Below are 61,763 nucleotides of genomic sequence, written 5' to 3'. Positions count from 1 at the left end.
AAAAATAAACCATAAATTTAACCTTCCGGTTTTTCTCTTGCTTGACTAAATCCCTCTTTCTATTAGCAATGATACCTAATGAAGAGTAAGTGGAGCTATGAGCACTACGTCTGGCTTTATTGAAAGCCACAAAGAGGGGACAGCTCCACAGCAAGAATCTGTAAATTCCCCAGTTCAACCCACGAATGCAAATGCTTCTAATTTAAGAGCAGCTACATGGAAAATACAGAATTAGTGAAAACTCGCATGACGTTTGCCACTGCCATCTCCCGCAGTAGCACCCATCCAACCACAGAGCAAACGTGATGCTTCCCCCCTTTGTACCCGACTCTGTTCCTACAGAAACCTTTACACAAAGGATTTATAAACGTAAAGACCAAAGTGACATTTCCAAGTGATGACGAGAGCGGTTTCTAACTTACGGAACCAGTAAGAAATTCCTGCTAAGGAGCATGGATATCTTTACACTGGGTAGAAATACGGAGTAGTGTGGAGAGAGATTCCAAAGAAAGTTCATCTGTTTCTTAAAGCGATCAGACCCTAACCAAGCACCCAAAGCCACGAAGGCTCCGACCCGTCGCAGTCAGAAGAAAGAAGAGAGAGACCAAAGGGGCAGCCGTCGCCCGAGCTGTCCGGACGGGGGCGAGGAGCCGGGAGGCAGCGGAGCCCCGCGGGGCTGCCGAGGAGGAGCTGAGGACGGCGGCTCTCCCTCCCGACCCCGCTGCCCGGACAGCTCCGCCGGGGACGCGGACCTTCGGGGCCGCCCGCCCGCCCACTACCGTCTGAGAGCCGCTTCACCCCCTTTGCCCCCTTCTTACCGCCAAGGAGAGCAGCCCGACGGCAGCTGCCCGCTTCGCCCCGCGCTGAACGCTCTCTGCCGCCGGCACCACGGCCGCCCCGGCCCTCCCTCGCCTGCCGGCCCGCCCCCGTATCCCCTCCACCTCAACTCCTCTCACCTCTCCGCGCTCACGGGCTCCGCTCAGCCCTCACTCCAGCAGCCGGCTGCGGCCGCGTCCCCGCGGAGCCCGCATCCCACTCCAGGGCCGCCCCCCCCCCACCTCACACCCCACCCCGCGCACCGCCCCGGCGCGGCCGCGTCCCCCTCCCCGACACCACCGCCGCTCCCCGCCCAAAGCGACCTCCCCTTCTCCCGAGCCCCGCCGCTTCCCCCGCGGAACCCCCCCGGGTAGCAGCAAGGCCGCGAGCAGGAGGTGGGAGGGGTTCCCCGGTGTAACAGTTCGCTGGGAAGAGGACTTTCTTTTAAAGTTGGGGGAAAAAAGGGGCAAAGCCTTTGGATGCGTTCCCGGTGCTCCTTTGCAGCGCCCGACACGGCTGCTGATTGCGGTGCCGTTTGGGGCACCGCGCGTATCGATGCGAACCGTTTAAACGCGAAAATTGGTGCTTCACGGAGAGCACCGGCTGGATGCAAAATGCGGGAATGTAAAATGAGGAATCTGAGGTTTGAAGTGTCTGATGGCACAGCTGGTATGGCAAATACAGCCATCACACGTCTTGTCAGAAGCAAATATTCCCCAAATCCGGACGGCAACATTGCTTTTGAAAGATGTCGTTCCATATAAATGCCTTTAACGCCTGGCAGAAAATCCTTATGAACATGTTGACAAAGGCAATAACCCAGCTTATTTGATTAGTGTCCGCGTAATCTGAATACTGGCCTGTACAGGGAAAAGAAACGTCAGCTCCGTAATGCTTTTGAAAGAACGGATTTGCGCTACAATTAACGAGTAATCTCACACCGATCCTGAGTCACGCTCCACGCGCAGCGCGGGGACTGGAGCCGGAGCTGCGCTCCTCGGGCTGGTCCCAGAGAGGCGGGAGCGGCTCCACCGACCTCAAAAGAGCACCTTCTGGCTGTGGTCAGGGAACCGAGCTGAGCCATTCCAATTGCGGCCCCTGTCTCTGGCGCTCCTACTTTTGCAGCTTTTATTGAACCAACAGCTATGTGGGACTCAGGAAAGGGGCTGAGTGGATCTCTGTACCCTGCAGAGCGATGCTCTGCGGGTGCAGATCCTCCAAGGGGAGCATCGGGAGGGTGCTGGGAAAATGGTTCTTCACCAGAAGGCGGTGGGCATGGAACATGCTGTGTAGTGGTCACGGTGCCAAGTGCCGGAGTTCAGGGAGCGACTGGACAACACTCTCAGTCTCAGCTCTGAATTTTGTGCAATTGGGTGTGGAGCCGGGAGTTGAACTCGATGATCCTCGTGGGTCCCTTTCCAACTCGAGATACTCTGTGATTCTATGATTCTACGATCTGGGGTCGGGCCTTGCAGCAGAGCGAGTCAGTGGCGGCCCTAGATGAGGGACAATGCGCATTATCGGAAAACAGCCAAGGTCATATTTTTCTTTGTAACTTGCTTGGAAGCCTGCTATGGTATTTTACGAAACAACCCGAATCTGAAATGGAATCTGGAAGCCCGATACTCTGTAAGGGGATGTGGGGAGCGCTGCACTGTCAGGAGGTGCCCCGGGACCGAACTGCGGCACAGCCGGAGCGTGATGGAGGTGGGGGGCGGGGGGAAAGAGGGGGAAAAGATTTCTGCTGCCCGGAGGCTGCTTGCTCATTTTTGGTGAATGTCACCAGAGAGGATGTGGGTTTCTTGTATTTCTCCGTGATCTAAGTAATCGCTGGAGCTGAGCTGGCCAGCGCACAAAAGTTTTAAAGCAGTAAGCTCGAGCCATGCGTCCAGCTGGCAGCTGTGCGTAATCCCAGCTGGACAAGCGGCTGAAACCTTGCGGACCCCTTCTCTCGTGAAGTTCCCCACCACTGCCGCGGTCGGATGTGCCTGCACAGCCCAGGAACGGGGAAGGGAAAGAGAGATGCTCAGTCTCTCTCCGCTGAGCAATCTTTATTTTGGACCCGTGGGAAACGGCCAACGGCGCACAAAGCACGCGGGTGCTGCGGGGGGAGCTGAGGCTGGGAGAGGGCTACGCGTCCACCCATGTACATGCGGGGAGGGGAGAGGGGGGCAAGGGTAAGGCCTGGGGTCGCTTTGTGCCATCCCAGAGCGCGCGTCCCCTCGGATGCCGACTGTTCGCGGGGAGGAGAGGGTACTTTTTGCTCCTAAAAACGGCTGTACAGTGCGAGGCGCGGCCGAAGCCCCCCTCCCCCCTCGGCCCCATCAAAGCGACGGGTGTTCTGGGGCAGGACCGGCGGGGCAGCGTGCCAGTACCCCACGGGGGGTCTGATTCCCTCGACCTTGAATCGTGTTCAAAGACATAGGGAGAAATGTCATGGTCCCGGGTCCATCATGCAAAGTGACTCTGCGCTCATCCCTCCCTGTGGCTCTTTCCATTAATTAGAGCTGCAGTGGCAGTGGGGGAGGGAAGAGCGGCTGGAAGGCAGCGGTTATGCAAAGTTTGGAGTCAGCATCCAAATGGGCCGGGGCGATTCTTGGGGGCAGAGCTTTGTAACCGGGCGGGTGGGGTTATGCCGCCGTAAGAAGCACTATTAAGAGATTTTCGTTTCATCACCCTCATTGCCTGCAGGGTATAGTTGCAACTAAGTCAAACTTTTCACCACAGAGACGAAGGAACGTGCTGTTACACGAGAGAGTCGTGAAAACCTGTCTACCTCTGCCCCCCAGCAATCACCACTACAATTGCACTCCGCAACTCAATTTTGCACGTGTGCCCTATCCGCGTCCTTCTCCTCCTCGGTTTCTCACAGCTTTTTGCAATGATGATGCTCATCACTCCCACTACCACTTATTCCACACCGCTCCACCTATGCAGCCCCTCTGCCGCTCGTCCCGGGGGCATGCTGGAAGTAGACCCCCACCTCGTGACCGCGGGGGGGGGGGGGGGAGGGGCGGCAGCGGCGGGGCCGGAGCGCAGCTCTCTCTCTTCCTCCCCTCGCTGCCCCGCTCGCCGCAGCCTTTCCACGCTCGGCATCCCGGAACAGGAAAGTCCCGGTTCAGCTTTCCCCCATAAGATCCTGTCTCCCCCCGCGGCTCCCCTCCCTCTGCCCCTTCCTGCCTCTGGCCTTGCGGAGGGAGCCGCTGCGCTCCGTGCGGAGCCGGAGCCGCAGCCGAGCTCGGGGCGGGTGGTGGGTCGCGGGTCGCTCGGACGGGGCTCCGGGGACCCTGCGGCCGGGCTCAGCCCCCAGCCAGCCACCGGCCTTGAGCCGCAGCCCGGTGCCCGCGGGCACTCTACAGCCTTGAGCCGAGATCCTGAAGTTAGCGGTTTGGTGGTGTGGGTGTTGTGTTGATTTGGTTGGTTTTTTTTTTTTCCTGTTTTGTTTTGTTTTTTTCTTCTTCTCTCTCCTCCCTCGGCTCTTCTCAAGAGACAGACAGGGAGGGGGGGAGGGGAGGAGAGGGGAGGGGGGAAGGAGGAAGAATTAAGGAAGGGAAAAAATGGCGAGTGGCAGGAGCAGCGTGGAGAGAGCGGCACTTCTGTGCTGCTTCTTGCTGGCGAGTGGGAGCCTGAGCTGCTGCGCCCGGCCCGAGGAGGAGGAAGAACACGAAGAGCAGCGCTCCTGTCACGGCGCCTTTGATCTCTACTTCATTCTGGATAAGTAAGTGACAGTCACGTTTAAAAATGGTTATTCACCCTCCGCTGCCTCCGTGTTGCTTCCTCCCCCTCTCTCAGTGCTTTCCTCGTCTCCCGCAGAGCCGAGCACCGCGTGCAGGGCAAGGGTCCTTGCTTTTGTTCCCCCAGACGCAAGCGTTTCCCAGCCGGAGCCTTTAGGGGAGATTCGCACTTCACCACGGGTTAGGCACGGGCAGACCTGGGGAATCGGGGCACCCTCCGGTTGCGGGGCGCGGGCTGTGAGAGCTGAGGCTGAGCGGGGGTGAGCGGTTCTTCCCGCATCCCCTGGTGCTGAGGCTGCAGAGAGGTGCGGGAATGGCACCTGCGGGAATCGGCCATAACAGGGCTGTCCGTGCAGGTCTGCCTACAGCTAAGTTGTGGGTGCAGGTATGCAGTGATTGCCTTTTTTACGTGATCACTGTAAGATTTCATAGATCTTGCTTCTGACCGACTTCTTTGGAGCTGTCTAAACCTGTGTTTGAGTTGTTATATATATTAAAATATGCTGGCAAACACTTTCCTGTAATACCATGTGGTTCTAATTTAGATATGGCCTGAGGGTCTGGGTAAGCTCACATCCATGGACACGTTGTGACAAGTAGGATGAAGCCTGCGTGTGTAGGTGCACCCACAGGTGGTTCTCAAATAGTGTGAACTCATTTGCTCAGTGCACTGCTTTGGCTGAACAGCCAGGAGTTAAAATACAGGAGGTAACTGTTGGACTTATGCACACTGTGCTACCCAGTGCCTCCTGGGTTATAGGTGGGATGTGGTGCTATGAAATCCTGAAGCCTCTTCTTTGTGGACTCTTGCCCATAAGCAAGGTTTGCACTGTGCCAGTTCCCAGGTGGGAGAACTGTTAGACCCATCAGGTCTCCTGCACTGCCTGCGTGGGGCAAATGCCACTGCCACTCAGGAGCCAGTATGTCCCTGTCTTCAAAAAGAAAAAGGTATAGTTAGTCAGGATTCAGTTTTCAGAGCTAAATGATGTCGAGACCAAAGGCATTTTGACTTTGTGGAAGATGCATTAGTACGTGTCTAGTGGTTTTGGTGTTTTGTTTGTTTGTTTTATGGGTTCTCTTGGTGGCATGGGATATGTTCTGCAGAGTGATTTCCTTGTCTAAACCATCCTTGTGTGCTCCCAATTATCAGCATGCTGCATTCCTGTTTCTCTTCAAAAGATCAGAGAGCACTTTACTGAGGTGGTTACTGTTATTGGTCATCTTCTATTCGGGGAAATCATGGCAAAGGACAAAAGGGTTTGCTTAGAGTTACTGACAAATCTAGCAGCAGAAAGCTGGTTGTGTAAGCAAGCTCCTCCTCCTTTGTGTTGTGGACAGAAAAGCGTATATTTTCTTTTAGCAGACTACAGGTCTTGCATGTTGGCTCAGGCACTGCATGTCCTGCTCCACTGCAGATTGGACCAAATAGAGCAAAAGTCATGCATTTATGTTCCAGTGGGAAGATTCTCTTTTACTTCAGTTGCAGATTGAGTCTTTATAGCCTTCAAGAGGTTGAAAGAGAAACCAATTGGCAAAAAGCTGCAGTAAAAGTTTTTTGGGCCCTTGGTTTTAGAAACCATCCTCACTCCTAGGAACTAGTGGCAAAGGCAACAGCAAAGCTGCTTTTAATGAGATTGCCTTACAGTCCATATGGGTAACATTGGCGTGCCAGATCTTTGGAGCTATAGGTCCTTTGTGGCTTTCGTGCTTTGACAGAATGCACGTGGTGCTGAGAGGGGGGTGTACATGCTGGCTGGGGGTGTGTTTAGATGCAGATGTGGCATATTGTGGCATATGGCTCAACATGAGGACTTGGGTTGGACTTGGTGACCCTTATGGGTCCCTTCCAACTTGGGATATTCTGTGAATCCATTAAGAACATTTCTGGAGTCAGGGAGGGTTGTCTGAGTGGGTGGATCTTGGACCTTGGGAAAGTTCTTTAGAAAGGAACTGGTTATTGATCTGTGCTGAGAAGAGCCGGGGTGTTCCTGGTAGGGAGGAGGCAGGACACCAGCTGTTAGCAGCTGGCCAAATCTGGAAATGCGGTGGACAGAAATTTTGACCCACACTGATACGCATCGGCAAAGAATCCTGGCTCCAATTTCTAATGGGAGAGTCCCCAGAAAAACCAATCCATGTCCACCAGCGGGTATCCTCACTTGTCCTGAGCATTGTATCCCTTCATTAGTACCTTGCCATTGTGGAACGAGGTGCATTCAGTTTTAATTAGCTGTCTAACAACGGGATTGAAGAATTGACTCTGAAGACTCCAGGATTTAATCCTGTGGAACACTCTTCAGCTGATTGACAAATTGTGTCTGTGAAGTCAGCCTGTGTGAACCAAAATGACTTTAAATCTGCTTTGCTTTGCTTTCTCATGGAAAGATGTAATCTCACATCTCTAGGACGTAAAATCCCTTCTCCTTGTGCATGTAAGCACTGCATTTTACTGCAATTACTTTATTGGGTCATGATTTTCTTTTCCATTCTGCCAGGCAGAGTCTGTGAGGACCTAGTCCTGCAGGCAATAACCTTCAGAAGAGAAAGATCATCTGCTAGTGAAGTTATTGGTATAATATACGTGGTGCCAATTAGAGAAGAGTAAAAACAACTGAGCTCTTACAGTTTTTTCATTCCAGAAGTTGATTGCAGGCTCTATGGGATAGGCAAGATCAGAGTGGATCTAAGTGGAACTAAGCCTTTGGTGTCTGAGAAACTGTCATGGTGAAAAGAAAATGCAGCATGTGTGGGAAGGAGACCTGCTACCATCCTCCTTAGGGTTGTCTGACTATGTCAGAGCCACATTAGATCACCTTTCTCTCTGCAAATGCTCTAACGAGCAAGTCTCTTGAAGCTGCAAGAACTGCACATTTGCTGGCTGCAGTCTTGTGCAGTCTGTATGCTGTACCCCTGAGTTAGGCAGGCCTGATCTTATTTGGAGGTGCTGTGGAAGACTTAGAAGTATTGAACAGAAGCAGCAGAAATTTTTCTGTTTGCAGCAAGTCGATCTCTCTGCATGAGGCACAGCAATGCATCGCGCCACTGGTGCGCTCACTTCTCCTATGGCAGTAGTAAGATCGAGTCATGTGGTATCATAGATCTCATGTTCATCTTTAAACAAGCACAGCTAATAAGTTAAAAGAAACAAATACATGGGTAGTGGAGTACTTCTCACTTGCTTTTGTTGCTCCAAATGCTTAAGCTGTCCAAGTGCACAAAGATCTTATTCTCATTCCAAACCCAAACTGCTGAGGATATGCTGCTTGACTGCTCTGGTCTTGTAGAGACATCCTCATGCTTGAGTATGTAAACATGCTTCCCTTTCATCCCTGCCTTGCTGGTAACATCCAGCTGTTGTTTGTAATCAGACTGAAACACACTTGCACCGCAAAAAGGATGACTGACCTCTAGTGTTTTCTGACTATAGCAGTGCCTAATGACATCACTATGCTTGTTAATTAGTGCAACAAATATAAGTTCTATATTAAAAGGGTTTCCAACTATCCTATATCTTCTCCTGGCGATGGCTGACATGACAGATCTGAGCAGCGGAGCTCTCTGTGCTCTATATTTATCAAATACGAATGAATATATTTGGTTAGTTTTTGACCATAGGCAGGATGGAAAATGGAGTGGGATGGGCAAGGGAGAATGTGAGATTCTCAAAAGCATTTTCTCATTCTTTTTTTTTTTTCCTGTTATGTTTGTAAAAGTATTGTTTGGATTTTGAGGAAGATTGAGCTGTGCTGCATTGAGAAAATATTTCTTCTCTTATTTTTTTGCCCTCTACAACATGGACCATGGCAATGCAAGCACCTTGGGGCCCTGGCTGCCTTTTTTTCAGAGCAGTGATTCTAACTTTTTTGGAAGCTGATCTAGCTATCCTTTTCCTCTTCCCCCTGAACTTATGGGTAGTTCCACTTCATGGCACTCCCATCTCTCAGGTCCACAACAATATTGCTTTTCACATCAGTTTTGCTGCTTCTCCTGTGCTTGGCAGCAGCTTTAGTGAAGGCATCAGTGCAGTGTGGCCACTTGAGCCTTCTTCTCCCTTGTAATCTGTTTTGCAGCTGCCTCCCTTTACCCTTGCTGAGCCACTCTTGAGAGGTGAGCCCCACTGGCAGGGAAATGGTGTTGAAAAGCACAACCTCTGCCAGTTAGATGGGAAACTAACTAACAGCAGCCCTATCTCATCCTATTCTATGTGATTTGTTTACTGATATATATATTTACATATATATATATATATTTATCATCTCAGCACTCCTGTTTTTTCATGAGGGCTGTCAGGAGGGAATGGAGTTGATGCCTCCTAAAATTTGAGGCAAGCCAGAAATACATGATCAGAAAAAAAGGCATTTCAGTAGCTGCTATTCTGGACCCATTTTTCAATTATTTTAAGGCAAACACGGTTTGCCTTAGCATTGATAATTTCCAGATAATCTTTTTATTTTTTCTTTCATTAAATATGCTTTAAATAAAGCAAGCAAGGAGAAGAGTTTGGTAAATACGTTTTGTTTCCCTCCTCCCATGCTCCCAAGAAAGCAGTTTCCTTGCCAAGTTTTTGAATGAATTTAGCACTCATGAAAGTAATGAATTATGAGTACTGGTGAGAGTGGATAGTTCTGGGCTCAGGCTCTCACAATCTGCTTTTGGTAAGCAAGGACATCTGCCTATTGCAACCAGAATTCAGTGTATTATGTGAACTGATGCAGGTAAATGAAGTTGAGAGCCCACACTGAATAAAAGTTTTAGCTTTGTTTCTTAGACTTTGTTCATTGCTATACACATGTATTTTAAAATGGCTGTGTCTAGGGTCTATCTCTTTTCCTTTTCTGTCTGACTCTTCCCCTTTGTAACATAACCTCATCATCTACATGGTACCTCTTGTGGGTTCCAATTGCCTACAAGCAATATTCTTTATAGTTTTTAAAACATAATCTGTTGGTATTTTGCGTTTGCATCTTCCTTTGTTGTGGTTATGTTGCAGGCAGTGCTGGGATTTCCTTACAACCAGGTGTAATTATGTGGAATATTCCAAAGGAAATTTTTATTCAGCTCCAGACATACCTATGTTATTGGAACCAGGTTTTATTTGTTTGCATTTTGTCTGATGTCATTTTGCCAGATTTGTCTTTTGGAAAGGAAGAAAAATTTAGGGAACCCAACTCCTCCCCCCTCCCCCACCCCAAGAAGAAAAAAAATCTTTATAAAACCCAAAACAAAGCTAATGGGTAATGGTTATTTGGGTTAAAACGTGTACGCTTAACAGGAAGAAGCCATGGCAGCTTGTCATTTGCAGTCTATTTATGCATGTAACTAAATCTGATTTATTTGGGGCTTGAGCTGAGGAAACAAACCGTAACATTCCCCCTGACCTGCGGTTTCAGTTTGTGTGTGGTCACTGATGGAGAATTTTATTACTTTTGTAATGAAGCTCGCAGGCCAAATGCTGGCATGCAATCTGTTCTGAGTTGTTACAATGTGTCGTAGCACCAAACCTCTTAATCTCAAATAGACAATGAGTGAGTTCTTGCAGCTCCAGAGATGTGCCTCCACACCCTCAGTTCTCTCTTGCGTCTTGCTATGAGTGCTGTGTCTTGATTGGGATTCAGGGCTCTACTACGCTTCCCAGGCTGTGTTAATAGGATTGGGACGTGAAGAGCAGTTCTTCCAGGCATGGGGCTGCTGAGAGCAGTGCTGGAGCTTTGCTGGGAGATCTGATGTGGTCAGATGCAACCTGGGCCTGGCCTGTGAGCTGCATTTTGGGACTTGCTCTTCTGGTGGCACGAGAGCTGTAACACTAGGGGGCAGAGCTCTTGGATCAGGTGGATTACTGTAGGAGCAATGGGATGGTTTACACAAGTCAGTAATGCTGCTGTAGATTCTGTCAGTAGTTTTATAGGAAAAAAAGCTATGTATAAAATTAATTGTTTTGGTCATAAAAACCTATTGGATTCAAATGCTTTGAGTCCTGTTCTTGGTGTACTGATTGAAAACTAAGAAATCTCTTTTCCCAGCCGCTTCACCTCTTTCCCTTCCCTGCTCTGGTGCTTGTCTTGTCCATTACTGCTGTAAGTACTTTGCAGTGAGTCTTGGAGTGGCTGTCTTTGCCAGTGTTCCTAATTACCTTTGGAGTGGATAATATAAACTAGACCTTCCTAGCATGGGTGAGTCACTCACTGAAGGTCCCTTCCACGCTTGCAAGAAGCATTGCTTGAGGGAGCAAGGTCCTTGCCACTCTGAATGCTTTGCTGGCTCTCAAGAAGGGAGCCAAGTGATGGATGAACATGTGTGTGCATGTCTGAAGCCACAATAAGCTAGGTGCCCCAGGGTTTGCTTTTATTGCAGAGCCATTATTAGCCATATGCAAGAATTCTCCTGCTGTCTGTGATGTGGTTGCAGCCACAAAGAGCTCTCTCCCAATAACAGCAAACTGCCTTGTTTCTGAGCAGTAGGCCATACACAGGTTCACTACTAGCTCAAGAGGATATTTAGGGACAAGCAGACTCGATTGCTACTGTGTTCCCTTGACACCGTGCTCAAACTGATCCCAGAGTCAGTAATAATGAGCTTGTTTGTTGCTCTAGGATCTCTGAAATAGCTGTCACCAGTTAATTGGGCCTCGGAGCCTGCTAGGGCAGAGGGCTGCAACTGCAGCCGGCTCACGCTATGCTGCCTCAACCAGCAGCAAGGGAAAGATCTGACTCTGACACACTCACTGTGTTCTTCAGACTGACATAGAGCTCTGCTAAACTGCAAAGAGTTGCTCCAAAACAAGCAGGAGTTGAATTGAGCACTGCAATCGCATCACTTCCTTCCACCCCCAGAAATACTTGCTGGCCTCCTTTTCCCCTCCCATCCAGCAGTAGCAATGTGAAATTTAGGAAAACGGCAGCAGGAGCAGCAGCTGCTCCTCAGGGCCGTGAGGCAGAGAGCGCATTCTTTCCTATGTTGTGGTTTGCTGACTCCTTTCTTTGTCTTGTGTGTAATGGGAACTGCGCTCAGGGAGTGCGCTCCCAGAAATGACTCCTGTGGATTTTCTGCTTTGTTTGGGCCAGTTCTGTAGGTATGAACCCTGGGGAATTCTGCTGTTTTGCTGGCCTCCAGTGAGCCACCAGCAGAGGCAGCCCCTGACACACATTATGCACAGCAGCTGTTTGTTGCTCTGTGTTTGCCTCTGCCACCAGAACTAGAGGCCTGAGGCTTGATCTTCCTTCCCGGTTCTGGATGACCCACAAGCCTCCTGTAAGCTGCAGGCCAGTGCCTATGGAAGTATCAGTGCTTTGCAGAGCAGTGTGCTGTGTGGGGCTCCTGGCTCCATCACTGCCCCATATCCTTTCTGTACAGTGCTGGTCCCTGCTTTGTTTATTCTCTCCTCGTTATTCAGAAGTCTTCATAGTTTCTCTGAAATCTTATACACAAATGTATCACTTGGTGACCAATCAAGCCACCCAATGAATCTATTCATGGTTTTTTGCTGATGGTATTTTGAGACGTGTCACTTTCTTCTCAGGATCTTAGTGGCATCTGTATGCTGATTAACAGGAGATTTTTCCTCAGTTATCATAGGATTCTAAGGGAATCAACAAAAACACTGAAACTACTGTAAAAAGGCTGTGAGGGTGTCCGGGAATAATTTGTGGTGTAGAACATCACTGGAAAACCTTATATTTTTCTCCAGGCTCAGGATCTTGGTGAGGTACTGGCACAGGCTGCCCATGGTGGTGGAGGAGTCACTGTCCCTGGAGGTGTTCAAGAAACATGGAGATGTGGCACTGAAGGATGTGGTTAGTTGAATTGGAAGATATTAGTGGTCTTTTCCAGCCTTCATGATTCTATGAACTGGGGAGCTGAAAATGAATGTGACTTTCAAGCATTGGATATGGTTTAAAAAAAAAAAAAAAAAAAAAAAAAAGAGAGAGAGAGATGAGTGTGCTTGAATTGTCTCACAAATTCTCACTTGCCATGGAGAACCATGGTAAAAACTTCCTAATGCCATCCAGTTATGCAGCACAGTACGTTAATTTATGCTGCCATTACAATTCTATTGTTTTAAAGCTAAAATCCAAAAAGCAGTGAAATGACTTTGTATTTTCAGTAGTGTTAGGTTGCTTCTGCTTCTGGCAGTGGTGGAGTACTATTTAATTGCTGTGATGAGCTCAGTACGTAGCTTAACAAACATAATGTTGTCATAACTCTATGATGGCATACTTCCAAGGAGGACTAGCCCATGACGGAGGCATCACTACATTTTCAGAGGTAGGCATTTGTAGAATCATTACAGCCACTTTTGGTTACTCTGTGTCCCTGGTTGTCCCCTTTCTAAGCACAGGCATTTCATTTGCATGCAAATGTATAATATTATGGTTATTTGAGCATTTGCATTTCAAGTCTTCACATTTTTCCACCATCATGACTTTATGACTTCCCTAAATATTCAGTATTTGACTTGCTGTTTTACTGAACTGTTCTTTGCCTAAGGATTAGGTATTTCTTAGAGGGGAAGAAATAAAAGCACCTAAATAAATAAAGACCCTTCAGTCCTAAGAAGGTACTGGAAGTGACTGTTTGTTGCCATTATGAAGAAAATACATTGGTACTTTGTTTTCCTGGATTGCATCATTGCTTTTGCAACCAGCAGCAGAAAGCTGATACCTCAAAACTGACTGTGTTTTATGAATAAGAGACTGGCTACTCTGTGTAAAAGAAGTAACCATGCTGGAATTTGCAGGAGTGAGGCTTAACTGGGAGGCCTGGCAAAGAATGAAACTGGAAAGGGTCAACTTGTGGTGTAAAGACAGAATTTAAAATAGTAATACAAACTGAGATCTATGAATGCATAGATCTTGCTGCTTTGAATCTTGCATAGATACAAGGAAAATCTGTTGAAATTCAACCAAATTAGTGATTTAGTCTGGGACTTGCAGAAGAACCCTGGGGGATTGTAGGTGCTAGACTGCCTTGGTTCCCTTCTGAAAAAGCAGTTGTTTAAGCACATGCCTTGCATAGACATGGATTATTTTTCTATTTTTAGGAGAAAAAAAAAGTCTCATTTGCTAGTGGTGTAATCTTTTTCTTGCACTTTCCACCAATACAGGGACATGGCTCATCTATCGTGCAGCACCTATAAATCACAGAATTGTAGGGCTCGGAAGGGACCTCCAAAGATAGAGTCCAATCCCCCTGCCAAAGCAGGTTCCCTACATCAGGTTACACAAGTGGGTGGAATGGAAGTATGCAGATCAGTCCTTGCCTTGAGCAGTCTTGGGGCATTGTTGACCCTTCCTCACTTGCAGGCAGCTTAATTTCTTCATTCTTTGTTGACAATGTTATTCTGTGAATGGCTTGCCATTCTTCAGTAGAGCAGTGTCAAGGCACACGTGCAGGCTTATTCCAGCGACAGCGACAGCACTTCAGTGGCCCTCGTCCCATTTTTTGCTCTCCTCCACCCTTCCAGCACTGCCACACATTGCACTGACTTCTCCACTGGTGAAAGGAGGTAGAAATGTCTGGCACAGGATTGCTTGGAAAGCCCATAGCACAACTACAGTTGTTTTCACTTTCATACATTTATACAGCAAAATGTCTAACGGCTGTTAGAGTATGTCTAAGGCTTTTTACTTCTTCAGTAGTTACATTTCAGAAGCATCTTAGTTCTTCTTTCTAAACTACTGTGATCCTTCTTGATATGCTGCTACTTTATTTCTCTGCCCCTCTCTACCTGTGCCCAAGATACCTTATACAGGCATTTGCCTGGCAATCAAGGTGAATTAGCTATTTGCTTGGTCCTATGAGAGCTTTTCAAATCACTGACTTCTCATGCTTTTTAGCCTTTTAAGTGGCTTGAAAGTGTATGACCTAGATTCACATGCAGCAAATCAGCTATCATTTACTGTAGATTTGCTGCATGCTGGGCTCTGTTTGAGGTCTGAGTTCCACAAGACCGTTGTGGTCCCCAAGAACCTAAGTCTAAACTGAGAAAAGCCAGGGATTGAATAATGAAGTTTTATTGATTGGGAATGAAAATACAAACATAATACAATAATTGCCCAACTTTTCATGGGAAGTCTGTAACAGAGCCAGGGATCGGATCACTAAAATACTCGTCCAGTGTGTTAGCTATTAGAGTTGCCTTTCCCCTCTGAATTACTTCAAATGTTTTCTCTTTTGAAACAAACTGTAATTCATGGAAACATTCTCTCACGTGTTCTGGGAGGGTGGATGATCAGTACAAACTTTCCTTGTGGCTGCAACAGCCCAGCTATGCTCTAAGAAAGTAAATAATCTATTAGCAGATGATTTAGCAACATCAATAAAATGAATTAAACTAAAAATATGTAATAAAAGAAACAGCAGCAGAGCAAAGAATACTTAGCGAGCTTGTCTTGAAATTGTATTTCTCCTTGTGTTTGGGTCTGTGAGCATTGTCATTACTGTTTATTTATAGCTTCCAGCACAGCTGCTGTAGAAGCCCCTCCAGCACTAGATGCCTCATCTCCATGCACCTCTGTCCAGGTTGTCCCTCACTACCCTGGAGTGTCCCACTCTTTATATTGATACAAGAAATATCACTGTGAGATGAATGTAATTGATTCTGGTTTGTGCACAGGTCAGGAAGTGTCAGAAATCATTGGACGGAGATTTACTCTTTTGTGGAAAGCCTGGCTGAGAAGTTCATAAGGTAATTTTTTTTAGACGGTATTCGAACTTTGTTGTATATATATATATATATATATGCATACACACATTTGTGTGTGTTATTTCCCATTCCCTGCTTAATCTGATGAAGCAATAGGTGTGAGATTTAAATCTGACTTGTTTTTCTGTTTCAGTCCAATGCTGCGCATGTCTTTCATCGTTTTTTCTTCACGAGGCACCACAATCATGAAATTAACAGAAAACAGGCAAGTACTTCCCATCCTTCAACCAAAAGCACCTTCTATCCCTCAAGCAGTGAGCGTTCCACAAAACCAGGATCCACAGCTCTGTCTCAGCCCTTGGTGTCGCATCCACTGAAATCCTTCCACTGCTTGAAGGTGCAGCAGATCTAGAAGGTCTTCTGCCCTTTTCGGTCTTATAAGAAAAATGCAGCATTGGGGTTCCTGTTCTTAAAACATTTCAGAAAGGAACTGTGCTTCCAGTCCGGAGTTTCTATACGTTGCCCTCAATGTCCCTAGCTACCCAAATAAGGCAGTTTTTATGTAAGAGCTCTCAGATCCTGAGCTGAGGGTCAGAAGAGTATGAGAAAGTCCCGTGGTCATTTCCAAAATAGTTCAAAACTCTGAGCTTGACATCAGCAGCAATGACACTGGGTGGTGCTGGAGCACTACCTGCCAGACTATTGCACCCCTGCCTTTGTGCAGCAGCTGTGCCACGAGTGCCTTACCACTGTACAGCTGGGTGGTAGGTTTTTAAAGGGAGTTTTTGCCAGAGCAAAATTCTTGTTGCTACCTTCACAACCACGTCCTCGGGCCTCTGTTTTTCATTGAGAAGTCAGAGCTCAAGGCTTTTTATCGTTCCCAGGGAAAATTGTGCTTTGCAAGTTGGGAGGTAAACAAGAGCCCAGTAGCAGAATGTTGAATGTGGTACAAAAATATTTTCTGTCCTCAACTGGATCTCCATCTGTACTTTCTCAGCTCATTTTATTCTTGAAAGGAGTATAATTGCTCTTTTTGCTCTAAGGATGTCCCTCATTCCAGCTCCTTACTTTACCTTCACATCTTCATCCTGTTTGTCCTATAATTGTGTCTGTGGATCTTTCAGAAATCAGGACAGTTAATACTAATTTCCCTGAGTGATGCTCTTGGCCTCCATGTGTTTCTTTGTGAAGCAATAAGCTGTGCATCAGGAATCGTGGTGTCCAAGTTGTACCTGGGAACAGTCTGTGCCTGAGAAAGGTTGATGGTCCACTGGTCTAGGACAGGAAATTCTCCTCGTTCCCATCCTGTTTTCGTATCTTCTGGACTCTATCTTTATAATGGAAAAGTCTTAATCACTGCTGTCCTGATGATTGATTGAATAATGAGCTTTTATCCATCCCATTTTCATGACAGGGTCATAAGTTTTGAATCCTCATTCCATCTGCAGTTTGTCAGCATTCAGTATTTGGCATTTACTTCTATCTTGCCCTGGCAGACAGTGTACCAGGGACAGGACTGCAGCCTTAAAAATGGTTTAAGACTAACATGGCGCTGTGTGCCTGGTTTTGTGCTCCCATGGGTGTTTGGCTGATGTCAAAACTGCTTTTGGAAAAAAAAAAAAAAAAAAAAAAAAAAAAAAAAAAAAAAAAAACTGTTTTTGCTAGTGTTAGCTGGTGTGTATGTACTTCGTGCAATGCATGGGCAGGATGTGTAATTTATCTGTGTTCTTTGATGAAACAACAACGAAAATACTTCTAATAAAATTCCTTTTTGTCTAAAGGGAAGCCATAAGAAGAGGGCTTGAAATTCTGCAGTATGAAGTGCCTGGAGGAGACACATTCATGCATGAAGGATTTAAAAGGGTACATACTCCAGCGACTCTTTTCTTTGATTTATACATTTAAACTTTGCTTTCCTTGCTTCTTCTGCACTTAGTTGCTAATTATGTTCTACACTTCCCTGCAGGCAAATGAGCAGATTTACCATGAAACCTATGGAGGTAGGTGATGTATATTCTTGTTATGGGTCTGCATGGAAGAGATAGGGATGATAGTTTTACGTGACCTGCAGTAAACTCGTTGGAAGATGTTTTGGAGAAGGGATTGGTGTTACACAATCATTGCATTCCATTTTGACTACAGCCCTACTTTCAGATGTGTGATTCATGGTTTATTAAGACCAGAAGAGACCAGTATGATCCCAGATCTGACCCAGGGCAGAATATAGACTGGAGCACTGCAGGCGGAATGGTCTGTACTGCATCCAGGGACAAGGACATGCACATATACCTTCCCTGTTCTGTTCTGGTGCACACAGCTCTGTCTGCCTCCTGCTCCCAACTTCTCTCTCTTGTTAGTGTAGGTACAAGTGTGATCAGCTAGAGATTTTACCACAACCATGAATAATTTCAGATCAGATACTCAGTCAACATACTGTGCATTTTTGCTAAATTTCAAGAGGGAAATATATTTGTACTTTCATCTGTGCCAAAGAGAAGGCCTAATTTGTTTAACTGAGCACATTCTGCCTGGTTTGTATGCTGGTGTTAAGTTGCTCTTGTTTATGAGCTGATGGTCTCTTTGGGAGACCCAGAAAAAGGGCCAGGTTTTAATAAAACAGAGTGCAGGTATGGAGTCTTCAGCAGTAATTCTGTTATGTGGCTCCTCAGGCACTCCTGCCTGATAAATATAGGGTTTTGATGAACCCAAGTGAAAATTATTTTACCTCTTCCTAAGAGATAGACTAGTTGATTACTTCTTAGCTAAGTTGATTAGTAAGGAAGAAGTAGATGAAGTCTAGATTTATAAAATAAAGTATTGGAAAAGAAACAAGAATTGAGAAGAAAATAAAGTTCAATTTATTTCTGTCCTTTTTCAAACATCCTCAGGAAAAAAAAAAAAAAGTAATACAGGAAATCATGCTTTTTTCCCCTGAGTTGCAGGTCATTTTTTTTAAAGGTTTGTATCCGTGTTGACATGACATGGGAAGGACTGCATGGCATAAGAAACCTGTCAGAAGTAATCAGACTTTAGTTTCAGACAGTCTAGGGAAAGACACTTGAAATTGTACCAGATTACTTTGAAAAAATAACAACCATTTTTCTGAAAGTAATGTGTGTGTACATTAGTATGTGTGATTACTGAGTCAGTATGGTTGGTTGAACCATCATTTGTTTATCAGTTGGGACTTTTTTTTTTTTAACATTTTGCATTTTTCTAGGTAGTATTGTACTCTATATCATGTTGCTCATGTTATTAGCCAAAACTCATGCAACCTTTTCACATAAGCTTATGGGGCATGAACTTGCTTATATTTCAAGACATAAATTTGCTCCAGTGGTCTTGCATTTTTTCAGGCTCAAAAATTCCTATGAACTGACAATTCTTGTTGCATGAAAAGTGTAGGATTGAAGCACTTGTGGAAGAACCTTTTCATTCTGTGTTCACTAGGGATTCTCCTTGAAAACCTGGTGGAGGTGAAGGTAGGGTGTCAGGAGAGCTTATCCTGAAAAGGTCTTGCACTGGCAATCTCAGGGCAATGTCCATGCAAATAGGTACTTGTCAAGAGCAGAGGAAAAACTGTCTGTCTGTCTCTAAGAATAAATTTTGCCATTTCTTCATATGAAGGGTGTAGATGTAACTTTGGCCAGATGCTATATGGGAGAGAGAAGTTTGTGCATGGGCCTTGCTGGAGCAGTACTGCTCCTTCAAGTGCTGCTTGTGTGTGTTGAAGGTGCACAAGTTTTCTCCTGCTGTATGCTGTCATACATCTGACTTTCAGCTGGGGTAGATGAGTGCACTTCCAACAAGTCCGCACAAATCAGGCTGAGATTCTGGCCTTGTGATTTTGAGTTTTTGTCAGCAAAAAGGCATGTGCCACTTCAAACTTATTTTCACTGTCAAATCTTGTGTCATCCATATGCAATCTGTTAACTATTGTCCATGTAGGAGTTCGGACTGCTAGTGTGATTATTGCTCTGACGGATGGAGAGTTGCAAGACGTTCAGTTCTACTATGCAGAACAAGAAGTAAGTCACCTTCACATTTACCCACATTAGCTCAAGTCAAACCTGTAGGTGTTTACTGTTGGCTCCATTTCTTATATGCTTTTGCACTTCATGGCAATTTTTTTGTTTAGGCCAACAGAGCCAGAAGCTTTGGAGCTATTGTTTATTGTGTTGGAGTGAAAGATTTCAATGAAACTCAGGTAACCCTGCTTGCTTTTATTTTGTTTTTCTTTTCTACTTGTAGAGAAGTAATAGCGTAATAGCGTTAGTTGAAGGCACTTATTTAATTACTTGAGGCATAAATCATTTCGTGTCAGTATGATGTCTTTCAGCAAGTATGAAGGGGCCCAGTTGTATTCACTGTAATTTTATTTTCCTCGTGATTTATGATTGTCTTTCTTTGCAGCTGTCAACAATAGCTGACAGCATCGATCATGTTTTTCCAGTTACGGGAGGCTTTTATGCCCTAAGAGGAACCATTGATTCAGTAAGCTGGCAATTCTGAAACCTAAAAATGGGACCCTTTCCTGTGTTATTAAAGCACAGATTAAAAATGATCACCAAAAATGCCTTTACCTTAAATCTTCCAGATTCTCAAGAAATCTTGCATTGAGATCCTAGCAGCTGAGCCATCCAGTGTTTGTGCAGGAGGTAAGTTTTACAAGATTGGGGGTGGTAAGGCAAGTAAATGACACTGATGAAATGTTGGTAACTACCTAATGTGGTGTCAGAGCTGAAGCCTGTGGATGAGTTGGAAAGCATCTGCCATGGCTGAGGCTGGAGCCACATGCGTCCCTTCTGAGCTTGGGAAGGAGCTGGTGTTGATACACTTATATTTTCTGTATGCAGGCTTGGAGAAATGGCTGAGAGAGCATGGGGGCAACTGAGAAGCTGCTCTTTAAAATACCTCATAGAAAGAGGGCATGTTGTGGTATAAAACTGGTACCTAGTGCAACATCTCACAAGCTTCTGGAAAGACTGCATTCTCTGGATTTGCTAGGACTTGTCAGCAGTTAAAACAAGACTGCAGAACATTCACACAAACTTCAGATTTATTGAACCAGATGTAATGAACTGCAAAGGCTGAGATACCTGACATGATTTCCAAAGCATTAGTGTTTTACTTAGTTGCAGTGAAAGAACTGCTAGGGTAGCAAATTAGAAGAATCACCAGAGGAGCTGCTGGTAACTTCATGCCTTTCCCGTTTAGGGTATTTAACTTGCAATTGCTCCTGTTTATGTTATCAATCTGCTGTATTTTTCCTGCTTAAGAGACTATTGCAGCAGACTGAGAATGACAGCATAAGCTTGCTGGAAGGTGTTGTTCATAATGTGGTTATTTAGATCTCTTACTGCCTTCTTCACCTCCTTATATGCTGAGGAAGTGAGTGTGCACAACTTCAGGATGCCTGAAAACTGACCTTGAAAACATGGATCGAAATGGGAGATTCAGGAAAAACCTATTAAATAGCACATAGAAGATAAATCGTTCATTCTTCATTTCCACATATTAATAATAGCATGGTCATGCCCTGAGTATTTAAGTTTCAAATGATATATCCTTGTATCTTTCCAACTATTTCTAAATAGGTGGTTGTGGGGCAGATGTTTGTCATAATATTATCTTTGGAAAATCACAAAAAGGGAATATTTTGCTTTTAAGAATTTCCTCTGCAGACTGCAGAATTTATAATTAAAAAAAAAAAAAACTTAAAATCTTTGACTTCAACATTTTTTATTTCATAGCAATTAATTGCTTTTCTTTCTTGTATTCCAGGCAATTTTGGATAATAAATTATTGCAACTTTTCTTGCTTATTAAAAGTTTCTTTTAGCTAAACAGAAGTGAGAGCTCCAGTAGGGATTTGGCACAATGTAAGAATATTGAAGGGTAGCATCTGAAAGATGTTTTCAAATTGAAAGTTTGAAAATATTTAAAAAAAAAAAAAAAAAATCAAAAATATATTTTCAGAAGATCTGACTTCTTGAAAGTGGATGTGTTTCTGCAAAACTGTTTTGAAAAAGCAGTCAGCTCAGTTTCCATGTATGCTGCTTACATGCATAAACTCAGGAGCTCGTTCTGACTCTGCTGACGGAGCCATCCAGCAAAGGTGGGCTCAGGGTGAAGTATGTTGCTGAATCACTAGGGCATAAAGATGAGGAACTTGCATGTGTGATGGTTTGCTGATAGCAGCAGGGAGTTTGAAAGTAGGAAGAAGCCACAAGCACATCTTGATGTGGTACAGGCTGTCAGCGTGGGTTAAGTTGTTTTTGACACCAAGAACTGAGCGCATAATAGGTTTTCCTATGAGCCAAGTTCTGCCATTCTTACCTGAAATGAACCTGAAAGAGTTTTAGAGCACAAGGCTACTCTCCAGCTTGGTTTTATCACCTTGAGTAATCCTATTTACTTCAACAGATCCAGAGGCTCCTCTTCATAGCTCTCTGTTTGCACCACTGTCTCCTGGAGGGGATCTCCTTGGATTGAAAACCTTTTTTTCACCATAGCGTGAATCCAGGTCTTGAACTCAGTTCACTGAACAGTCAGATATAGGTCTATGTGTAATGTGACTTTTAAAAATACTTATTCAGACATAAGCACAGGAAAGTCCTGGGGCATCTGAAGTCATATCAAAATCTTAATACACTTTAAATTTCTGTAATCACTTAGTAAAATTTACTGGTAATGTATATGTAAGAAGTAAGATCACATGGCTGTAAAATTCTATATGAAAATATATATCTTGTACCTTTAGAGCTGCCTGAAATTTAAAACATAGTATTTTCTAGAAATTTAAGGTTGGTCACCTTTTTTTTTTTTAATCAAGTTAGGAATTTTATTCTTTTCTTCTTTAAAAAAAAAAAAAAAAAAAAAAAGAAAAAATTTATATCTGTCTAAGTGTCATACATTGTGACGTACTCCAACAAGCAAGCTTACTTGTTTGTAGCCTCAAAATGTGGAGCTATGCATGCATTTTATACTCGCTTATCTAAGGAGGTGGAAACCAGTTGAGAATTTATTCAGTATTTTCCCTAATTTCTAGAATCTGACAGGAGGGCTTGGGGTTGGTCACTGGAAGCTGTTCTTGACCAGGGATTAGAACAGACTGACCCACTCCTTGCAGCTGTTATTACAAGTCATCATTACCACTGTGCTGGTGATTACTGAGGTTCTCAGCTTCATTATTTTGTGAGATTTAGTAAATTGCTAATGGAATGATTTCCATGTGGTTGCAGCTGAATTATGACAACTCCTATCGGGGCTCTGACTCTCCATGACAAAGCTATCCAGCAAGTCCATTTGCAAATTGATCTAGTCGTGTTATGACAGCTATCTGATGCTTAATGCTTTCTGACCCTGCAAATTCTCTGTCCCCGCTGTGGACAAATGTAGTTTGGTCCTTTCTGTTCCCTCTGATTTAAAGTGACCAAGACATGCAGCCTGTAAACAGGCTATCGGTGCAGCAGCAGAGGTGCCTCCTATTCTGTTTGACAGCATCATTGCTTTGATTATGCTTACGGTATGAGGATGTGATTGAAAGGTTTTGTTGGATGTGGCATCCTACTGGCCACATCAACTCCCAGGTGTGGATGCAAGCCGTCAGCTTCTCATCAGAGTCACAGAAGCGGAGCCGACAGCGCAGCCAGCGCACACCAGCTCCAACCTACCATCTCGCTGCCAGCACTGCCCAGTTATTTCAGTGCTGACCTTTTTCCCTTCGCTGTCTTGTCAAAAGCTGCAATCTGTGAGCTGACGGTAACTAAGGAAGAAAAGGACGCAGCCAGAGCCAGGGCGCAAAATTAAATGGAATTAGCCATTTCAACAGACTGTCACACAGAACATGCTAATGTTTGGGAGCGTTCGAAGGGGCAGACTTCTCAGTGGCAGCCAGCAAATCCTGTACCAGCTGTCCACATTTCCTCATGAGTCTGGGATTGAAACTCAATTGTCAGCTTGTGTTGGTGGGCAGGTTATTCCAAAGGCAGTTCTCACAAGTGACTGTGCAGAATGGCAGCGATGGGGAAAAGAAAGGTAGGAGGGGTAACAAGTCCTGACAACAGTAGACCTCTAGATGTAGATTTTTACCTTTTGATGTTTTGTGTTGAAAGATGCAGTTAAATCTTTATGGTTGCTGCCTTTCAGGATTGGGGAGGGAGGGGAACATCTAACTGCGACTTTATTTCAGCAAGTTGCTTTCCTGTAAAATTGAGAAACAAAAATAAAATTTATCTGGGCATTTAGATCCCTAGGTGGGTAGGCTGCAAGCTGCATCAGTGTGAAAGTTTGGATTCAGACATAGGGCAGAGGACAGCTGTCATCAAGTACTTCAAACCACTCTGGAAGGGAATGTTGTATTTGAGCCATTTTTCATAATGCCTCTGTACTTTTATTTACAGAACCCTTTCAAGTCGTGGTAAGAGGCAATGGTTTTTATCATGCAAGAAATATCGACCAGGTACTCTGCAGCTTCAAGCTCAATGACAGCCTTACTATCAGTAAGTCTGAAGGGAGGGGTTCCTTGTCTCTTGTGACTGTGTCACCCCATAGGATGCAGCCCCCCTCCCATTTGCATCAGGGAGCCATGCAGTGGCTGTGGGGGGAGGCGGGTGGGGATCTTTATCTTGTACGAGCTTGAAACTCATCCATGTTCAATCTTAAAATGTTCAGGCACTGTGTTGTGTGGGATTATGCAGGAGATACTATTGTACAGTGAATTTCAGCATTGCTCTAATGATTCACATGTGGAATGCATACAGCTGGTAAGGACTGGGCATCGACTTTTAACAGGGAGAAATAAAACATCTTCCTATTTTCTATTTCACCTTCAGTAAAAATAAATAATACTACCTTGATGCCCTGATGATGTGTTCAAGCTATTTATTCACTGATTCAGAAGATGCTTACTATAAAGTAGGGCCCTTCAGCCCTGCTTTGCTCCTCTCTGGCGCAAGCTGCTTGTGTCATGGCAGAGAATGTTGAAAGGTGGAAAATCCTTATAATTGCTGTGCTCAGTGGGGTTTTTGGTTAGCTGTCTAGGCAACCAGAGAAAGGCCTGAATAGCCAAAAAAGATCAAGGGTACAGTTTCTCAGCAATCCTGTCCTTTTCCCTGAGAAGCAGGGTGTCTGGTGAGGTAGAGCACGGCATGGAGAGAGGAACTTTGTTCCTTCTGTATGTGTTGCCCTTGTTGGCTGGACACAGTAGGGGCTTTCATTCTCTACCACAGCCAGGCTGGTGCCTTCCCTAGTAGTGAATTCACTTACAAGAGGGTGCTATGAATCGCTCCTTCATTTCCCATCCCAGTTGCCTCCGTAAAGGCTGTGTTAAATAAACTCTGGTGGTCTCATTCCCATCAGGCTTACAGATGCTCTTTGCTGGGGATTTGTTTCTTGTGGTTTGCCAGGTAGCCAGACTTCTGGCTTTTTCTGCCTTGCCCCTAATCCACTGGCACTTTGACTGAATTTTACACTGCAAGTGGTAGGGCTGACCTGGAAGTAGTGAGGAGGAAAATGGCCTTAATTCTAAATCTCCTCCATGGTGTGTTCTGCTTAGGTTAGCTGATATCACGAGATACTGATCTATGCTGTCCGTGGTCTCCCCACCCCCTAGCCTGGCCCTAGAACATACCACTGCAACTTCCTTTCTTCAGCAGTGATGAAGCCTCAGAAATGAGCTGTTTTCAGACGAGCTGGAGTGGGTGATGCAGGAAGGATTAATTCTCGTGTCTGTTGTTGCTGGAGTTATTTTTTTTCCTAGATACAAAGAACAATAAAGCCTCTAAAGTTAAAAATAAGCAGGTAGCTTTTACCAGCCCCAAGCTTACTTGGGGGTGTAGAGGTTGCCTGGGATGACTCCTGACTGTCTTTTTCTGGCTGGGCACCTCAGGGCTTTGTGGGGCCATTTGGAGTGAAGCTACAGTAGCAACTTGTCTGCTCTCATGCCTCAGTCATTCACTCTTAGAGGAATTCAGTTTTGTTTATACTTTTGGGTATACTTAGTTTATACTTTTTTGAATAATCAGAGGGATCACAGTATTTCGTATAAGTAGATTTTGCATGCAATTTTCAGGTAGCCAAGATGAGTATTGCTCAAAGGTAGCTTCAAAATGGCTGACCACTGCTGTCAGGAACAGAAATCCTCCATTTCCTCGTATGGTACCTCTAGCCTGATAATACCATATTAGCATCACCAAGAAAGGTCATCTCAATGCTTGGCTTTATGATCAGTACCTCTGGGGAGTATTGATTCTTGCCCTTACTATGGCTCCCATTAATTCAACAGTTCTCCAGGGAATGACCTCCATGGGACAATCTGTATTTTTAAATCTGACAGTACATTAATTTCTTTTCAGATGAGAAGCCAACTCTTGTTCATGATACTTATCTGCTCTGTCCTGCCCCGGTAATTGAAGATGCTGGACAGTAAGTATTGCATTTCCTGTATGTGAAGGGAGAGGAAGCTTCTGATGAGGATGTCATTACTGAGCCAGAGCCTCAGAATTTTGCCTGTAGTGTCAAGCTAAAAAGGCTTTGTAATGTGAATAGAGCCATCCCATATGTACAAAATCATCTCCTAGTATGAGCCAGCATAGCTTCATTGAACACTGGGTCTTTGGTGTCTTTGCTATAGCTTAACCAAACGCTTTGTTGGACTATGATCTCCTACAGAGGTCTTGCAGTGTTGGAGATGAAGCTGGCACGAATAGTAGTGTGATGTTTTATGTTTCTGAGTTCATTGGTGCTCTTTGCCAGTCTGGTACTGGTGGAGAGAGTCAGCAATTGTGTATGTGATCCTCTAGGTTTATGTATGGAGTACTGCAGCCATATGTACTGTTGGACCCAACAGGAGGTAAAAATAGGGCTGGTGATTAAAAACTCCCACATCAGCTGTGCTACTGACTTCTCACTTCATTGGACTAGCACCATGCATGCTGTCTCCAGAGGTGGCAATGTTTATGGTGACTCAGCGTGCCCATGTTAGGCCTCACTCTGCTTCAGTGGCTGCTGGTGGGTGTTAGGATCTTGCCTAGGATGCTGCAGTCCAAATAGTAGCAGGTGTTTCTGCACTACAGCTCCAGAACTTGAGGGCCCTGCCTGAGAGGGGCTGTCTAACAGGTCTTCATGGTAGTCTCCCCACATGAACCCAAAGCAGCTGAAAGGCTGTCAGCTGTGAAATGACTTGGAGAAAAATAGAGTTAATGAGAAGAATGGGGACAGAGGATTTTTGAGTATGCCTATGCAACTTCTCCTCAGTTCTGTTTCTATTCCCTTTTTTCCAGACCAAAAGTTAATTGAATTCCAAGCGATCTTTTTCATTTTGGTAGAAAATTGATGCTTGATTTGAATTCCTTTGCTGCTGTTATAGATGTTGCTTCCTGTGTTTTGACCCTGCTCTGCTTTGGCTAGCACTGGTATTTTTCAGATGTCTTTCAGACTCCAGGACTGTCTTACAGATGTGGCACAAGGCTGTGGCTTCCTCCTTGGTGATCTAGATCCTTAAATATCTTACAGAGATCGAGGGGAAAGCTTCCCTCTCCTTCCCTGCCTGTGGGAGCTGCTTTTTTTCTTCAGACTTTTTCTCTGATGCTGGAGAATGGTTAAGGCTGGATTTTGCTTTAATTTCACTGTCATTTAAATCTTTTTCCTTTGACCTCATGCAAGACTCTGACTTGAATTGGATATATTTAAAAACAAACAAAACCGTTCTGTCTGTTTGCAGAAATAAATATAAAATAGAAATAAAAGCAAAGTGCTATCTAGGATAGTATTGCAAGCATCTGAGATTTCATTTTAGCTCTATCCTAGTGTGCTTTTCCCCGGGTGAGGTGGAAGTTTTATGATAAAAAGCATATGCCCTGAGTCAATTAAGCCAATGTAAAAGGGATGATTCCTGGGTAAGCAGAGGGATTGCAGCAGGTAAGAATGTAGCCACAGAATTTGAGCCTTGACTCAGCAGGGAATGTTACCCCTGAATGTTCATGAGCCAACGGCTAAAACAGCCAGAATAAAAGGAACAATGGATATAGAGATGACACTAAAAATAAGTGTATCTGTTTGTGCTTTAGGGTGGTTTTCCTACAAGTCAGCATGAACAATGGGCTAACGTTCATCTCCAGCTCTGTCAGCATCACCAGCACACAGTGTGTAAGTAATTGCAATGGGGCTTGACAGAGAAACCATGAGATCTTGGGAAGCGGCGGTGGCTCTTCAGGCAAACCTCCTTGACTGAGCATGAGTTCCCTGTAGCTGCAGCACCATGGTTGTTGACTGGGTCCCAGCAATTCTTTGAAAAATCACCGGGCTAGTTAAGACTAAACCATTACTGATGGAGGCTAGATCATGGTAGATTTACAGATTGAACAGTTGTAACAAAAGCACTCCCTGCCCATTCCTATTCCAGGATAAAGAGAAGTCCTTATAGGCTGGATGTACCTAAAAGGGAATCCAGAAAAAGGGTTGAATGAGCATCAGGGAGCAATACCCTGTTGAGCACCGAGTTACCAATGGAATCTGGAGTGAAATGTGCAGCTGCCAGGACTTGCATTTAGAAGGGCCACAGCATGGAACATTTTCTGAATTTTAAGGGGTACTGTCTGTTTGGAGCTTACTACATTTGTTCTTAGATTTCCACAATTTATCTCTAGTCCAGGCATTTTTCACTTCCAGTGAGGTGATTTCTTTTCTCTTAGTGTCATGTGGAATGTCATAGGGAATGGCCAAAAAGAGATAATATCCTCTCATTCTGGAGTGAGATTCCTGGTACCAGGCTGCTGCCCAGCCCAGCCAAGGGAAGATGTGCTGCTGTGGGATAGCAGTGGCTGGGATACATACCTCCTTGTTGATGTCAGGCAGACTGCTTATCCCCATGGTAAGGGATCTAAGTGATCTTTAAGCAAAACTCAATTTTAGAATAAAAGCAAAAAAAAAAGAGAGAGAGAGAGAGAGAGAGAGAGAGAGAGAGAGAGAGAGAGAGAGAGAGAGAGAGAGAGAGAGAGAGAGAGAGAGAGAGAGAGAGAGAGAGAGAAAGAAATAAAAAGCTGATACTAGTACTTGGTGCAAGCTAACAACAATTTGCTTTAGCTAAAGATTTGCCCTTGTGCTCATAGTCTAAAAAATTGCCAAAGAACCTGATACCAACCAAGCATTCGGTATTGAATTTGAGCTTTATTGTTACTAGTGTCAGAAGGACTTTTATAGCCTACACCAAATGCTGTCATATTGGTTTGTAATCATCATTGGCCTTTCTGACAGCTGCAGAGCAGAAGGGCAGGAATGAAGACAAACAGTGACTGGAGCTTACAGATTTGATTCGTGATGTTTTCTGCATTGCAGTTGGGAAATTTTGCACCAGATTACTGGAACAGCCCAGGGTGTGTGGATGGAGAGTCCAGCAGAGATGATTTTGCTGCTTCATCTGTTTTATTATTATTTTGGTGTTTTTTTTTCCAAAATTTACTTCCAAATTTTCTGCAGTGAAGACTTAAATTTCCATGTTTTCTACTCCCTTTCAAGCCCAAAGAGAAACACAAATATTAACTGGTACATTTGGTTACCCACATGTAATTTATTTCTAACGGAGGCTGAAGTCTTAGCCCTAGCTGGCATCCCCACAGGCCAGAGGGTGGATGCAGAAAGCTTTCTTCTCAATAGCCTTAGGATAAAGAGGAAACTCCAATCTCCAGTCCTGTCAATCTCATGACTTTTGCCCAGCTCCTGCAGATTAAATATGAAGGACTCCTGATTCTCATCTAGTACAAGAAAGACCATCTCACTCCAGTTGTACCCCATAAGTGGGAAAGCTGGTGTTCACTTTCCAGCTTTGTTCTAATCTCATTCATTTCACTCTTATTGTTTTATAGACTCCCTCCATTTCCTTTCCTCTCCTGCTCCCCTCTCTGTGAGCGGCAGCCAGCTGGCCTGCTCAGCCCTCCTCCCCAGCTGGTGCTTCTGTCCTTTCTGTACAGTAAGTATCTTCTCTTGACTTTACTCCCAAAGCCTCTGTGTGATCCCTGCGCTCATTTCTGTTCAGCTGTGTGAAGTCTGCTATTTCCTTTTCAAAGACCAGCTTCACTATGATGCTTTGTGTGTTTGATCACTGAAAGAGGACTCTCTAGTTTCTTGCTGCCAACAGCTCCTGAGTTGCTGCTGGCAAACATCTCAGTGATTTATATGAGCACTTAGCATGGGAAAAGCAGTGCCTGGGAACAGGGCAAGTAGGCAATGTGTGTTTGGAGTAACGGTAGCTGTAATATGCACATATCCATGCACTGCATTGGTGCTATGCTTGGATTTGTATTAAAGAGTGCATGATCTCTCCTACAAAAATGATATTTAATCATTCTTTTATCAGCAAGCTGGCTTCAGTGGGAGCTCATGCTTCCCGGGTGTATTAGTGCTACATGGAGCCACGAGTGGACCAGAGGTGGGTGGCAGCACTGAGCTGCAGCTGGGTAGTGCCTTCTAACACGGCTCCTCCTGTGCCTGGCACTCTGCCTTAGCCTTCTCCTGCTGCCTGACCTAACAAAAGGGGTGAGCTATGTAGTGTATCCCAGAACAGAGCAATTTGTTGTGTCAGTGACAAGAAGTGACAGAGTAGTGGAGAAATGGTGATGCTACAGTTATGGGCTAAGTACTAAGAATGGTGTAGGAGCCAAGGAGAGGTTAGTCACGTCTTGAATGTGCCAATCCTGACAGGTCTAGGATTTGGCCTGAGGAAGAGCTGGGTAACACTCAACATCTCATCCAGATTTCACAAAGCTCTTCCCAGCTGGTTCTTTCTTTTCCACCCTCAGCCTCTTTGCTGTCTGGTGGGAAAACAAACCCACTGGGTTCTGTGAGAAGGAGCTAAAAATGAGATTTGTGTAGTCTTGTCATAGTAACTCAAGTAGTTTTCTTATTTAACAAGGTTGAATCTTACGGACTTTGTCCTACAATGGAACTTGCTTTCTTTCTGTTTATTCTCCTAACTGTCCTTGTTTGAAAATGCCGTATAGCTTTCTCTTTTAGCCAGCTCCCATTCCCTCAGCCTGGCTCACAGACCTTTCTTCAAGTTCTTTTTACCTCTTCCTGGTCCTAGACTGTCCTCCAGTTTGCTGCCAGGTTTTTCCTGTTCGCTGGTACTCCTATTGCTGGTGAATTGAACCTCTTAAACTCAGAACTTACCTTTGAAGAGGTTTTCTACAACTCTGGTACACCAGAACTAATTTTAACTCCATTCTGGAGCCCATTGGAGTCCAAGGAAACTGCACATCCCTCCATGCCGCTGCCCATCTGCATCAGATGTTGGATTTTCAAAAGCCATGTGCTCTGTATGCTCTGCAGGGGCCAAGCAGCACATTGAAGACCTTTTTTCCTGTAGTCATCAGAGCAATATTTAGCCAGCATATCTTCTGAATGCACTGTCATGAATGCAGTGCACAGTCCTTTGAGATTTACACAGGAAAATCAGAGCTCTGAGTCTCCTTGGTTGTCCGGCTACTCTGGAGACACAATCCTAACATTTTTTTTTTTTTTTTAAATTAAAAAAAAAAAGACTACTGTTTTGAATGTAGATCCTCCCTGGCCCACAACTCCCTCCTGCAGAGTAGGTTAGGTAGAATCAGGAATGATCAAGACAATGCAATCCTGAGAAGTTCAGCAAGTATCAGCAGTGCTAAGTACTAGTTTATCTAAGTGTTTAGGCTGGGGTTGTGTGCAGCCCAAGGCAACAGAGGCAGGCTTAGGAGCTGATGAGGCTGAGCTAATAGTAAATTGTATGATGTTCATACGCTGACAGTTATCTGTATGATTTTAGCTGCAACATTCCTGTTCTTAGAGTATCAGTATTGATACATTATGCATCTCTAGTAATGAAATATTATTCTGTGCCATTAAGTTTGATCATGTAGTTTGAAATATCCTTCTGACAGCACCTCTCAGGACAAGTTTGGGGATAGTTTGTATACAATTTTATCACATTTGAATCTAGTGAGCTATAAGCATACCATGAATTATACATACCACAAACTGGAGGTACTTTCCTGAATCATGATTCCAGGTACAGATTTGCCACACTAAATATTGATGAGATCCTAATGATGAGAATAACGATCTGCACCACGTAAGTGAGGCCATGTAATGTGGGGAACCTGGCTTGTTTGCCCAGTCTACTTGTATAACTTCATGCCTCCTACCTCATCTGTGATGTATGCAAATAACTCAAAGGCAATCATCTTGTTTGCAGCTAACTGGAACCATCCTTTTCATTGCTCTCCTGATTCTCTTTCTGCTACTGGCTCTGGCTCTTCTTTGGTGGTTCTGGCCCCTTTGCTGCACAGTGGTAAGTACAGATTTATTTACTGCTTTTTTTACTTGATATCAAGTTTTCTTTCTGACTTGCTTCTTGCTAAGATGATAATAATGATTTGGACTTCCTGTAGTAATGAGCCAAATGGCTTGACTGTACAGTGTTATTGATCCTGTAATGAATTCAATTCAGCAGAGCAGGCAAGATCTAAATCTTACTTAAACTCAGAAACTTTCACTGGAGACGTCACTGAGGGAAATGATGACTAGATACCTTGAGATTTACATTAATGAATTTCTCTGCAAACATTTTAAAGCACCTGTAAAATAGCATTGCTTAAAAATAATTTGTTAAACGTGTAAGCCATAGCAAATGTATGTGAAGCTGAAAGCTCTGGGCATTTCACAGGGTCTAGTAAGCACCAGGCAGGGCTGGAGACATACATATGATGGTCCTGGTGCTGCAGCACAGATATTGCTATCAGGGTGAGTAATGATAGTCCACTGTTTATGTGCCCTGTGATTGAACTTGAGGACGTAGAGCCTAGAAGGCAACCTATCTATGATAAGCAAAAAGTACAGAGAGCATAGCCCTGATGTGGAAGAAACCCTGCCATTAACCCAGATTCCTCTCACTGCTTGTATATTCCAGGTGATCAAGGAGCCACCTCCACCACCTCCTCCAGAGCCTGTAAGTGTGCTATTTCTGACCTGTCACATTGTCTGCAGCTGCTGTAGTGCAGTGTGCTGCCCAAGAATGTCACTCCTGTAGGTGCCTTAATGGCACCTTGAAGGCTGAGAGAGGAAGTCTCTGGGGTCAGGACAGTTATTTCTGCCTTCTGGCCTCTGTACAGCAAAGTTATTTCCATCCACAGAGAAAATAGATGCCTAACTCTGAAGTCACAACAATTCCTACAGTTTTTTTATTTCTTCTGCTGTGCATCCATCGCATGGGTCTGTAGGAAAATCTTTGCCTCTTCAGCAGCAAAACCATTGTGCTTAAAGCTGTCCCTCCTCCAGCAGAGTTGCTGTTCCCAGGAGGGGAGTACAGAACAAAGTCAGGCAGCTGAAAGAAAAGACAGTGAAGACTGCATTCCTGTGGCTTTTTATACAGGAGAGGGAGCAGGAGGCAGGCCGTGTCTGTGGTTCTGTTGCAGCTTGACCCTTGGCAGGATGCTTGGCCCTTCTGTGTTTAGGCTGTGAGCTGTTGGAGGAAGGGTTGTGCTTTCTTTGAGATGGTAACTCACAGAGGCCCTGGTCTCAGATTTGGTTTCACTCTGTTATTTTGGTAGAAATAATAGCAATAAATAAACGTATCTCTAGAATGAACTCATGACTGCCTTTATTCCTTTTCTAGGCACAGACAGCTAAAGGGTGGGAAAATATTTACCTAACCCACAACAGAAGCTTACAACTTGCTGCTAACTTGCTGTAACATAGCATGAATATCAGGAAGCAACCACAGCTGCAGTTTTGAGGTTGCCAGAGGCCATCATTGCTGTCTCTGTGATTCTGTTGCTTGCCCTGAGCAGCAGCATTGTGACAATTTGACTTCAGAATATGCACCAAAATCATTCTGGTTTTGGGGTGATTAATGTTGTCATGAGGCATAATCATAGCCATGCTGTGTTTGAGGGAGATTTCAGAGAGCTTTGCACCCTGGCAGTAGAGTTCCCAGATGCTTTGGGGTTATTCTGTTCAGCAGAGAGTTTAGGCCAGCACACATCCTCATTAAGCTTCCTGAAATACCAGAAAATACAGATGTTGTCCATTCCTTTACTTGGCCGTGAGTTTACCTGCCATGGATCAGTGTTTCAGGATACATAGCACTAGCCTCCCTGTGTGCGGCATCCTGTAAGCCATCATTAACAGTCCCGCTACTATCAGGTTTTCCAGCAATGAGGGTTGTTAGATGTAAAGAATTTAAATCTGTTAGATTTCATAAAAGAGGCAGGATTTTTTAATATAATACTCCAGTCCATACAAAGTGAAACACAAATGAATTTAAACTGCTGATGTAGTTCACTGTGGGTGCTGCCTTAGATGTGGAACAAAATGGGTTTGTGTATTACAGTCTTCCAAAGCATCAACAAAACAATCATGCAACGACTTCTTTGTCTATTTATGTGAGTTAGGGGTTGAAAAATCCCATAGAAGCAATGGAAATGTCAACTCTAGTCTTGCCTGGCCATACTAAAGAATTTGTTGGAGGAACTGACCCATGAACCATAGCTGAGAGTTGAGATGTCACCAAATAAATGATGGAAATAGCTCTCTCCAAAGCACGACTGAAGAATTAAATAAGAATAAACCAAAATGAAGACAAGATTTTTAGAAGATCTTACTGGCTTTTGGACTCTCAGCTTCATATTCATACAGATGTGTAAGGGACACTTCAAGAAAATGTCATTAAGTAACCTGGTAATGAATTGTGTCCTCTGCTAATTGAATTTCACTTGATTTTTTTTACTTTGTTTTATTTCTATTTTTAATAAAAATGGATTCCAAAAAGAGCTTCTAGAACTGTACTTATGGTGTGACTTTCAGCTGTTTTGACTCAGTGTAATGACTGAGTCTGAGAAGACCCAGTGACTTCTCCCAGCTCGGGATGATAGAACTGGGAAAGTGTTCCCAGGGTTTTTGAACTTTTGAGCTTTTATCTATGCAAAAACAGAACAGCGAACATGAAGTAAAACCCTGATTCAGATTCTCCCACGTTCAGAAGGAAAGAAAAAAATCCATTCTTTATAATTACAGGTCAGAAACTCTGGATCTGAGCTTCCTGAAAATTTGGAGATGCTCCAGTCTCAGTTCCAGCTCTGAACTGTACAGCTTGAGCCAGACTCTGCAAAGAATCAAGCAGCACAGAACAACTGGTTACAGCTGCCATGAGAAAAGGCCTTGATGCACATGTTAGAAATCTCACAGTGGTAGCTTTTTCCCTGTTAGGTGACATTAAATTCTAAAGGCCCAATTAATAAATGAGTCCTTTGGATTAGCTGATTGCAGCATTTTCTACACAGCTTAGTGACAAGCCAGCATAATGTGCAATTCATCTGCACTTTACTGTCTCTTAAAAGTCAGTTGTGATTTTGAAGCTCAATGCATATTTGATTAAATAAAAGCTGCCTGAAGAGGAGAGGGGAATAGGCAGTCTTCCTTGGCTTCCCAGTTAAAATTGCAGCTGCAGAGACAAGAGACTTTTTTGTTTTTTGTTAGCAAGTGTAATATACAAAGCCAAATATCCAAGGATTGAACCATAGCATGTTCAATTTTTCCCATTTATATGAGAGCAACAATAACATCTCCCTGTCTTTCCCACAGGAGTCAGATGATGAAGATGGATTGCCGAAGAAAAAGTGGCCAACCGTGGATGCATCTTATTATGGAGGTCGAGGTGTTGGTGGAATTAAGAGGATGGAGGTATTGTGTTTTTTCTCTGCTATAGTTCCTTGTAAATGATCTCAACTATATGCTTTAATAATGTTTTTGTGCAAATAAACAAAAAAAATCCTACTTTTTTTGTTGGAATACAGGCCAGGATTTAATTAAGGCTAATCTACCTGATTGCACCTGCCATCCAAGTATCAGACATCGAGCTGCCACATTTGCATGAGTAATTAATTGAATACAGCACTGTGAGCAGGGGAAAATTTGCAGGTTAAGGAATGAGATAAGCACCAAAAGTTCTAATTTACTGAGTCAAACCCTTCAGTTAGTGCAGTTGGCTCCTATTCTGTTGTCTACTGCAGAGTTGCACTGGTTTTTAGTATTTGAGCATGTCGTCTATGACGTTCATTTGTGGCTGGAAGCAGTTGGGTCTGGGAATTCAAAACAGTGGATTTTTGTTTCTTTTTTATTTCCTCTTTCATTTGAGCGTTAACTCCTAATGCACAAAAGCTTGCCAGGGGAAAATTTTCCTCTTGGTTCTCTGTGTTGAAATTGGTCAATAAATCAAATATTAGCTTGGGATTCACGTATGACACAGTCTTGATATGTGATGTAAGGTGTTCCTTCAAAACAAAATCGCTTTGTGCTATCCTATGGCATTCATATTCTGGAGAGGCAGCTGATAATGCTGTGATAAGCTGCTAACTCTTGTATATCACCACGAAGTTAGTGAAATCTGTGTAATATTCCTTATTAAGGCTAGTAGAAGCACAAGGCAGGGAACTGTCAGTCATTCATATCTGCAGAGGGTCTAATGGCAACTTGTAGGGATTCCTAGGCACTAGGCACTACTACCAGATCTAACTGGCAGCTAAGGGAGGTGGGCTAATGTGCACCACCTGAGATTCTGGTCCAAACCAGAATTAAAGCAATGGCTTCTCAGCAAGGACCTGAAAGTCTGGAAAGCCTGCAGTCAAAGTACTGTGTCTTAACACCCTTAACCATTTTCCTCTGAGAATGTTTATCTTTGGTGCTGAACAGCTTCATGGATCACTTGCTGTCACTGAACACAGTCACGTTTCTGCTTGAGTCAGACTACAAAAGCAGATTTTTACCTTGAAACGAGCAGTGTACATTGTATGAGGATGAAGTTTGTGGCTGTACATGGTCTTCTTTAGAAGAACTGTTTCCACTATGAGCTGCTACTCTTAAGCTATCAAATCCTTGCCTGCTAACTCTATTTTCATTTTGGAATTAATCAACAGGAGGAGCACAGAGCTATTTATAAAGACCAACTTCCTTCAACTAGTGCTGATGGCTGCTTTTTGAGTGAGGCATTAGGAATACATATGTCCTAGCAGAGCAGGGCAGAGTGCTTTGGATTTCATTTGGAAATGGGTTAATCTGCTTTGAATGCCATAACATACCACAACGCATCATGTTGTGCAAATGCTGGTAGTTCAGGCTTTTCAGAGTTAACACATGGCTCTTAAGGGCATATTTCTGATTACGGTGCCTTCGTGAAATTGGGTTCCTGTCTGATGATATTTGGATCACCCAATGGAAGTAGGTAAATGCCTGCTTGTGGGGACCACCAGTATCTCTCTTATTGTGCTCTTCTGGCTTCAGGTGCGGTGGGGAGATAAAGGATCAACAGAGGAAGGAGCAAAACTGGAGAAACCCAAAAATGCCATTATTAAGCTGCCGGAGCAGGAGTATGAGCCCTGGGAACCTAAGCCGAAAAAGCCCCATGTGAGAAAACCTCCTTCCCAGCGGAAGTGGTACACTCCAATCAAGGTAATGAACCCATCTCTTAGTTTTATGAAGTCTATTTTGTCCTTTATGATCCTTTCCTACCTCTTAAGTGTAGCCTTTCTTAGGCTACACTTCCTGTTTAGAAATATGGCTGATATTCCTCAATTTTGCCACTTCTTGGAACTTATGTTGCTCCAGGCCCTGTGTTGTCAGAGTTTTCTGAGGAATGTGGAGGGTGTTAAAGGGCAAGAGCAGAAATCTTCCCTCCCACAGCTCACCTCTTGGTCCTTTTGCACAGTTTGGGTTTCAACAGCAGATATCCCAACTCTTCTGGCAGGGGGACCCAGCTGCACTCCATTTTGAAGCATGCTGCAAAGAAGTTCAGATAAAGAAAGTGCCTTGTACTTGTTTTGGTTACAGAGTGGCTAAGGCCTGGGGTTGGGATTCTGTTCTATTCCCTCATAGCTCAGCCACAAGACATAGTGTTTGATTTTAGGCGAGTCCCTCAGTCTCTACATGCTTTTTCATCCTCATTTCTCCTGTGTCATTATAGTATCTGATGTCTTCCCATCTCTAACCTATGTATCCTCACACAACCCCATAGCTGTTATCTCAGCTTACAGCCAAGGAAGCTAGAGGGCTTGTGCTGGTGAAGGCAGTAACATACCACGCTTATCCCAGAAACTTGTGGCCAAATCCCAAACCAGTGTTTTGTGTGTGCAGAATGAGACCCCCTCCTCCCCATCCTGCTGTGTATGGTTCTCAGATGGGTTTAACAGCACTTGAATTTATTGACTGGAAAGTACCTGTGAGTGATGCCAGCCTAGGTCTTGTGGCTGTTTATCCAGTTCAGTAGGTATTCATTTTTCTGCCTTTTGTTAACGTAGCTCCTAATTGTGCCTCTGTGGAGCTGTTTAGGCTACAGTCATCGCATTTTGAGCAGAGTGAGTTTGTCCCCCTTGGTTATAAGGTCCACATTACTGCTCTGAGTCTCTGTTCTGGCTGTCCAACAGGACAAGGACACAGGAGCAATTTTCATGCAGTTTGATGCAGAAAGGCTGCATCTACTCAGCTATAGTTTAATTTTGTCACGTTCTCCTAAGATTTCTTGGTTATGTCAGATGCTTTTTATTCCAGGGCAAACTTGATGCACTGTGGGCTTTGGTTCGGCGAGGCTACGATCAAGTCTCTCTTATGAGACCACAGCCAGGGGATAAGGTAAGGTATCATAAACACACTGCCATGTCATTGCTCTGTTAGCAGCAGCAATGCTCTGTCCCTTGCCTTGCTTCTTTTTATTTTTTCTTTTTTTTGCAAGCTTGTCTCCTTTTTACATAACCTTGAGGCTAAAATTTTGTCATGAGAAACAGAAATGAGCTGAAATGTTTGCAGTGGCATCTATTTAAAATTATTCCCCCAACTGGTCAACAACATCTTCACTGTGATGATTTGAGCAGACTGAGGTAGAAGCTGGCCAGTTGCAGTTGCGTCTCTGTCTTTTTCAGCACTGTAAGTTCTTAGCCTTGCTTTCTTGGGAGCATGTGATGGAGTCAAAGGAAAAGATCTTTGTAAACTCAAAACTAGCATTTTTGAATTTAATATGTAGTAGTAACGTTGCAACATTATTTTTCTGATGTTGGGTAGGAGGGATAATCACTTTTCAGCTTTAATAATAGCGTTAAGTGATTGTATTGTTCATAATTTCTCACATTAGCAGGTGACGAAGAAACAAACTCTAGCAAAGTTAATGGAAAATATAATTTCCTTAGAGCTCTGTGCAGAGATGCATCGCTTCCTCATGACCTGTGTGGAGGCATAGGGTATTTTCCTGCCTTGGTAAACTCAAATGCAGGTCAGGAATTGATTCTTCATTGGAGGAAGCAAGGAATTTGTGCCTCTGAGCTACAGAAGTCCACTCCACTGCAGTACTAGGAGCTTCCTGTTGTCTGTTCTGTTACTGCAGATGTACAACTTCAAGGGAGTTGAGTGCTGCTGCCTCTCTGTTTCACCTTCACATTTGGCTTTCTGTGGGGGAGCTTTGACATGCAAGTTCCAAGCAGAGATGGCAGTATCTTTCTCCCCTGCCCTATAGCCCCTCTCTGCCAGAATCTCTACATTTTATCAGTATTTAAACTTCAGTCTTTTTCTTTTGGTGTGTAAAGGACAAGCTCAGCTTCCCATACTACTTTGTAAAATGGCCTTTTAACTTCTTTCACCAAGCTGCATTTTCAGGGCAGCTGTGCTTGAGACACCTTATTTATTTTTTAAGCACGATCTGGAGCTTCTGAATAGGCTCTTTAGGCCCAGCTGTATTTTGATAGCACTAACATTGTATACTACGTATCTATCCCCTGCCTTTTCCTGGCTTGGCGAGTACATTTCTATGGGTGCAGAGCACAACAGAGCCTCTGTTATCCTGTGCGGCCGTGAAACATGCAGGGGCTGGCTCAGAACAGGGATGCTCAGTTACTTGCCCCTCCAGCCCTGCTGCAGGGAGGATGAGGGACTCAAAAGGGGCTGTGTAAAACAGAGCAAGCTGAAGGATTATTGTATCGGGGCAAACATTAGAAAATCAAATGTACATCTGGGAAATAGGGTGGAAAGAATCCTATTGAGCCAGATTCAGTGGAAAAATGAGATAATCTGTTCCCTGGTCTGTGAAATTAACTAAAGCTGAAGAATTTTGAAAGGGAAACAAGAAAATGACTGGCCATCACTCTGATGTATAAATAAAGGATATTACAGGCCTGTGTTTCATGGAGAGAATCTAGCACAGAGAAGAACAAGGTTATTATGGATTGTTCTGTCGACTTTTCCAGTAGCAATTCCTTGGTGAAAATTGAGTTTGAGACTGGCTTTTGGTGAGGAAGGAATATGTAAATAAATCATAAAATCATTTGAGTTGGAAGGGACCCTAAAGGGTCATCTGGTCCACCTCCTCTGCGGTGAACAGGAACACCTACAGCTCGGTCAGGAGCTCAGAGCCCATCCTTGAATGTTAACAGGGATGGGGCATCTGCCATCTCTCTGGGCAACCTGTGCCAGTGCCTCAGCATCCATACTGTAAAAAACTCCTTCCTTATATTTAATCTAAATTTCCCCTTGAAACAATTTCAAAAATCATAATATACATAAAACATAACATGTATACTTGCATGCGTAAGTCCTGGCTAAAGGAGGTCAGTGCTATGAGTGACCTGGCTGCATGGACAGCTCTGACTACATGGAGCTGGAGGAGCTGGGCAGCCGTCAGAGCCCAAGAGAGAACAAGGCACTGCTTCCCAGATGTGTTGACAGCAGCCAATAAGCATTGGGTTTCTGCTGGTAGTTCTGGAGGCATAGTGCCTTGTTGCGTGGTATTCTTCCAAACGCACCATCCAGGGGCCAGAGAGATTGCACCGTTGCTGTTTTTGCAGGGTTTTGTTTTCTGGCTTGTTTTTGTATGTTTGTTTTGCTGTTGTTTAGATTGTGGATTTTTTTTTTTCTGGCAAGGAGGTGCATGCTTTTTTCCTTTTTTTCTTTTTTTCTTTTTTTTTTTTTTTTAAGAAAAGGAATTTGTGAAGGTCTCTATTCAGGAAAACTTGAAGTTCAGAAGGCAAAAAAGCCACAGTGTTTTGGGGACTGGCCTTTGCATTCGTAATATGGAATATTCCTATTTCTGAATATCCAAAAATCAATTAAATTATCTTTACATTTTCAAGGATTACCGGAAATGTAATTTTTGGAACAAGATAACTCACCAAAGTTAACATTCTCTGAACTTTATTCAGTGTACCCCCAATTAAAAATGCTATTTTACACTTGTTTTAGCTCAGCTGGGCACATTAGCTTTCTCTATTAGTAAAAAGTAGGGCTGAATTGTTTTTATTGTTTTATTTTCATTAAATATTATGATGAAAACATCCACAGTTGAGGGAGAAAAAAAATCACAGAGCTTTTTTGGACAGGGTATGACGAGGAATGTTTTGACATTAAAGCACTCTTTAAAAGATTTGAAAAGCAATCTTTCATCCTTTGAAACACCTGGGTTTCAGAGCTTTTTTTCCTGAAAAATACTTGTAGAAATACAAGCATGGTACCCACTGCACTGTGCCTCGTGCAAAAAGCCCCTTGGTGCCCTTTGGGCAGCTGGAGTTTGGCAGTTCCCAACGGGCACTTGTGCTAGGGTTGCAGAGAGGGATCCCATAGGGCTCGTTCACCCCAAGGCTGCTGCCCTTCCCTTCCTCCCCCAGGTGCTTAGAGCACCAGAAGTCATGGATCAAAAGTGAGGTTGTTACCAGTGCCAGCAAGTAAATATTAAAAGCCCAAAGATGCATGGAGAGGAAGGTGAGATGTTTCTTACAAATGACCTCTTTAGTTGCTGCTTTCAGCAAATCCATTTCTTTTTGCATTTCAGCACATGCTGTCACAGGAAATTCTCAGCAGCTTGGTTTACCAAAAACCACAGCTAAAAAATGATACTGTTCCCCCCAACCTCCCTACAGAATTGCTCTTGTTTTTTTAAAGCTTTAGAAAGCAATCTCATTTTTGTCACTGAAAATTACCTAGAGAGGAGTGAGAATGTAGACATGGTTTTGATGTTACTGTCATCCTTGTATACTCAAAAAACTACCTAGAAAAAACAATGCTTGACCAGTTCTAACCTTTGGTTAGCACATGCAAAGCCTTTTTTGGGGAAAGGCACTTGAAGCAGACTACGATACAAAAATTGCAGCTTTTTCCCCTTTTGCCCCCCAGAAGTAAAGGTAAAAAGGAAGTGCTAAAGCCAAAAATTGCAGTAACTACGAGCTGCCAGTTGTGCTGGAAAACAGGACTTCTGTCCTTTCAAGTTCTCTGCATTGATTCTCTGCATTGATGGGTGCTTTGAATGATGACTTTGAATAAGTTGTGGTAGATGCAATTCTGAACAGTAGCCTTTGAAATTAGGAGGAGTATTTGAGTTCCTTATTTTTTGTGTCTCTTTTAAAGCAGTCATTCTAAAGCTGGTGTGTTTGATACCCAGAACATCCATTTATTGACAAATTTTGAGCAACTCTTTATAATGCTGATCATGATACCTATGTGCTTAGTTTTCCCAACTGCAGAATCATGAGAATTCTGTCTACATTCATGATTTGTCATTACTTTCTGGCTGGTCATTGGTTTGTGAACAGCCCACTGGGATGGCAGCACCCCTGTCACTCCACATGAGCTGTCCTTGTGCCAGCACTAGTTGGAGCTCATGTTAATTCCTTCTCTCCAAGACCAAGCAGCAGCCTTTAGCAGGTTCCCTGCAGCTTGGAGCTGCACTGTAATCACCCAAAGCTGCAGGGGTGCTGGAAAAGCAGCACTGAGCACCTTCAGGTCATATGTGTCAGGCTTCTGACTTGTTCTGAGTTTTTATTTCTTTGCTTAACCTTTCTGGAGCCAATTATCTTCATAAGCTGGTGAATAATTAAAGAGACGGGGTCACTGCCTGCCATAGTAGACGTTCTCACTTGGTCGCTTTTGATGAAAATGAGATGCATGTAGCCATTGTGTGATTTTTCTTTCTCTTTTAGCAAAGGAGACCACTATTTGTAAGGTTCATTCCTACTATAACGGGCATGATATGGGAGAAAAAATATCTCCTTGGCCAGTATCCTAATGCTCAGTTCCCAGGATGTGCCAAGCACTGCAGCTGGAAACGTAATCAGTGACTAATGAGTTTCCTATCCTGCAAGAAGCCCACATACTGGCACTACTTCTCTTTTGCCAGGATCTTATTATTTCTGACACGGAAGAAGGGTTTGCAAATTGGCTCTGTGGGCAGATGTGGCCCCCAAGGGATAACTGTGTTCAGGGCTTTGGGAGCCTGCAGCACACTCAGCAACAGCCACAAGACACTTTTCTGAAGAAGGGCTGTAGATGCCAACTGCTGGTGCTACTTAGCGTGAGCTGCACAACAGAATGCAGAAGGATTGGCTTTGGGGTTTAGAAACTGAGCTGCAACTTCAGAGATCTTAGCTGTAGCTAATGTAAGTCACTTCTCGTCTGTTGTACTCTAGCTCCCCACTGATACAGATTAAGTTCCAAGAGAGTGAGACTGTGCTCCTGTTGCCACTTTGAGTATGCCAGAGATGGTCATGTGCACCTGAAGAGATCTGCCATGGCCAATGCATTTAGTTGTTTCTTGGCAGGACCCTTGGATCAATGCTGAACCTGCTATCTTCTTTCTTTTGGACTTCAGGGAAATGTACACACTTCACTGTCTTCTGAGTTGGGTAATAGTCCAAAACTTTATCTAACAAGCCTTCCATAGTGCTCTGCTTACGTACTTCTGGTTTTTGTGTGGGAATCCATTTCTCTATGTGAAGAATGAGTAGTAACCTTCCTCAGTGTAAGCACTCTGTAAGATAACATATTAATGTTACTGTTCATACTAAGTTTATTGTACTGAATGTTAACTAAAGATGAAAAGATGTTGCATCTCTGCCGTCTACAGAGGAGCTGTAATTCTGGATGCCTCCATTCTTGTATAATCTACATGGTTCCTTTTGTGGTAACAGAAGAAAATCTATAATCACTGCTATTATACATGGATAGTACAGATGCACTACCCAACCTGAGAACATATGAGATGGTTTTTCTTTGTGGTGGGCCAAAATCTTATGTTTCTGGTTAGAACAAGGAAAATTAATAGCCGTTTTCACCAGAAAGCTGAGTCTCCAGCATTACTCTATACTGTAGGCGCGTAAAGAGCCTCGTGCTCTTCTTCTGTGCATACCACAATCCCAGCTAGCTCCTGCAGAGACAATCAAACAGTTCACCCTGGAAAGCATGATGACACTTAAATACAGTTTGAACAAGACCAGTTATGGTCCTTCGTGGTCTCCTTTCCTCCTCCCAGTAACCCACCAGTACCTCAAGTTTAAGCCTGTTGCACCCAGTGAATGTTTGCTGCCCTAATTGCTATGCTCCAAAGCCCTCTCTGCTCTAGGTGATGTAGAAATGCAGCCTCCTTTTCCTTGAAAATGCCAAGGAAAAAAGAAAAATCTTTTGCAAACCAACCACTGTTTTTTCCCTTGAACCACATTCTTGTATTGTCAGCATACAAATGTGGAAATGTGTGGTACTGTGGTTGAAATAAGGGATGTGAGTCACGAGTCCTGAACTTGTATACACCAGTTCCTTCCCCGGGTTGCTGCCTGACCTTGGGTAGGTGAGCAGTGTCTTCTCACTTCCTCCCCGCCAGGAGCTTTATCCATCAAAGCAAAGAAGTAGATTGTGCATCATGAATGCAGGTTTAGGTTTGACTTAAGCAAGATATTTCTGTCAGGTTTGAGTGAGGTTTGGTCTGGTGTAGCTATACTTGGAGGCTGGGAGTGAGCATCAAATATGACTGATGGCGCGTTACTTTGTTTATGCTTAATGTCACCAATTTCTGTCACAGAAACCATTTCTGTCCTCAGAACCAACAGGCTGTATGGTCTGCACTTGGAGTTACTTCAGCCACAACCTCAGCAAGGTCCAAGACATGTGATGTTTTGTGCATTCCTGCAAGAAATCTTGTGACTCTGGCCCTTCTTTCAGGAGGTGTCTGTAGCCCACTGCTGCATTTTATTGCTAAGACAGAGCTAGAAAAAACATGCAGCTCCCTGCTGAATGGAGTGTGATACAAATTATTTAAATAGCCCTGTCTTCATTACTGGGATGGATACTCCATGTCACCTGCTGTGTTGTCCTTTCCTTCTGTGCCTAAGCTGGATAAGTGGTAACAGGCATATGACAGTTGGGTTGTAGGGATGTGTTCAGCATGAAGTTTATTTTGCTGATGGACCCTGAGTCTAGCTGAAAAGGGCCAATTTCCCTGGCTCAGCTTTTCCTCCATCCAATTCCTAGAACTGGCTGATTCTGTTTTCTATCTATTTCAATCTATTATTTAAACATAATAGATTGTTCCCAGAGGACCCATCCCTGACTTTAAGAGGTGCCATGTACGAGTGGGACTATGAGCTGAGAAACAGTGTCTACCGATGTGCACATCCAGCTGGGCTGTAAGCAGTTTGCTGCTTCCTCTTGGATCTTCTTTGTGTATTTTGCATTCATCTTGTTTAATTTTCAATTTATTGAATGTACTTATAGCCATTATAGGGAGCTCACTGTTAGCGTATGAGTGATTTATCACCCACAGCATGCTGATTTTCTTTTCTTCCAATAGCTCCATCACTAAAGGAGGGACCAGAAGTCTAACTAGTTCATATCTAAAGATGCCAGATAATACACTCAATTAAGAAATGGAGGGAATGCATCTCCTTTTTAAAAGCAATACTGAAGAAAACTGTATTTTCATTGTTGTTCACCCCTGCTTTATGGAATCTTACTTCTAAAATTCTCTTCTATTCAGTAAACCCCATTTTCTCTGACTGGTTCATATTACTTGATTGACAGCAATTCTGAATTGCCAAATATATCCCCAGAAAATTGTCACTGAAAGGAGAGGACCTGTCCAACTGGAAGATGTTTAAAGAGCCAAACTCCCATAAAAACAAATATTTTATGGTAATTATATTGTTTTGTTTTGAGACCTAATAGCTGGAAATGGCTATATATAAAAAGAAATAATTACAAGTTTATAAATTAAACATCAATAATTGATGGAATAATCACAGTGTTACATAACAATTAAATTTTAATGATTGCCATTCATTATAATTAGAAAATAATTATATATTATATATTTATTGAACTGAAAACATGACCAGCCACCACACTGCTGATACAGGAATCTCAGACTTTTCCAGTATTTCATTTTTTAACACAAAAACAGTGTCTCAGTCCCAAATGTAAAAGTAGGGATTATTAAAAGTTACTAGACTGGGCCTGAAAACCAGGCAGGCTTGGGTTTTATATGACAAGTCATTTCATTGGCTCACTAATTTCTAGACTGCATGCTGCAGGGTAATCAGTGCAATTCCCAGGAAATCCATGAAGGTTTTAACGAGCCGTGACATGTTCAGCACACAGTCAACATGAAGCACTGCAGTGCAAGGAAGGTTTTGGCACAGGCTGCTTCCCATAGGTCCTGGCTGCTGAGGAGCCAGTTGCTAATCCTGATACTTGCCAGTGGACTCAAGTAGTGGGGGCTCTGTACCTCCCTGCTTTGGCTCTGTCTCTATAAAATGACCCTCCATAATCTGCCTCGTTCATAAATGGAGTAAAAAGACCTTGTTTCTGATCCTCAATTTTTTTCCAAAATTCAACTTTTACAAAAGTGATTGACTTTAAAGGTGTACAGCCTGTTGGTTTCTCAGTCTTTGGGTTAAAGCCTTCAGTTAGCTAAACTGACTGACTCTCCATACATGCTAGCTCTTCAGCATCTTTTGTCTCAGATTCGAAGTTTTAGCATTCCTTTTATCTTTACTAGGCTTTTCTCACTTAGATTTTCAGCAAACATACAAACTATTCTGCTGAGATCTAGAACTCTGCTTTTGCATTGGTAGACGCTTAAGAAGTGATGGTAAATGCTAACAAACCAGATCTGTGTATGTGTGTATATATGTATATATATATATGTATTTAATTTCATGATCTTGTGCTTTGGACAACAATGTGAGGACCTCTAATCTCTGAAGGAATGATTTTTCAACTCAAGCTAAAAGGCAAGATTCATGTTTTTCCACAATCAAAGACCTAGAAGTCTCTATAAATTATTTAATTGGTGCTAATTCTTTTTCAGTCAGGTACCATCCCTCTCTGCTAGTTAAAACTGGGGCGCAGAGATTCCATAAGGAAAAATATGGGTGAATGAAAGCTCAAGTAAAATTTGTAATGGGAATGATATCTTCTATTGGGTCAACTAACACAGCTAAAAAGAAGAAACAGACTGACCTTAGCATGTACAACCATTCCAATGTGCAGAAAGATGAAACTGGATTTGATTTTTTATTAAATAAATACCCAAGTTTTACTTGAAACAGGGAAAAGTGACAGCGATGGGCAGATGGGTTGGATTTTTGAAATACTTTTTCTGGGGTGTTCTTTGTACCATGGGTGTGGAGACATGCCCATGATATTGTGAATTGTATGGATCCTTTCTCTCAAAAACTTGTGGAGTAGTAACTAAGGACTTCTGGGCAACAAGTGCTGGGAAACATTGTACTAAGCTCTGTGAAGAAATTAGCCCAGAAAAAAGATTCAGTGACTTTCAAGAGGTTCCTCCCTTCCTTCCCCCCACAAACCACACACAAAAGCACATCCTAGGTGGTCGAGGAGGCATTGCCTAGAAGTACAAAGTGTCTGAATTGCACATGTGATTGTTACACTGGGATAAAAGCTGGAATCAGGGCAAGGGCAGATCCCGCTGCTTCAGTATTTGTGCTTTTTGAAAAGCCAGTTTGGCAAGCAGCGTAACAAGAGCCTAACAAGTAGATGGACATATGGGGAGGCAAAATAATTGTGCATTAGGAAGACTGTGCAGATGTGAGCTGAAGCAAGGGCGTAACTCCATATGGCGCTGCGCTGACCTTCGGTTGGAGCCTGAATGACAGTAAGCGGGACGGGTCGCACCATCTGAGGGATGTTCTGCTAGGAGAGGGGCTGAAACCAGACAGAACTGGATTTACACAGATCATCTGCTTCCTAGAAAACAATAAGGCAGCTACTGACAGCTGTTGTGCTGGAGATCACTGTGGTGTTCCTGCACTGTGCAGCTCTGAGCCCTTTCTGAAGCACTTGGTGTATAACATGCTTCTGGGAAAAAAAAATCCTGTTACTGCTACTAATGCAATGGTGGCTTTTGATTGCTGTTAATCCTTCATGCAAGGACAGCAGAGATCAGTGAGCAGGATACTTTTGGAATAACGTCTAAATATTTCTGTCCTGTCTGTTCTGTCTGATTTCTGTGTTTCAAGAGCCTTCAAATGTGTTTGGAGAGATTACTTAATCTTTTCAGACACAGAGTATTAAGAATTTTGTAGCTGCTTTAAGTAGCAGCTTATTTATTTAAGAAACCGTCACAATTTTTTTATGAAGGTAATCCCAGAGGGACATGCCCATGAGGCAAAAGAATTGCTGTGGCATTTTGTTGTTTGGAAAGTGTGACGAGTGCGGGGCTTAATTCTGCAACCTGGAAATCCTTTGATGAAATACACCAGAGAAGTTAGAACTGACTTAGGATTTATTGTCATTTGTTCCCCCCTTTCCCTTTGGGCTGTTAATCCTAACTCTGGCTACGAGTTCAGCCTCGATTTATCAATGGCTGCTTGAAGTGCTCAGGAGGATTTGCTCCAGTATTCACCAGAAGTCTTTGATGTAAGAGATTGTAGGCTAACACCAATGATCTTTCGTGAGGAAGTGTCACAATGCATACATCGATCAGACAAGCCTCTATCTGTCAGACTCTCCCAACCCAACCGTATTTTTCCTGACACAATGCAGCGCATGGCCTTTAAATTACCCATCTGTCTGACAAATCAGTGAGTGTGGCAGAAACTGGCAGCAGCTTGACGTCGCCTATCACTTTAAGTGAAGTGAAAGTAATGCAAACAGATTTATGGGATCCCCTTTGATTATAGACTATGAATATATTTGGAATTGATGTTTGGGAAAAAGACAACAGAGGCAGCAAAGGCTGGTAGGCAAAAGCGCTAGTGCTGGGTTTGCATCTTTGCATTTGTTCTGGGAAATTGTTCTGTTTTCTTTTTTTTTCCATCTCCATATCCTGAATCTTATCTGAATGCCTCTGACTTCTTTTTTTTTTTTTTTTTTTTCCTTAAGTGATTATTTTGCCATTCTAAATTCGTAAGCTCATAAAATCAAGGCTGAATTTTCTTAAATGTATAGCAGTACAGCTATTAAATTAATCTGTATCATTCATTGCCTATCAGTAAATACTGCTGATTTTCAAAGTGAGCACAGCAGAAGACAAATGTCAATTATAGGCTGACAAGGATGGCCATTTGCTGCAGTGCTGGGAAGGACTTGAGTTGGGTGACAGTAGAGCAAAGCACTGACCTGTGAGTTTCTTGATTCAGCTGTGTATCTTTGCAGAAGCTGCCAAGAAGCAGGCTTTTGCCCATTGATGCCTCCATGCATCTGGCCCCAGCACAGTGTTGCCTTGAACCAGGCTCGTAAGCAAAGTCTGTTTTAACAAGCCTGCTTTTTCAGAAGGAGGATTTTATCCCACTTATTGAGGTGGCTGTTTAAGTGTAGTAGTGAATTTGTGATGGTGAAAACTTGGACTGAATACGTCTTATGTACAGGCAACAACACATCCATTCAGTTAGCTATTGGCTGCAGCTGAGCCCTGAAGCCCTTAGCCATCCAGTCCAAGTAAGGGTAGGGTGGTACCATTTGGGCGTTAGTACATTCGTTGAATCATTTTCTGAGCTCCCTGAGGCTTGCATAAGCTTCCCTTGATGCATAGCAGAAGTAGCTCTGTTTGCCTTTCTACAGAGAAGTCATGTACTAAAAAGATTCTCTTCCTTTTAAAGTAAACTACTAAAGTAGTTTCACAAACCAAGATACAGGCATTGTAAGTCTCCTAACAAAACAAATAGATGTGGCTCAGCTGTGATGGCCTTAGCCTGGATTCCACTGGAAATTGTGACTTGTGAAGTTGCCAGAGAAACTCAGCCCATTCCCTGAACACCTTTGGTGTTTCCTTGTGCCAGGCAGCACTGAGCCAGAGTGATCTGTCCCTGTCAATGGACTCTTGTATCTCCTTTTTTATCACAATCTTATATAGCTTCAGAGATCACAGTCTACAGCTGCTTAACTCTGAAGGAATCCTGAGTTCTACTTGAGGGGAATTCATATACCTTTGAGCTGAATTTGCTTTGTTGGACCCAACATGCAACCTAAACCTCAGCCCAGTATCATGGCTTTGCATGTCTTTGAAAATTATGTAGGAAAGCTGCCTTCTGGAATAGATACTTCCTGATGTATCAAACTGCTTTTGTGCTTTTCCCCATGCAGTGTTTGTCCTGGAAAGAGAAAAATAGGTAATGTTCCCCACCGTGATAAACTGTAGAGGGCATTTGTATGAGGATGGTTGCTGCATGGAACAAAACCAGGCATGCTGAACAAAAGAAGAAGTGCTGGCAAATGGGGTTCATCACTAATGGCTGGGTACTGTCCAGCCCACAGTTATCTGTATGGAAACCACATCCCATAAAGATGAGAAAAAAAAAGCATAGCCTCTTGTGCTTCTGATAATTGCATAGAAGCTGTGAATGACCTCTGTTCAATATCTGAAGGGCTGTTAAGAGCTACTCTACTGAAATTATGGGGTTGAGGCTAATGGGATTAGCCAGTTTGTTACATCAGACATTTGAAGGCTCCTGTGAATAGGCTGTTGGCAGTGTAACTCCTTCATTTTAAGACTGTCTTCACCTTCAGCCCTTGTATGTGATGATGAAAGGTCTTTCTGAATTCCAGGCTTCTGCCAAGCTTGTGGCATCTGGATTGTTGCCTAAGCATCTCCTCCCACTTCTCCAGGTGAAGAGATGGGTATGGAGATGCCAAGCATTGCATCTCTGCACACAAGTTTGCATCTGCAGGGTTTCATGAGGCTTCCACAATGACAGTGGGCTGTTTCGTAACAAAACATGGTGACCATGGGGAGGAGCAAGTAGAGCAGAGAGGTGAGGTCCTGGTGTCTGATTGAGATTGCTCTAGCTACTCCCCAGAGGAAAGGTGAGGCTGTCTTTAGGGTCTTGTCTCTCTTCCTGCCTGCAACTTGTTTGGTGAAAATCCATTGTCCCACACCTAGTAGGCTTTTATGAGGACAATAAGGAAGCCATATCTACATTTGGAGCACAGAAGAGAGTGTAATATCTCTGCATAGTTTTGGAGGTACGGCCACCATCTAGGCTAGCATCTCTATGAAAAGGAAGGCTACAGGTGGTGTCTTTGCTAATGTTGTTCCTCAGGTATAATCCTGTTTCTCCTGTGAGTTTTTTCCAGCACAGCTTTATCAGTAAGGGAACTCAACAGGCAGGCAGTACTTTGTGGTGGAGCTATGACAGTAGCCATGTTCTGCATGGCTGTAATATCAAAGAGTGCATGTCAGCAAAATCACACAGGGCTCCTTTTTGGTTTAAACCAGTCCTAGGCTATTTTCCATAGGCAGAAACTCTGAAACACACAGAAGGCATTTGTTTGTAGTACTGATCTTTAATACAGCAAGGCTTGAATGTCATGTCTAGGGACCCATTGAATGACACTGGATGAAGATCTATAAGCGCATCCTGCCCCTCTGATTACAGCCCTTTTAGCTAGCTGCTGCTGAATCAAAACACATGCTTTTTATGAATAATGAATTTTTCTTTTACCTCCAGGGGAGATGCATAAACTTCACTCGGGTAAAATCAGATGGGACCTCTGCGCCTTACAACCCACCACCAAAGCTGCCACGACGGGACAACGTCAACCATGCTCCAAGGAGTCCTTCTCCTCCTGTGTCTCTGCAGCCCCCCTCCAGGCAGCCACCTCCTGGGCCACCCCCATCCCGAGCCCCTCCTGGACCTCCCCCTTCACGGCCACCCCCACAGCCCATGGCTTAGAGCGCAGCAAAATCCTGAGTGGCAAAACACGTCTCTTTGCTGAACACGGCATATTTATTGAGTATTGGTTTACAGTTAAAGATAACAGAATTTGTTGCTGGTCAGCAAAAGAAAAAAAAAAAAAAAAAAAAAGAAGAAGAAAAAAAAAGAAATTACCAAGTGTCAGTTTTAGTGTATGAATATATTTATACCACACGTGCTGAGTAAGCATTCAGTGGATAGATTCAGAGCTATGGGGTACACAAAAAAACCAAAATGTATCAGCTAGATACAGTAGCAGTAGCAGCTTTTGTTTGTATACGTTTCAAGATCTATTTACATGTGACATTTGTCTGACTTGGTATGTCAGATCATACATTAGTAACTTTAGCTGGATACACATGCATCTGTTGTTTTGATAGCTGCCACCTGCAAGTTGATTAAACATAGTTCATTGAAGCATTTGTATTCTTTCCCCCAACAGTACTGCATCCAGATGTTAACATGGAACAATGAGTACAAAGATAATTTCTGCCTTTAGTTCTGCTGGTGGAACTTCCGTGAAAGTTTCTAAGGAGGCTATAACAATAATAAGGTAAAATGAGACTGTGTGCCATTAATTTAGCATAGAAGAGGGGTGTCCGTCTCCTGACAAAATTAGTTTTGAATCTGCCATGTCTGAATATGTTTAGATCCGGTTGTGTAGGTTAGTCACTGAAGGCCAGATTTTGGTTCAGAAATCCAAACCCCGGACAAGACCTGGGTTCAATGTTGTCCAAAGTTCAGAAGAATTCCAGTGAACTTTTTGGCTAGTTATTTTGTTTTCATTCATAGAAAACACTTCAAAATTGAACAAAAATGTGTAATTTGAGCATGAATGCTACCATATGCAAACTGTATGTTACATAAATCAGGAGCATTGGTGGACTGATTCCATTGCTGTTTAATCACGGAGAAATTTCCTTTCAGTCTTACTGCCAAGCAGAACAGGGTCATTTTGTGATTCAAAGATGAATCCTTCTGAGAGGCTTTCTTTAGACAGCCTGGATCCCAATAATCTACCCTTGCAGTCTACCTATGGTCAAGAGAGGCACGGTGGGAAGTGTCAGAGTTAGCCTTTTCCCCCCTCTTCTATAATGTTTGTCTGGAGGATTTCCAACCACTGACTGTTTGCTCTTGACCTCAATTCTGTGTGTCATCAGAAAGTGATGTGGGCACCTCCACCATCACTGTACAGGTAGGAGTTTGACGCGGGACTGTGGGGCAGCCCATGAATTGTGTTCGCTAAGCGATAACTGTATGGGTTGATCCCAGATCATTCCCTAGTGAATCAGTGTTACACCTGAGCTTGCTTTTCTCTACCAGCATCTATCACATGGTATTGGAAAGGGTGGCTGCAGATCCCTATGCTGGTTAGCTTAGTCACTAGCTATGTTGTTAGGATATCTGTAGAAATAATGCTTATGTTGCATTATGACTCTGCATATATCTATCTCACCATCTGTGTGTAGGTGGGGGTGTGTAGCACATCACACTGGTTATTGGCATAGAAATCCACGCTAAAGCACTAACTGTATCATGTGGCTGCTCCAGATTTAAGGCCTTGTTATGCAGATTTTACAGACGTATAAATGTCCTGTTGCAAACAGGAATCAGGCTTACTATTGCCAGTGGAAGTCCCACTTGCAGAACAACATACCAAGCTCTCATGGGTCCGTGTTGATCACTGTGACATGCCGTGTGTATGCAGCTGAGGCTGTCAAACTCAGAAGAACCACAGAGCCTCTTTCTCTTCTTGCACTGCTTTGCTCTCTTGAGTTATGCCCTTACCTCATGTATATTGGTGCAGGTAGTGGAATCACACTCATGGTTGTCAGCTGGCCTTGGAACTGTTCCACATTCAGCCAGCAAAGCATTTCTGCATGCATTGAAATGTCCTGCAGGTCAAGAGGAACATCCCTATGCCCACTACTTTGCTGACCTGTGACTATATCATGATTAGAAAGGAGAAAGGATGCACTTAATCCTCATTTTTTTTGGTCACTTGAATAGGGTTTGCAAAATGTGGTCCATAAGAATGGATTTCTCTTTGGAGGAGAAGTGTGTGTAAGTGTGTATGTGTCTGTGTGTGTGGGAACTGTGTAGGTTTTTATATTTGGTTTCTCTTCCTTTACAAAAACTGTTCAGAGTGGCATTCCCATGAATGGAAAGGCAACACAGTCATCACTTACCTCCTTTTCTTTCAGCTGAAAGGTGAAACTAAACTATGTCAATTTTCCGCTGCTTTTCTGGTGAAACTCCACTTTTGACACAAGAGGAAGGAACTGGATGACTCCAGTGAGGGGTGGGCACCTGGAAGTGGGGGAAGGTGCTTTAAAAGCAGAAATCATTGGTTAACATTTTTTTTTTTTACCTAAGGAATCCTATGTGAGACAAATTTGCTAGATCTAGGACCTGTTGTAATGTGAACATGCAGTTGAACTTAATAGCATCTCATGTTGTCCATGTAAGAATCACAAGCCAACAAATGCTAGTTAGGAATTGAAATTGCACATAATAATAATAATTAAAAAACAGCCCTGCCACAGCAAAACATGGCCTTTGAGGCTTATCTGTATGTGAAACTGGGGCAGACCCAAGTCTCTTATCAGCATGTGGTGATCAGATTGTAACAATGGTGGATTCCACAAATGATGGAATATTGAAAGGAAAAAAATTCTTACAGATTTTGTATCTCTTCAAACTTGTGACAAATGGATCAGATGTGAAAAAGCCCAGAAGACATACTCTTTATTGTCTTGCTCCCATATAAATCTTGAAGATAGGTCAGTAGAGTTGTTACAGATTTGAATTAATGTTACTGTAGAATTTGACTTAGTTTCAGTGAGAACAGGAGTGTTAGAAAATCAAACTTCCAATATGTCTGTCTGTTCTGGTTGAGGAAAGTATCTTCCTTTGCTACAATAGCCAGTCTTGCAGAAACAAGATGCTTACATATTCTACGTAATATGCAATTGCATGAAGAATAGGAATGATCTGGGTTTCTAGGTGATCTATACATAATAAAGCAGAAAGCACCATGAAAATTAAATTCAGCGTAAATGGAGTTCCCAGCATCTTCTTTATATAAAATTAAGCTTCTCTGATGGGAGCAGTGCAGGTTTAGGTGATAGTTTGCTGGTAACTTGAGAAAAAGAGAAAGCGAACCTGGCTGAATTGCCTTTGCAGTGGTGGGGCCGTAAATATACTGCACTGGCTATGGAAAGGCTTCTTGTCTTTGGAGCAAAATTGCCATTTGCAGTGATCTCAGGCACTATAACAATGCAGTAGGAGAATCTGGTTGCTATTTTACATTCTGTTGAGCTTGATCCTTACCTGGTGTAAATCAGCATAGGCAAACTGATGTCAAGACAGTAACATTGATGTCTCTGAGCTGAGAGCTGACTCAAAATGAAGGAAGGGACAAAATCCTTCCAACTGGCTTGATATTTGACTATGTTTATTTTGGTATGCATGTATAGCAGTTGTGACTGCAGTACTTACACTGCTGAGAAATGTTCTCATGTGGGAGGATTCCCCTGTATGTTCCAGCTCATTGCATCATTAGAAACTTACAAAAAAAGTGAATAACTATTTCTTCCCCCCATCCAAGAGAAAAACTGAGGATTTAAGGAGCCTTTGGCTCACACTTAGTGCAGATGTTAAATGACACAAGGTGCAAAGATGTGGGGAGGGAAACTCCATGCATTTAAAGCTGATATGGAACCATGTTGATCAAAGCATATTTATGGCCATCTTTCAACCCCAGTGCATGTATTGCCATCTGTGGGAGTAGCCTGCAGAGCAGACGGCCCTAAGTGTAAGAAAGAAAAAGAAAGAAAAAGAATCAGCTCCTCATCTGAATGAGCGAGCACAACAATGAATGACATTATTTTGTGAACTGTACCAGTTCAAATGCATGTGCACCTGGTGCTCCTAATGCTTTTTACTCCTGTTGGTCTTTAGACAACGTGATCGGTAATATGCTTTCTCTCTTTAAATGTTAGCTGTTTTTATTGCTGTTGTTTTGTTTTGTTTTGTTTTGTTTTTTAAAAAAACAACATTTCACTGAGAAGACAGCCCTACTTCTGTAAATATAGAGTTTAATTTGGAGGAGACAGCACACTTCTGGATGTTACTGCTGGACAGTTATTTATTAAAGGGGCTTAAGGTGAATAAATACAGGTGGCTCAGGATACATGCATGCAAGTGTGATAATGCAGTATAGCATTTTCAGTTCTCGGTAGTTTTGGGGAAGGGGGAATTTTAGGGTCATCATAGTATGTTTAGAAGTTTGTTAGTGATCTGATTCTTTCAGTAATACAATAGAGATTCCTAACATTTAACAGTGCTTGAAGAGATCACGATAGATTTTTCTTTTTTTTTAAGTGGGTGGGTGTTGTGAAGAAGAAATGTTTTTGTTTTTAAGGGAAAAACAATGTACTGTACTAAACCTTTTTCTAAAAAAAAGAAGATGTGTGTTTTCAGAAACAGTGGGAATGCTGGCTGACAGACAGCCAGGGCAAGAAGATGAGGGACAGAGGAACCAGATGGATTTCTGATGGACAAAGAGGTTTTAAATGGGGATGTGGGTTTGTTATTGATACATGTGGTACAAATTTCTGTAACTGACATGCTGCTTCCATGTTATAATCATTTAACCTTTATGCATTTTATGCGCCTGCTCCATTTTTCTAAGAAAATCCTGCAAATGTAATGCCTGCATGCAAATGTGGGAGATGTAGCCAAAGTCTTGTAATCCAACATAATGTAGTCTTAATGAATTCAAAATCAACAATAAAAGTGCTTACTGGTTAAACACTACAGAGAATTTCATTGTAAGGGTCATTTTGAGAGGGAGTAAGCTTGTCTGTGCCTGGTTGCTCTCGATTCATTATGTGACTAGAAACAAGGGTATGTTCTGTGTTTCAGTTTCCTGTTTCTAGCCTGAGAATTGCAATTCTTGCCTAATTCAAGGGCATGGCATTCCTTTTTGTAAGTTCTTCTTGATCACAGGTTGCAGGGTAAAAATGCTGACAAAATTCCATTGAAATTGGTGCTCAAACACTGATGGAACGGGATGTACACATGTACAGGATTGCTATCTCAAAAGAGAAGTCTAGTGCATAGAAACAAGATTTAAAGCAAGATGCTAGAGCTCAAATCTTCAGCAAACAACAAATTATATGGCAAATCCTATACCCATGAAAACTTTGTAGACACCCGTCTCCAACCAGGGTTGGGTGTCCCAAGCACAACTGCTGATTTCTAGGAGCCATGCCTAAGTACACAGGACCCGATCCTAAATTCCCTTCTCCCTCACTGTCTCTGATGCTATTTGATTTTTTTCCCTCCCTGCTGGTAAGGCTTCCTCTGTATCACTCCAATCCCCACTGAGGATTTCAGGGGTGAAGGGTTGGTAGAAACATGATGCAGGCAAGGAGGTCAGGAGGGGTAAGCCACAAAAATCTCCAACCCAAGTAGGCTGCAATTATGGGCAAGTGAGGATGCTGCAAAGCTGCTGAGCTGTGCAAAGCATGGCAGCCACAGCCTTGTGTGCAATGGAATAGTAAGTTGGTCCTTGCGCAGGCCCCTGAGCCCATGCTATCTCTACCTGGAGCACACAGCAAGACAGAGTAAGGCCAAGGACATCTGTGACTTATGCCATCCTGTGAATGCAGCACGTGGCTTCAGCCAGCTGGGAATGTGATGCTTTCTGGACCTGACTGGCCTGTTATCCCTATCCTTACTAAAAAACTGTAATGGGGGTGGTCAGTCAAGCTAATGTTCATTTAATGGTGGAGTCTCATCTGCAGAAAACATGGACATTGATTTTGAGGGGCCTGGTTGTCACATGAAGCCATTGTGACAAAGCTAGGTGGGAGCTGTGTGTGGCAGAGACAAATGCCTCCCTCCTGTGGCAGATTTAATGGGAGCTGAAACCCTCTACCTGGAGCTGTGCACCTTGTGGTGTCAGGGGCTCTGACAAAACCTCACTCCCACTGTGCTCCCCAGGCTGGTAGGACGATACTCACCAAGAACAACTCTGTGGCCTTCTCTCCTTTTTTGTTCCCTCGTCTGGTCCTTATGGGAAAGGCAGGCTCAAGCTCTTAAAAGAGATCAGATAAACAATAGCTGTCCTGGAGCCAAAGGCTCTGGGCATTTTTGTTCTGCATTAACAAAAACCCAACACTGGCTGCAGCTGTGGCTGGTTAGATTTAATGCATGCTTGAGACGACAGAACTCAGATTTGACCTGAGCTTCCCCAGAGACCGGGAATGTGCAGACCTAGGGCTTTGGTTACAGACTTGTCTATAAATAGCCCTCAATGCTGATGTAGCACCTTTCATCAAACATACTTCACAGTCTCAGGAGTGGCATTTACATGTGAACGTACACCAACATACCCTATTTGGTTGCATGGAAGTTGGAAGCAGAAACGTTACTGACTTTAGCACTGAATCAGTAACTGAAAACTGCCCCTTCCCCCTATGCTCCCATTCCTAAAGAAACCACAGGCAGCCTATGCTGCCCATGCTGAAATTTTTCTGATCTTTACTTCATGAATGTCTCTTGGCCTTTAGATGAGGACTTACCCTGTGCTCCATCAGCTTCTGCAACTAAATTTCCCTGTTGCTCATACTATGGACTCTCTCAGTGCCATTGCAAGGGAACATATGCTGAAAGTCTCCTAGCCAAGAGTTATTCTGATTTCTGAGGGCAGCTCAGAAGTGATGGAGACCCCAAAGATGAAACAGCTATAAGCCCTGAAACAAGAAGGAACAAACAGGCATTCTGCTGAAAGGTTTTGCCTGTGCCATTGGTTGAGAAATATTCCCTGTCAAGCTTTCTGAGATGCAGCATTGGCACGCATAGATAAATACTGCATTAAAGATCTATAGATAAACTCATCTGTGCCTCTAACACCAAGTTCACCAAAGTTTGCTCTGCTCATGCCAGCCCATCACTGCCATATAGCATCTGAGTGGCACTTTATCCATGCTGGTGTCCCTCTGTGTCCTGCTGAGCCTCAAGAACGTGATTCTTGGGTACAGACCTGCAGGAGTTGTACTCGTGACCCTGACCACTCAGCAGTACTTTTTCCTCTGATGGGAAAAGGGTTTGATTTACAGCCTGTGTCTTCTCAGAGGGAACAGAAGAACAGAGCTTTCAAGACATCCATGTGTAATAAACACATTTCAACAGACTACCAAACAGAGCCACCCTTTGCTTAAAGATAATGGCTCTCACACTGCAGGTAAAATACTAAGTGCACTCAAGTGTTTTCTAGTCGGCCTTTTTTCAGTGCAAAGGAAGACATTTTGAGCTGGAAACAAGAGTCCTAAGTTTCCCCTGTGTCATCAAAGGCATATTTGACTAACCAAAACCAATGAGAAAATGTGGTGAGCATCTGTGGCAGCTCACCCTCTTTAAAAACACAACGACGACTGCTTTTGTCTCTGTTTCCTTGTACATCAGAAGTAGCTTAGGTAAAAGTGAACCTGCTGAGAGGCAGTGACTAGTCCTGGTCAGCTACAGAGATCTTTTAATATTCCTTACTCAATTTCTGCTCCACCTCTGTAAGAAGTACTGGGATCTATGGCACTAAGGGTATGCTTACAAACCATTCTCATCATGATGGCAGACTGAGGTCTACTGTGTGTCATCAGGTGCCACCTTCTCCAGGAATGCATACAGACTGTCTGGGACACTCTGAATGCCAGTCCATCCATCAGGACACCCACAGGGAGTCGGGTCTGTCTCAGCCCATCTAGTAGGTGCCTTCCCTCTTCTAGGGAGAAACAGAAGCCCTGCAGGCTCTGGAGCTTCCCAGCCTTCTGTCTATTTTTGCCAGCTCTAATGGTTTCTGCATCCCTGAAGTGACTCAGAGGTCAAAATAGGAAATAGCTCATTTTCCTTCCTAGCACGCAAAGGAGCAAGAGCAAATCTGACTCCAGCCCATCTGGTCCCAGCATCACTGCAGGAAGAGCAGGCGGGATGTGAACTGAATGGCCTCAGGCAGTGACTCTGGATGGTCAATCTGAAGGGTGAGCTTTCTGCACTTCCATGAATCCTATCATTCTTTTTTATCTGAGCCATGTACGTGCTGGGTACCTGTGGGGTACAGCCATGTACATGCGCTTCAACTGCAGGAAGCAAGTGTAAAAACAGTCTGCCAGTGTGCTTGCAGCCAAAGTGCATGGTGTGTCTCTGCCTGGATCTGGCCCCAGAAACTCTTCTTCCAATTGTCTTTCTGAGTGCTGCACAAGAAAGAAAAGCTATGGAGAAGCTCCTGCCCCTTGTAAGTTTCCTGCTGCCGAGCCAGCATGCTAATGGCAAATGTCAGCCCTGGGAACCTGTTGGCTTGTTATTGCAGGGCTGCATGTGGGCCCCAAGATGCTCTATTCCTGTTCACCTTTCAGAGAGGAGGAAGAGGAAGGCAGCTGAACATCTCTGGAGGCCACGTTCTGAGCAGAGCCATTCCAAGCCTCAAGATGGAGAAAGGACCACAAGAAATTCAGGCCTTGCTGTACCCATGCCACCACAGCTTTTTGTCCCTGCAAGTCCCATTGAAGCCCCTAGCTGGCCCAACACCTCCCCTGCCCCTCTGCTGAGGGCTGCTCCTTCCCCTGCCTCCTGCTCCACACAGGAGCTCCTGCCAACTGCAACAGGCCAGACAATGGGCCACATTTCTTGGTAGTGCTGGGGGAGATATGCCATGTCCAGGCTGCTGCTGGAAGGCAGGACCCTACAGCCCACATCCACAGTGAATTAGCCTTCCTGGGCATCCTCAGAGCATGGCTTTTGAAGAAAAACAATGTGTGTTCAGCTGGTTTTCCTGTGGAAGTCCTGGTTAAACCAGCAGCTCCTGAACAGCTTCCTGCACCACCCATAAAATGAAGGTGCTCACTTTGCACCTGACCTGCCAGGAAGAAACTCCCAGGCTGTAAAACTGGTGGTCACATCATTCTCTGGTCTCACCCTCAACCGGCACTGTGTGCCCTGAGCCATCCTAGCTGCCATGAGTGGGCATGAAGCATGGAGCAGCCTGCTGCTGGAAGGACATGTGCATCCTGGTAGTCTGGATCATGCACACAGCATGAGAGAGACAACATACTCAAATGAGAGTTGTAAAAGTCTCATGGGATAAGAATTTCCATTTGTTTCCTGATTACTATTGACCTGTGATGCAATGCAGGATTCTTGCCTGTATAGGAATTGCTCAAGCTTTCTGCTGACATTCCAGAAGCTATGACCAGAGCTTAACATGGCTGATCTGTCCAAAACAATTCTCTGGATATCTCACAGTTTGTGCAGCAGTGCAGTGCTTTCCCCAGTGCCCAGCAATGAAGAAGATGACAGTCTAAGCCTAAGAGCCAATAGCATCTACTTTTACACAGCTTTCACCAAACTAGATCTCTGCAATAAGAGTGGTCTGATGGCTGAGTTCCACTGAACTTCAGTTCTTAGACCTGGAAGGGTTCAGCATCTCTAGGGCATTCCATAGCAGGACTGCAGCTAGGTGACTGCTGCCTGGAAATGCCACTGCTCAGTGCTGTTTCCGCTGCAGGCTGAGACATGGAGATAAATAGTGGCAGACCTCAGGGCTGTCTCCTTTCCACCCTCTGGTATTCACAGGCCTGTGCAGCAGCTGGTCCTTCCTCAGCTCCTTCCTGAACCCTTGCCATGTTTAGTCTCCCTTTCCTGGCCATTTTCTTTGCCTTTCTCAGCCATGCTTTTGTCTTTTGCTGCCCCCATGCAAAGCCAGGCTGGTCAAGCAGCAGCACATGAGACTGTGCTGTGTTTTCTGCATTACACTTTTTGTACAGGCACAACCACTGGTGTTCTGTGACCTGGTTACTCTATCACTGTCAAAGAGATGAAAATCAACCCTGAAGCATGTGCTGAGTAAAATCTTCCAGACAGGAGAGTACTATCAGTCTACTTCTATTCTTGCATCTAACTGAGCTGGTCTATGAGCTAATGACAATTCCATGTCTGAAACATCCAGCCCTCATTTATCACATTTGTGACAAAAACTAGTGCTGAAAATAGCTCACGGATTGGGCACAAAGTATTCTGTTGGGGCACAAATGGATACTTCTCACCATGCCACAGCAGAGATGCTGTGGTGCTCTGCATCTCAGGTAAACTTGTCTCGATTTCTTGATCTCTCCATGACCCCAGTCAAATGTGCTCTGGTTTGACTCCACAGCCTCCAATCACCTCAGTATTACAGAGGGGCTGGTCTTATTCTACCAACTCCACACTAAGGATGTCCCACCCTATCTGACAAAGATCTGCAAAGAAACAATAGAACATTTGGAAGATGTTCAACTGGCACAGCTAGGCTATGGCCCTCATCTTGAGGAGAGCTGGCTGTTTTAGCAGCTCCATTGCTATTTTTAGTGCCCTTGAAAGAAAAACCTTCTCTATTATAAACTTATTTGCCCTGTGTTTGGTTCTTGTTACAACAAACACAATTTGTGCAATATGTTGTTTTTCCCTTAGAAAGCAACAGCCTTTGCATAAGCACACAATAAAATGCAAAAATAAACAATCCCCAGCTGAAAAGATTTCCAGTTGTGCATTT

The 61,763-nt window shown here is 43.7% G+C and overlaps 1 protein-coding gene across 1 annotated transcript; it reads left to right on the top strand.

Annotated features, from left to right (window-relative positions):
* Positions 1-4,353: 4,353 nt before the first annotated feature.
* Positions 4,354-51,151, top strand: ANTXRL (ANTXR like; the record flags this gene model as incomplete). The annotated part of the gene is made up of 18 exons (XM_079536447.1): positions 4,354-4,534; positions 15,163-15,234; positions 15,386-15,457; positions 16,974-17,055; positions 17,159-17,192; positions 19,141-19,220; positions 19,331-19,399; positions 19,606-19,686; positions 19,790-19,850; positions 23,597-23,695; positions 25,550-25,619; positions 27,263-27,341; positions 31,420-31,515; positions 32,134-32,172; positions 34,806-34,904; positions 36,501-36,668; positions 37,764-37,844; positions 50,927-51,151. Exons 1-18 carry the CDS (start codon positions 4,374-4,376, stop codon positions 51,149-51,151), a joined length of 1,668 nt encoding a protein of 555 aa, XP_079392573.1. The 5' UTR covers positions 4,354-4,373.
* Positions 51,152-61,763: the final 10,612 nt, after the last annotated feature.

Source organism: Tetrao urogallus (genome assembly GCF_951394365.1).
Source record: "Tetrao urogallus genome assembly, chromosome: 5".
Classification (NCBI taxonomy): Eukaryota; Metazoa; Chordata; class Aves; order Galliformes; family Phasianidae; genus Tetrao; species Tetrao urogallus.
This window is presented reverse-complemented; position numbering and strand designations above follow the sequence as displayed.